We start from the raw sequence: 72,089 nt of genomic DNA, 5'->3' as shown, positions 1-72,089 counted from the left end.
CATGTGATACTAACTCTGAAAGATATCCATATCCATAATACATATCCAATGAATACTGTATGCACAGTAGCAAAAATACAGATTGTAATGCAGTAGAGCAGCATAGATAAAATACATCTGAAAATTTTTCCTGGATATTGGTTTCCACACCGTAAATCTCACATCTTTCCTTGTTCTACACCCAGAAATCCTCCTAGCAACAGTAAATGTAATCCGTTTTATTAGATTGCTATGAAATCTCTTGCTATGTGTCAGAATCCCTGATAATCCTCACTGATGTAACAAGTCCATGGATGCAAAATAGACGGGAAATAACACTGATATCCTTTCCTTTGTATTGACTCGGTAAGAACTTGGTTATTTGTTCTTACCTTAGCATCTGGACGGGATGACTTTGGTAGCACCGTCATTGCTGTAGGGCAGCAACGCACCCGCACCTTCATTGTTCCTGTGCTTTACATCTTTGTACCGGCACAGGTGAGGGGCGGGAGTCTGGACTGGGATGTGGGAGGCCTGGTGTCCGCTCCTGGCTCTCCCAGTGGTCACTGGGGCAATCTTAGGTATCTCACCCCCTCCTCCGTACTTTGGTTTTCCTCTCTGTAAAACAAGAATCACAATACTGACCTCCTCTGCGGTTTGTGTTGAAATTCATTGATGCAGCTACTGCTACTCTCAGAACCTCTTTAAAGCTGAAACTATTTCCTAATTTAGTTCATATTTAAATTTTTTTTTTTAAATAAGAGAATTTAAAAAAAAAAAAAAATAGCCCATTTAAATTCATATTTTATGAGTTCCTGTAGCTTAAATTGTCAGAGATATTGCCTCTCTTTCTTAGCAATTATTGAAGTGGAAAAAGATATTGGTTAAGTATTACAAAGTAACTAATTAGGCCTTCAATTACCATTAAAATTGTTTTTTAAACAGCTATCTACTGAAATGAGAACCTTTTGATCCTATAGTAGGGCATGAAGTATCTCACTGTTCAAAATACAAGATCAGGTTACTCTTACATTAAATAGCTTTATTTATATATAAACTATTTCTAACTAAACATTACAAAGGAGTTTGTATTATCACAAGCAATTATTTAAGAAATAATCAAAAGACTTTTTCCTTTCAAAATGAAATTTGAGCCTAGCTAGAATCAAAACACTTCCCAACTTTGTTTTTGTTACATTAGTAAAGACTTGTTAAGAAGTCACCTTCAATAAGAATATCTGTAAATACCTTGTATATATTTAAAAGGAACATTATTTTCATGAGGAAAAAAAGCTCCATGCTTATCTTTTGTTAGCTTAAGGCACCAACTAGAACATATTACTTCTCTGGGAGATGTCCTAATGAAAAATATCCTCTCGAAACAACTTAACAAGGAGGAGGTCTCCTGTTCTTTAATAAGACACTGCTGTTGGTTGATTGCTTCTTTTTTTTTTTTTTTTTTTTTTAATAAAAAAAGGCTGCCTTAATTACAGTCTGCAGTAGCTTCTCCCCAAATTAAAGGTTATTGTCAAACACTCTCTGCAAGACAATGCTAAAGCAAACTGAAAGATATAAAAATACATCCCACAGTTTATGCAGTTGAGACCTGGAGGCAACAGGCCTCGTTTTATGGTGAAGAAAAAAAGCATCATTCTCATTAACAATCATTGCGTCTGCCACTTCCTGAATGGAGCCAGTAATTGCCCAGGAGTCTATAAAATTAGCTTAAACATTTTCTTTAATAAAACAAGGAATCAGAAGCAGAAGGATGCGAACTATCATCTTCTGTAGGTCTTAGGCACGCAGCGAGCCTCTAAATACCTTACACTAGAAAGAAGGACACATTTGTTGTTAATTAAAATGACTGTATTAAAGAATAATAATGTCATTAGCAACTAGGTTTGCATTGGTAGTGAAATCTGCGTCTCTCTCTGTCAAAAAGCTGGTGGTGAGCCACGCAGGAACACCAGCAGGGAGGAAGATGGGTGCCTCATCATCTCTGGGAAGGCAGCAGAGCAAATCCTGGCCCCACAGCTGGGGTTGCGGAGCGCTGCCGGCAGGTTTTCATTCACGGGGCACGGGGAGGACGGAAGGACAACCTCCCCTGCCAGAGAGAGAATGTGGAGCTGCTGCTTCCCTTGGTGTTGCTGTGCTGACGGGTGCCAGCTGCAGTCGTGCTGCTCCCTCTGTTTTCAGCCTGTTCCTCTGGTTGTTTTTTTATTTTTGGCCGTAAGTCTGAAGAGATTCAAACCACCAGCTCCTGTCTATGAGGAAGAGGGCCCCGGCTACAAAGGTAAAAGGGAATGAAAAAGAGAGAAAAGAGAGGATGCATTCCCTGTACCCTTCTTATTGCAACTGTGCTGTGTGCAGGAGAGAATTTTTCACCCATCCAGAGACCCCCAAAAAGAAGCATAACCGTCTATCTGAGACTCAGATGCCTTTGCCTGCAGCACCAGATGTGTTTTTAAGGACTCCATCCACACACAGATCTGGTGCGACTCTGTTGAACTTACGAAATCTGGTAACAGCATAAGGTGATATGACTTATGGCAGAGTCGTGGCTCTAAGAGAGAAGGATGATTGTAGTGCAGTAAATAACAGCACTAGAAGCTCTGTACAACATAATTTTCAGTCAGATTAAAGCTACCTTAGATTCCAAATTTGTATTATCTTCTACCAATTATGTTAACTGTTTGGAAGCTGGTACTGATGGACAAAAGAATGTAACTCCTGCATGCATACCGAGATCGTACACCAATTACTTGATCTCCTTCTGCATTTAGCTCCAAACAGGTTACTCTGATTATAAGAATGAATAATTATATTTATTTTAGAGGAACAAAGACATTATTTTCCATTATTATAAATCCAGTCAGCAGAGTTCACCGTAACATTTTCCTAGAAATAGAGATTACCTTTCTTTTCCTCACCACTGATTTTAAACGGTCGTTCTAATCATGCATCAATCTAAAGTTAACTTCAACGACCCTAGTCTAGACATACAGTAGTGTAAAGGATATTTGCTTATACTTGAGGATTGTAACACTGATGAGTTTTCTTGGCAATCTATCTGAGATGATCTCCCCGCGTGCATTTGTCCCCGGACAAGGCACCAGCCATTATACTCTCTGCCTGTTGGACATGCCAGGTTCCAGGCTTACATATTTTTATGGCCATGAATCTGACTCCCCTCAGTTTGAGCAAGGAGGGCAGAAAATGCTCAAGAAAATACGAACTAATGTATTCTGGGAAAGTACATATGCTTCAGTTTGTTTATGCTGAGCAGAAGCTCTGAAACTTTATACATGAGCAGATAAGATGCCCGTGCTCAGATTTTATATCTATAGGGTCCTTGGAATGATTAAATCAAGAGAAAAATATGCAAGAGGAGGAAATGAGTTTCCTCCCCCACGCTCTTTGGTCCTGTCTCACTTGCTTCTGAAACCTCACCTCCGCTTCCCGTAAAGCCAAATCGTATGTATGCCTCCTTACTTCTCTGTAATGGACACCAGCCAGAGGAAAGTCAGAGAGCAACAAGAGACTGGAATATGCTTGTTCATACTTCAAATGTCCAAATACTGAACAATTTGGACAAAAAACGAGCTAAAAGGAGGCAAAAACCTATGCTGTGGAAAACCTGGCACACTGTGGGTTTAGGAAGTCCATATGGCGAAGAGACATGAAAATTAAAGTTGGGTGCAGATTAAACTTTTGGTCTTTGAAGTCTTTGGGATCAACATCTGAAAGCTACCCTGACCCAGAAATCTAAAGAGGAGGAAACTGCATCAGATCAGCTAAAAAATTCTGACTGCTCATCTTAAGCTCTAGATTTTTATGCCTGTCTTTTACTTCTGTTTTTAGTGTAAGTTTTACTTTAAAAAATTGAAGTAACAAAATTACAAAAGAAAATGCTTTGATGATTTCAAACTTTGCAGAAAATTAAAATAGGACATCTATCTGAATCTGTGCTTTCCGCTGAGAAGTTTCAATTTAAATCATAGAATCATAGAATCATTAAGGTTGGAAAAGACCTCTAAGATCATCGTGTCCAACCGTCAACCCAACACCACCATGCCCACTAAACCATGTCCCTAAGCACCTCATCTACACGTCTTTTAAATACTTCCAGGGACGGTGACTCAATCGCTTCCCTGGGCAGCCTGTTCCAAGGCCTGACCACTCTTTCAGTAAAGAAATTTCTCCTAATGTCCAATCTAAACCTCCCTTGGCGCAACTTGAGGCCATTTCCTCTCGTCCTATCGCCAGTTACTTGGGAGAAGAGACCAACCCCCACCTCACTACAACCTCCTTTCAGGTAGTTGTAGAGCGCGATGAGGTCTCTCCTCAGCCTCCTCTTCTCCAGACTAAACAACCCCAGTTCCCTCAGCTGCTCCTCATAAGATTTGTTCTCCAGACCCTTCACCAGCTTCGTTGCCCTTCTCTGGAACGCTCCAGCACCTCAATGTCCTTCTTGTAGTGAGGGGCCCAAAACTGAACACAGTATTCGAGGTGCGGCCTCACCAGTGCCCAGTACAGGGGCACGATCACCTCCCTACTTCTGCTGGCCACACTATTTCTGGTACAGGCCAGGATGCCGTTGGCCTTCTTGGCTACCTGGGCACACTGCCGGCTCACGTTCAGCTGGCTGTCAACCAGCACCCCCAGGTCCTTTTCCTCTGGGCAGCTTTCCAGCCACTCTTCCCCAAGCCTGTAGCGTTGCATGGGGTTGTTGTGGGCGAAGTGCAGGACCCGGCACTTGGCCTTGTTGAACCTCATACAGTTGGCGTCAGCCCATCGATCCAGCCTGTCCAGGTCCCTCTGCAGAGCCTTCCTACCCTCGAGCAGATCAACACTCCCGCCCAGCTTGGTGTCGTCTGCAAACTTACTGAGGGAGCACTCGATCCCCTCGTCCAGATCATTGATAAAGATATTGAACAGGACCGGCCCCAGTACTGAGCCCTGGGGAACACCGCTCGTGACCGGCCATCAGCTGGGTTTAACTCCATTCACCACAACCCTCTGGGCTCGGCCGTCCAGCCAGTTTTTTACCGAGTGAAGAGTGCACCTGTCTAGGCCGTGAGCCGCCAGCTTCTCTAAGAGAATGCTGTGGGAGACAGTGTCAAAGGCTTTACTGAAGCCCAGGTAGACCACATCCACAGCCTTTCCCTCATCCACGAGGCGGGTCACCTGGTCATAGAAGGAGATCAGGTTGGTCAAGCAGGACCTGCCTTCCATGAACCCGTGCTGGCTGGGCCTGATCCCCTGGTTGTCCTGCACACGCCTTGTGAGCGCCCTCAAGACAAACTGCTCCATAATCTTCCCCAGCACCGAGGTCAGGCTGACCGGCCTGTAGTTCCCCAGATCCTCCTTCCGGCCCTTCTTCTAGAGGGGCGTCACATTGGCGAGCCTCCAGTCATCCAGGACCTCCCCTGTTAACCAGGACTACTGGTAAATGATGGAGAGTGGCTTGGCAAGCTCCTCCACCGGATCCCGAGGGCCCATAGACTTGTGAGAGTCCAGGTGGCATAGCAGGTCGTTAACTGCTTCCTCTTGGATTATGGGGGGGTTTATCCTGCTCGCTGTCCCTGTCTTGCAGCTCAGGGGGCTGAATACCCTGAGGATAACTGCTCTTGTTAAGTACCTCAGCCTTATCCTTGTCCTCGGTGGCAATGTTCCCCCTCCCCGCATCCAATAAAGGGTGGAGATTCTCCTTGGCTCTCTTTTTGTCATTAATATATTTGTAAAAAACATTTTTTGTTGTCTCTTACAACAGCGGCCAGATTGTGTTCTAGCTGGGCTTTTGCCTTTCTAATTTTCTCTTTGCATGACCTAACGAGATCCCTGTAATCTTCTTGAGTTGCCTGCCCCTTCTTCCACAGGTGATAAGCTCTCCTTTTTTCCCTGAGTCCCAGCCAGAGCTCCCTGTTCAGCCAGGCCGGTCGTCTTCCCCGCCCGTTCTTCTTAGGGCACATGGGGACAGTGTGCTCCTGCGCCTTTAGGACTTCCCTCCTGAAGAACATCCAGCCTTACTGGACCCCTTTGCCCTTCAGGACTGTCTCCCAAGGGACTCTCTCAACCAGTGTCCTCAGCAGGTCAAAGTCCACCCTCTGGAAGTCCATGGTAGCGGTTTTGCTGGCCCCCCTCCTTACTTCACCAAGCCCTCAAGTTCCAGGGCCCCATATCTGTTGTGTAAGGGCAACTGGGAAGGTCGAGGTGAGGGAGGCCGGGCGGGGATTCGCCTTGCGCCCCGAGCAGGGACCTGTGTCCATTCCCCCCCATCTCTTAGGTCCCCTCCTTCTGCCTGGTGGCAAGAGGACAGGGGATCCTCTGCTTCTTGTGGAGCCTCCGTGTGCTGCCCTTGCCTCAGGGACGGTAGGGTGCGGCTCCACCAATCTCTCTCCCTCTCACACGCCCTGATACTCCTTAACCTCTCCACCTCCTCTTTCAGCTCTGCCACCAGGCTGAGCAGATCGTCCGCCTGGTCGCAGCGCGCACAGGCGTTGTCTCTGCTCCCTCCGGCACAATGACAGGCTCGGGCACTCCCTGCAGCCGGAGGGGATTGTGCGGGGGCTGTGGGATTGTGTGGGGGCTCTGTCTCGGTCGCCACATTCCTTCTGGCGTGGCTTTCGGCCGAGTGGAAACCACGGCCAGGTCCCCTTCTGTGAGGGCGATGGGCACGAGCTGAGCGAGCCTCGAGAGCCAGGCGCGCGCTGCGCCCCGCCCGCTCGCCCTCCCCACACGAACTGCCGCGCACGCGCTTCTGTTTTCCCGCCCTGGTCGCCGCGCTCCCGCGGGGCCGCTCGCGCTCCCGGGGGGCCGCTCGCGCTCCCTGGGGCCGCTCGCGTATCTGAGCGGGTTTGGCCGCCGTCCCGCCTGCCCCCGCCCCCGCCGAGTCAGAGCCGCCGCTCGTCAGGAGCTCGCCGCCCCGGCTCGGGGGCGGGGGGCCGGGGCACCCTCTCTCTCCCCGCGCTTTTGCCTTCGCGGGTTTTGCCGTGGTTTTTAGGAAGGGACCCCCGGCGCGATCCTCCGCTGCGGAGCCCTTTGCCTCGGTGGCGAATTGCCACTTCCAAGGGAATCATGCAAACAAACGTGATCTTCCCTGGGTTTTCCAGGAACCCCGGTGTTTTCAGCAACAAAACCTGTCCGAGATAGGCAGCTTTCCAAGACTTTCTGACTGTACTTGAATCAAGATAGTTTTATCCAGAGGCATCTTTTTAATTGTCAGCTAACGCTGTTATCTTAACATAGTCTGTTGCTAGTCATATTACTATAAAATAGAGCAGGAGGACAAATGACACTCATCTTTGCTGGTCCCAGATGCCTCCTCAGAGCAGTTAAAAAAAGAAGTGTTTTCTAGTTTGGAGGTAAAGATAGAGTGAAGAAAGCTTTGCAGTGAGATCGGTACTGCGTTTTGCAGTCAGCGCTGCAGAAGCGAGGACGGATTCGTGCTGCAGAAGTGAGGATGGATTCGTACTGCAGAGCGTGCCAGTGGCTGCACTGGATGCTCACAGAGCTAATGGGGAACATGTTCAGAAATGAGCTTGCACCACAACAAAGAAATGAATCAGTTTGTTGGCATGAGTCTGAAAACAATTTCTCTGGGTCTGTATTGACTGCAGTTATATTTGGCTTTGAGTCTCATCAGCATTTGTGGTTCTCAAAATATATACACATTATGTAATATAAACATTATTTCATTGGGCCAAACTTCCATTAGATTTAAGGTCCACGAAAAGAGACCCTATTTATCTTTGAAAAAGAATCTAGATTAAAGCGGTAGCAATTTGCCAGAGCAGTCTCCGATGCCATGTGGTTAAGAAAGCCTGCAAAGCCAGTGGAGCAAAACCAGCGTAAAAATGGGATGGAGCGAAGACTCTGGGGTTCGCTCTGTAATCATGTTTTGGGATTGGGATACACCGCAAATCTAGCAGAGCGCCACGGCCGGGACTAACTAATGATTACAGTCTGAACATACTTAATCTCTTAGACACAAGCATCTTTTCTTCTCCTTAAACCCAGCTTGAGTACAGGATGGGCCAAAGAGCATGAAAGGATAGCAGTGAGAGAGCCTGCAATCAGTTTTTCATCTGTCCCTTAGGATGAAAGAGGAATATGTGAGTCATTTTCTTGTACAATGGAGAAGCCTGAATCCCACTGCATCTGGTTAATACCAAGGACTGTCCAAACAGTATTCCATTGTAATTTGTCACAGACTAAAATGCAATCGTTAAGTGTTTCTCGGAGTATTTTTTCATGGGTTTTGAATTCAGCAATAAAATACTGTTCTTTCAGTGGAATTTCAGTTACAGAACCCCTGTACTAATGCCCAGTGAGAAAGCCATTTCATCAATAAATGATAAATGATTGCCATTATTTCTGCATCTATACATTGAACAACAGAATACTGAAGCACAGCAACAGAGCCATTCAAGTGGGCTCCAGTTTATTGTTTTTTGTGTCTTTTCAGACTCATGTTTTGAGTCTTTTCACACTAATGTTTCAAAAGCTGCAATAAAAACAAAGCTAGGGAAAACATTCAGGAGTTCCGCCTGCGTTTTTACAAATGATATTGCATTGTTCTTTCTGATACGCATGCAGTCTGGTGGGAGGAAAAGGGCTTGGGGTTTGCTTCTTTTCTTTTCTTTTTTTTTTTTTGGTTTTTTTAAACCAATACGAAGATTCTTGCTGTATGAAATAGCTTTCCTTTTTAGTCAGCCTGTTCCGTGTTCATAAAGATCCTTCACCCCCTGCCAGCCGATGACCAGTTGATGTAGTAACAGTTAGCTAAGCGGTATTCAACCACGCGCCGTTCGGATTGCTTTAAAGTAAACTGATTCTCACTTTACAGTAAACTTGAGTCTGAACAGATATTTGGGGATTAAAGTGGTGTGTAAAATGAGCAGATAGGTTGTTCTGGTTTCTCCTAAACAACCTAATGATAGAGGGGAAGTTCTGCCAAGAAGCTGGTAACTACCTACCTCGAAAAGAAAGCGGAGATGGCACCATGCTAATCCTAGGACACGCCTCCTGCTGGAAACTAATTTTACTTGTGAATCACAAAAACGGGGGGGAAACTGAGACAGAAAGACCCGGTGCAAAGCCTACGTGAGATGGAGGCAGCGGGTCTTCACTCTACATCAGGCCACCAGGGTCTGCAAGGGGCTCACCAGTGACGGGGCCACTGCGGGCCCCCCGTCCTGCTCCGCCACCCAAGATCAATGCTGCCAGGTTACGCTGCTTCAACTTGGTCACATAAACCGGGCTGGCAGGCACGGAGCTGGTGCAGATGTGACCAGGCGTGTTGCCCCAGGCAAGGAGCCACACCAACAGGTCTTCACCGCTTCAAAGGCCAGCTTGGGAGCACGCCCGGCGCATCCAACTCCTCCGTTTTCAGGAGAGGGAGCGCAAGGCAGTAGCATATCGAGAAACACCTGAGGTCCCATAGGCCCGCTAGCCCTGGCCCGGAGCTGGCACCATGCTGCTGCCTCCATACCTGCCCCACAGCTCTTGTGGGAGCTTCTTGGCTCTGGCGCAGGGACCCACAAAAGCCGTCCAGGCAAGGCAGCACAAAGGCACCCAAACGCCTTTGCACGGCAGCGATGCTGAGCCGCAGCAGAGAGGCCCTGGGGACCGGCTGAGACACGTGGGGTCTCTCCGCTTGGTCCTCTCTCTGAGGATGTTGTGTGAGTTCAGGAGCAGCCCTGGCCTCAGCTGCCTCCTCTGCCTGCTCGGTGCCTGCATTAATTCGCCCCGTAGGAGCCAGCACAGGCCAGGAAAAGCCAGTGTTGCCTCGGGGCTGATAAACTTGCTGGCCTATATGTGGATGTTTGCACTCTGCATTCCCATGCACATCCCACAGCACTAATGCTCGAGGGAGAGTACCTGGAGAGTCCCAGTCTTTTATTAAACTCAACTAACAGTGAATGAACTGTGTCATAAGCTGGCTGCATTTCATATTGAGAAGGAGACTCAAGCTCTTTGAATAGCTCTGAACGACGGAGCTTATTCCCCGAGAGCCAGCCCTCCCTGCAGCCTGCAGCACGGCGGGTGGGTTGGGAGTTACTTGCGGACAGGCTGCCTATCTGGAAGGCTGCTTTGCTCCGGCGGCTGCTGGCGCTGGATGCAGCGACCACGCTGCAGTCCCAGCCGTGCTGCACACAACAAGCTATTGCTGGTCTTAATTGCACAATAGACTTAGGCAAACATCCCCAAAATAGAACAAACCCACTTAAACAGCCTTATGTAATTTCAGACTAATGAATGCATGGATTAAAGTCCACATCCTAAGGGAGCGGTCACAATGTGCTAGCCTACTTTCTACCTTAATGCTACGCCAGCGCTCTGAGATCCAAACAATGTCCTTAGACCAGCCGATCCCAAACAGGGGACAGCCCGGACCACATTAGTAGCAAGGTGTACACTCACCCTGTCACTAACTTGGTCTTCAACTCAGACCTTTCTTTTCAGGACCTCTTCTGTCAGTCTCAGCAATCTCTTGGATATAAGAATGCTTCTCTCTTCTTATGAGGTAAAGCTCCCACATCTCACATCTTGTGCTATATCCTTACTAAGGCAATGTTCAAGGACAATTTTTCTAGGATGGCTCTTGCTATGCCACCTTTCTCTGAATTGGCATTCCCTCCTCTGCCATATTAAAAATGAGCCACTTGTGTTTGGTTTTCAAGGCTTTGATTCCGACTCTCATCTCTCGTTTGTTATTAGAAGATCAGCTCTCACTCTGGCCAGCCTATGCTGCCCACTGCTGCTGCCCGCCATGGAGCTGGATGTTCAAACAAGGGATTCTGCACTCCCTCCTGGACTACCCGGGACAGTAATAAACATCCACGTAAGACCAAGCCTCTCTCTTCCACATCCATTCTTAAAAATCTTTTGTACCTTGAAGCATTCAAAATTCAATAAAACTTCAGCTGTTCAGAAAAAAAAATTAAATACCGTTATCAATTCTGCGCCTCCTTGTCTAGGAGCTGCCTACGTGTTGCCCGAGGTTGGCTCGTACCACTGCGGCGAGACACAGCGTGTTGTTCCGTTTGTCCAGCTCCACGCTCAGCAGCACTTCACCCCCTAACTAGGATACCTAAGTGAAGAACGCAGCAGGTTTAATTGAGACCGTGGTTTTGCCACGTGAGGAACAGTGCCCGCAACCTAGCGGTCCTGCTGGAGCGGGAAAGCTGGAGGAGCCAAGGAATACTTTGACCATGGTGTTATCTAAGTTGTGGAAACTTGTTTTATTTCTAAAGGAGTAGATTAGGAGTGTGGGGAACATCAAGTCTAAACCAGCTTGACACTACTTGGCAACTTCTAGTCATTGCCCACGTGATCTATGAAAATCATAAGAGTAAAATGAAAACAGATTGAAAAGACAGTCAGTCATTATTTCTGCAGGGTAAGAGCTTGATCCTGGGAATACAGCTTGGCAAACTGGGAGTTTAGGAAATGCAGGAAGGAGTAAATCTGCTAGATTAATTTTCCTTTTCACCCAGTTACTATCGTGCTGCACGGCGGCACTGACGAGAAGTGTGAGGGTAATACTGTCTTGCACCTGTGTTCCCCTTTGTGCACACTTAATTTTGAAAACACTCATTTTTGAGAGTATGCATTCCTTATGACTGACATCTGATGGCTTTGACTAATAGTTGAAGAGACGGGAATCAATATTCAAGTTTAATCATGTTGTTAACTGGTAATAAGGAAACAATAACTTTGATGTTTTCGCTCTTGGGATTGTCTTGTCTCTATGCAAAAAGACCTATTAGCTTCCCAAAAAGGATGTGGGATAGTGCAATGTTTTTTCTTGCTTGTTGCAAAACAGGTTTTTAGCAGATGTGAGGAAGTTCTTTTGTCTCAAGTAATATCTTTACTTTCTGCATCGTATAATGTTAATACCAAGTGCTCCACATTTATTCCATACCAAACAAGATTTTTTTGACATATAGAGGTCCAGTATAAATCTACTTAGGGATTAAAAGTTGTGTTCAGCAGCTAATTGCTCAGTGGTCTTACCCTTAAAGAACAAATATTAAATACTTTTTAAAAATTACAATGTGCTTTTTCCATCTCAGCCACTTATTCCTGGCCGATTTGGTTAATATTGACCAACATATAAAATATTAAAGACAAAGATACTGTCTCTGGGTTTGGAAATCCTTGAACCACAAACTGCTGGAGAGCATTCAGAGGAAAAATCATTAAAAGTTTACCCTATTCTTATACTCTTCACATCTGATATTGGTCATTGCTAATGACAGATTGCTGGGCAGCATGAATTTCTGATGTATCCTGAAATGGCTGTTCTTAAATTCATCATCCCATCTTGGCAAAAGGGAAAGGCTTACCCTTTATAAAAGTAGGCTTCATGTAAATGAGCCAGCACTGTGAGCCAAAAAGCACTGTAATATCAATTTACACGCAGATTCTGCTGCCTTTCCTTCAAGTGAAGGGAACCGCACTCTTGAAGCACTGCTATGGAAATCGGTGTAACTGCTCAAGGAGGGAGTCTCTACCCCATGTAAATAAGAATGTCCCTAAATAATTGTGTTCATTTATTTCACACGTTAAAAAAGTAATTAGCAAAATCATTTCAAAACCAACTTCACCCAGTCCTCTTGTGGGAAATCTCAGCAGAAGACAAATAGACTGAATTAACCTCGGCGTTACCAGGGCGAACATTGCAACAGAGCCAGAGCAAAGGCACTTCTGCCTTGTCCTGGGTCTGCAACGAACATCTCCTGCGGACAAATGAGGACTCTTGCTCTTAATTATGCACCCACTAATAATCTGAAGTAATAAAGTTTTTTAGATGTGGCAATGAGTGAATTGTGTTTTGAAAACTTCTGAGATGACAGGAACCTGTCCCCCCCACCATGTTTTCTCTCACGCAACCAAATCTTGTACGTCAATGGTTCTGGTGCTTTTTGCTTCTGCCTTTCAGAAAAGTGTAACTGGAAAGATACGTAGACAGCTTGGTCCTATCCAGCTTCTGAAAAGTTTCTATGCTTTGAACATTGTGCCTGTAGAAGACCTTCTCTCCCAATACCATGAATACCACGAAATGACAGCCTTCAGAAACAGACAGCCCCATTAATTTGTCAAAAGACTGACAGCTCACCAAGGCACAAGGGAGACATTAAATGTTACCAGAGATAGAAACATTCACATTGCTTTATCTTCCATTCAGTTCAGAGTATTACATTAGGAGAAAACTGGCACCAGAACACGAAGGCTGGTATGCATCCTCAATATTCCTTCTCACAAAGTTTGAAAAACTCTGGGGTCTCTCCATATCTGTTAATCAGGTTCCTGGATAAGCCTCATTTTTTTTTCCAAGATCTTTTGAAAGATCTGATTGCCGTCGCAAAAATGAGCCCGACTACACACAGAGCTTAGCGAGCTCTCCCACGTGCCACGCTACTCAAGCAGGCGGCAGCTGCGGCGAGGTGGTCCTCTGCCCAACCCGATACAAATTGCTAGCCAAGAGGCCTCCGAGTCGCAGCCGACTCATCTCCGACGCAGCTCCAACGGCTGGCCAAAGAGCCGGAGCTGGCAGCCCCCAGCTGCATGGCTAGCCTCCAGCCAGTTATTCTGCAAATGCAGAAAAAGCAACTAAAAAAAGCAGGAGATGAGTTAATGCCAGACAACAGGTTATTCAAAGCGGCAGAATTGCCTAGTGCTGGAAGAGACCCAGGGGCTTTTCCTGACTTTGTTTTTGGCCTGTTAAGTGACTGACAGGGCAAACATTTCTTTATCTCAATATTCCTCTTGTCTTTCCTATAAAGTGTTTTGGGATTTGCTGGTAAAAAGTAACACCTTCTAGAAGAGCGATATGGAAAAACAGCAATGTAGTTATTACATTATTACTATTAAAGCAATCTCGAGCACTGTAGCATTGCATTTTGTCCAAATACACTGCTGAGTAAGGCTGGATCGTTTTGTACTTGGGGAAAATACAATGGTAAACTGAATAGCCAGTATAATGGAAGAAGACAGAATAAATCGTAATAAAGGTCCATTCTGACTTTGTCATCTGTGAAGAAAGCTTTGAATTTTAAAGAGCCTCCCTATGAGGTTGTTTAATGTTCGCCAAGACATAGCAAGTACACAACAGCTGTGCTCACAGCCTTAACTCATTACGGAAAGAATTTTATCACTTACCTGAACTTTAAAAAAAAAAAAAAAAAAAAAAAAAAAAAATCTGTTTCCTCTAGGAGATGCAGACCAAAACCAAGTTACAGCAAAGAAGTTAAAGGGGAAAAAAAAACCCAAAAGCCCAACAGCTTATTCTATTTTGTTCCCCAAATCTCCTCTCTGGAACCTTGGTATTTTCAGAGTATCAACTTCACCAAGAAATCTGTAATGTCATCGGGAACCAGGAGGTTCCTTTGCTGGCAAGCTCCTTTAATAAGACACCAAGCATCTTGCAAAGGATTCTTTAAAAACTTGGTGCTGTCTCCAGCAGTTCTAATTGACATAGACTGCCTTTCTCAATACAGATCTGGCAATGGACGTTATCATCACTGTTCTAGCAGTAAAAAAAAAAAGGAAAGTCCTTAACATGGTCAAATGAAATATTATGTGTACCCACTTTAACTTACCCTGGTTTGGCCTTTCCATTACACCCCTGGCCTGCTAATTTGACCAACACTTTTCTGTATACTTTCTTCTCTTTTGGGAATACTAGTTTTGCATGCAGAAAAAAAATAATGTATCAGCCTATGTACAGGAAGCATTTATGATTTGTCCTAGTTCTGTAATGAACAAAACTTAATTAGAAATACAACCATATCTTTAAATCAAATCATAATCCAACTGCCAGGCTTTGACTGGAGAAACTGCAATAGGTGCCTGGGACAGCTTTCAAACTTTTTGAGTTTTTATTTGCTCCCAAACCAACTTGTGAATCAAAAATTTCCAGCCTTAAACCCACTGACTTATTTAGCTGAAACCTGTGTTGTGGTTTTCAGGCTTTTTGATTTGCAAATGCCTAAGGCCCCCCTATGAATTCAAGTCATCTGATAATAGGTTTGCCTTTTTTTTTCTTGTTACCTTTTTATGAGGTAAAATTCATAAATTTTACCCTTAAAATTCATTCTTGAATCATGAGGGTTTTGCAGACCACAGTTGGAAAACCACTGTTTAAGGGGCTGCAGCTTGCCCACGTTACGCGAGTCAGACTTCCCAGCTGAAACTCTCCGACCTATCAGCATTTAAAAATAAAATAACAACAAAATTTAGGAACAGTAAGGAGACTGGGATGAGGGTTTCTGGAACCTGGCCTATTTAACACAGGCCAACAGCAAGGAAAACAGAAGAACCTCTTTAGCAGACTAACATGCAATAAGAACAATTCTGAACACAGTTACAGGCTTGGAAACTAAAGATTTTAGTCCACCCAAAAGCAGCATACTGCTTCTTTGTAAAACCATTTTCTTCAAAAAGTTTCTCACGAGGAATTATTCCCCCCCTCCCCCCCCCGAAACAGCAGATTGTGTTCTGAATAAATACAGTCCATCAGCCAAGATCGACTCTTACTTGAAATGCACATTGACCCGATACACCCAGTGGCACCGGGTCGCCTGCCCTCCGGCTAGAGACCCAGCGCCCTTCTGCCGGTGGCTGTTAGTGATCCAGACATACGGCCTGAATTAGTGCTTCAACTGAAAGAAACCGCTAACCCAGAGATAGCTGCTTTAAACCTTCCAGATTTGAAGAAGTGGCAATTATTTTTCTGATTAGCTCTATCTGGCATAGCTGTTCCCTGCATCATCCTGCCCATCTCCTGGTTTTTTGAGGATACACAAGAGAAATGGCTGAAAACTACTGTTGCTCTGGCAGTCCCCTACGCAAACGCTGGAACAAGCCCCAAAAGGCAACGACAGAACAGACTGGGGAGTCCAAGATGAACTAATGAGGCACAGAGATGAAAAAAAGGTCCCAAACCAAACCACAAAATACTTTACTGTGTTCTTAATCCGTCAGAAACAGTTACAGGACGCAAACTAAATTCCCAAAGACACAAGATTTTATCCCATTAGAAGTTATTTTTCTCTAGCTTAAAATCTACCTGTAATTGTAGTTCTGTGACTTGGCTGGTCTAATACAAACTTACAAGAATAAAAGTGAGAACAGTAGGTCTTTCTGGGACACCAGCAAATTAGATTTTCATTCTAAAGGTCAATATGTTTATATTACCTACATATAAATTTGGAGACTTCTTTAATAAAATGATTTGCCAAGTAGATTTCTCAGTCCCATACCCTATTTCTGTGACTCTTTGTAGCATAAAATGATTAGGATTTAGATCAATGCCAAATTCTCATTGCTGTCTCTCAAAGGGCCTTCAACGGAAAAGCTTTAGTTCACTGTGCCAACTAGTTCCAGCTTTCTTTTGGAAAATACGTGTAATACACATGCCAAATTGTTGTAAAGATCTCACAGAAGATGTGAAGCATTATTCAACGTGATTGTTTATATTCCATAGAATAAGAGATTAAAAACAGCTGTTGAATAATTTTATTTAAATATTATTACAGTGATTATCTGAAGAAAATGTGTGTCTCTGAGACATAATATAACTTACTCAAAGATTAATTCAGTGAAAATGATTCTTTGCCTCAATGAAAAATAGCCACTGAACTAATGCATGCCATACTTTGTTATTTCAGACATAAAGAACTTAACAAAAGAGGGTCAATAATTATTGTGAGAAACCACAGAAATATACAGAAAACAAGTCAACAGTTACCAAAAATTTTGTTTGTCATTCCCCTAATCTTAGAAATACAGTCGACCCATAAGCACCAACAGCTGGAAGCAGTGTGAACCAGAATACATGGAGGTAAACCTGAACCATCATTTGCAGAAGGCACAGCCAAACTCTTCCTTCACTCAACAACTCTCTGCGAAGAAATCACGATGGGTATATCATCTAAAGCAGAAGCGAGACAAGATCACAGGGGCAAATGGGGTTATTGCAATAACTGGAAAACTTCTCTCCTACTTTTGTTTAATAACAAGTTCAAGAAAAAATGAGTAGCCACCATCAGTAAGCGAGCTTTTGCTTTAACTGAACATACTACAGAGAAACACTGATCAAAGAGATAATTAACAAATACCATTTGAAGTGGTAAAGAACTTACAGCAACTGAAATACTGAATTTATTGGCCCTCCTGGTATATACAGTATATAATCGTTTTAAACAAAAGAACATGCAGCGAATTTTCTCCTGCAGATGCTCAGGGTTGACTCAGATTAATGTGAAAAAGGTCAGCTGAGTGATAAGCAAGGTCATAGGAATTAACGTCGGGGTCTGAGTTTTGCTAGCCCAGACTGCCTATTGGACACGTACATCGTGTTTCATTAAGTACTACACAAATGTTAATCAAGTTTAATAACCTTCTCCTGAGATGTCCCAGGAAACGAGGTAGTAAAATTAAAACAGTTAGATGTCTGCTGAAAAGCAAATATATTTATTATGCACTTTCATATACACAGGGATTTTCGCTTAATATAATACAAGGAATAAAATAAAAATTTTACAATGTGAAATTCATTCAATGTACATTAAAGGCTATTTACAACCCACTCCAGGAAAAACAGTCTATCTGCAAACCAAGTTAACTGAGGAGTTCAGATGGGGAATATTAAGCATAACAGACATTTGCATAGCAGAGTAACTGATGAGGGAAAATACCTTTTTATTTTTAAATAAATGGTAATGTTTTCAATACTGATCACAGAGAAGACAAAAATGCATCAATTGTGCCTCTTTATCTCTTAATGCATTTCTCTTTTGGAGATTTTTTCCACATGCATACAGTATTGATATCTATGTCCACAAAACAGTCTTTTCCCTAGCGCTCCCACCAAGAATTTTAGACGTCTTGTGGAGATGACCCTGGAAGAACCAGTGAAATGGGATGAAGAGAAACAGGATTCATATTTTATTCAGGTTTTTAGTTGTGAGAACTGTTACATCGCCAGAAGAAACCGTGCTGAGTCACAGCTATGCAACTCCATTCACCTCCACCTGATTGTACAGATGTGAAAGAGCAGAGCAGAACAGAGCAAACAACAGGGGGAACAGCAACGTTTCTTTGTACGCAAAACCCTCACAAATGATGATATTAAAAGTCACACGCAACAGCAATGTGGAATTACGCAGACCTTCGGAGAAAGTAGATGTTTTAAAGCAATTCATGCTCTGTTCCAAAGCGATATTCAAAACCTGTAAGCATTGCCATTCTGAAAACATTTTCAACAGGTCTACTTTCTGCTGATTTGGATATGAGGTTTCCCCACCAACTGTTTCAAATGTAAATATTATTCAGACAAAAACCATCAGGCTATCTATAAGTTGTGGCCCCTTGTGAAACTGGCCATATTTTTACGTCCTCTGTCCACAAGGTGCAATTAATAACAACACAATAAAATTAAATAAATATAATCCCAATGACAGTCAAGGTCAGTAGAAAAATGTCGGCATTCAGGGATCCCTTTCTACAGAACAAAACATACATCTAATAACTAAGAAAAGTTGTATTCTTGCACAGTATTGCAAGTGTACTGTACTTGAGGTTCGGAACAAGTTTGCTGAGAACATTTTGGTACTCTCTCTTTACTGAGCCACTAACCCTCTTAAGGCCATTCTGCCAGACTCCTGTTATGTTATTTTATAATTGTCCCACGGGGACAAGAAATTCAATACATGAAACATTCAGAATAATCAATATTGCCGCGTGTCAACTTTTAACATCTAATTTTACTATATGCTGAATGCCTGACTATAAAAGATTCTTTTTACATTTAGTAACAAGCAAATAAAAATGGAGGTGCAAGATATTAAAAAAAATGTTCTGATGATTGTTAATCATAATAACAAGTCATGGAGCCCTTTAGTGCCTCAGAATATGCACTACATGTACATCCAGGGGCCATTTATCAAAGTTTAAGGATAGCCATACATCTAATTAATCCTCTATGAAAAATAACCTCAGCTTTCTATTATCTTAGTTGTGGAATGATCAGAATTAGAGTATGAAAAAGATGAATCCCAAGCCTTTAGAAGAAATACTCACGTACAAAAATAGGCTTATTTTCTAAAGAGCAAGGCTGTGTAATGGTGAATAGTAGAATATAGCTTGCATTTTTAGGAGAAAATAACCCACTTGTTTCATTTTATCACTCACAGAGCTGGGCAAGTAAGATGTGCACAGTCAAAGGAAAAATTCATACTGTTCACTTTCACAACAATGGCCTTGATTTTGCTCTCTCTCAAATTCTTCTGCTACTAAGAGTGGGGAACCAGCTTTCCATTATCCGTAGATGGACTATGCAGGCTGCCGATTAACCATGCTCCAGGTACAGAAATACTCGAGCTGGCTCTATCTAATCCATCTGAAGCAGTAACCACATTCATACAAGTTTGTGCTTTAAAGAGTTATTGTCTCAGGACAGGGCTAACTCAGTAATCTCTGTACTCCCCAGACAACGGTATTACTAACCGTTTGCTTTTCCATTGTACGCTCACTGTACATTCTCTCAGCCTCATTAACAAAGCGTCTGTATTTTCCATGGTTTGTTTTACTGACATTCTCAATACAGTCCTTTACCTTGGAAAAAAAAAAAAAGAGCTGTTTCTACCGTATAAAGATATACATGAAAGCAGGATCAGACCTTTTACTTTAGCACCTAAAACATACCGATATTCAGTTACCTCATTACCGTAACAATAACGGAGGCTATTTAAGATCAAGTGTCCAAGACCAAATTTGCCGATTGCTTTCAGTGGTCAGTCTGCCGTCCAGATTTGGTGCTGTAGTACCAGATAGTGGATTTTGTCTCTTAAAAATCCCAAAGACACTGCAGATGGTTACAGTCCAACTCCTTTGCTACCACTGAACAGCTATTACACAGACAGAACACACAAGGCAGTATTTATAAAATACTGTTACAAGATTTGTATTTCTGGAGAGAACTTTCTGAAGTACACAGGGAACTGACCATACATTACAACAATGCAAATGTGACAAAGTGTTTGCTTATTTTCTTTAGCCACAGGAAAATAAATACAAAAAGCACTGCCTTTCCATACACAGTTCACTGTGGCACATGCACCTCTACCAAGCATTCTGGAATAGGAAATCAGAATTCCTTGTTCTTACCATTTTCAGCTGTTGTCAGGGAAATACAGCATATATCTTTCTGCAATTTAAAAAAAGTGCTCATTCTGTGTATTAAATACAAAGTACACAAAATAAATTTTTGAAGCACAGAGGGTTATACTGAGAAGGCAGCCTGAAAATGTAGGCACGTTACAGTAATTAAGGTAACCGTACTGTAGTAATCACATTCTTGAATTTCTAGGTGGACTAAACAAGCATTGTATGCTTTCATCCCAGCCAGCTGATAAATCATTCAGAGCAGAAGCGCTTCTGTTCATAGCATCATGGAATTGGCCTAAAAGTACAAAATAGAAACATTAAGTTTTGAAATACTCCGTAATACGAACAGTGTTGTCAGAGAGAGAGCTGTATCATTTCTAATTAAAGTTAAAAGCACGCAACACATACCAACGATGGAAAGTATTTCCTGCCTAACTCAAATCCCATGATCGATTCCCTGTGCTCTCTACCATCCAAAGCAGCTACAAGGTCCCCACAGCAGGAGAGCTTCCCGAATAGAGCTCGGAAGCGGCAGCCAGGGAAGGAAAGCCATTCCTCAGGTGCTCCGGTAGAGTATTTCTGATGTGATTCTCCACAGGTGACTAATTTATTCACTGGTCAGGGAAATTACTGTTTTTGTGCTCGAGACTTGGCAAAAGAGGAGGTAAATTATAGCCTGCGCCCAGCAATTCATAATCCCCACAAAATTATTTTAAACTTCCATATTTAAAACGAAGCTATGAAAAATCGTTAGAGAAAAAGCAAAAGGAACCATTTAGTTATCTATCACCTCATATGCTTAGCTACTTGTACTAACAGAGTAGTAACTAAACAAGTAGTACTAAACAAGTACTTCACAGAGAAAACCCCTGAATTTTCAGTAAAGCACTATTTGTTCCAGATAAAGCAAAGCCTAATTCGAGTTTCAAAACTATATGTGGAGTGTTCCAATTATTTTTTTTTTTTAAAAACACGCTTTGTTTGTATTTTAAAATCAACGAAGACAGAAAATTCATCAAAACTAGCCTTTTGATGACAGGTCAGGTCAAATCAATACATCCTACGTCAGAACCATACAATTTATTTACAATAAAGTGTAACATGAAAGCAAGCACTGAACAACAGGCAGAAGAGTTGGGAAATACAATTCTTAATTATACATTTTAATATGTTTTATGGAGGCAGGAAAAAAAACTACAAACGAATTTAAATCCTGTTTGGACATGATGTAGAACTGTGGGAATCTAAAGTCCTTTTGACTTTTAGGAAGATTTAGGGCCCATTCTCTCTCATCTGCTTATTCCTCTCTATGCCTGCCCCTGTTAGCCTGCCTCTTCACTTCTGCCTGACCCTTTGCTAATATTTGGATTTTACAAATGTGCAGGCTTCTAGCATATAGCTTTTTGAATCACTGTATTGTTTCAAATATTTTAATTTAACCAAAATGCCAACCCCAAGGAAACATCTTGGAGTCCTGCACAATATTCTAATGCCCTGCAATTCACAAGAGTCCTCAGCTACATCTAGAGATGCATTCCATTAAAATGAAATCCATTCCCAGGACATTTTGGGAAAAAACCCTGTCTATGTGTTTTTGACAGCTGAAAACCTCGCATTTGTGTATTCTGCACCACCTGCAATTGTCCTAGAAACCTGCAGTCTTTGATGACTTGCAGCAAAACTGAGTCAGCTAGCAAGAACATTCTTGTTCTAGGGAGCAGCAGTCTGATCTCTCAAAAATGCAGCATTTACACAAACAAAAAACATGTTTTCGAAAATAAGCAAATAAGCAGTGAGAGATGTGCATACATTTTGTAAAGATGCTGCTTCTCTGAAATTCAAGTAGGAAATGTATTAATTATTAAGACATTCCCAATAGCCTAAAAAAGATAAACCTCATCCGGAAGAGGGAGAAAAATAGTTCTATTTTAGCTGACTCACTGATAATTCAGGTCTGAAAAAGCGACATAAAATTCCTTTTTCAGCTTAAAATTCAGTATGGGAGAGAAAGTGAGAAATCTAAATGAACGCCACTGATTAAGAACTACAGAATGGTCAAAAAATTGATAACATAGATTCTAATCTTGCTCTCAGGAATGCCATCTCTTTTATAGGAGGGTTACCTTCACAGTAACAGAAATACAAAATCAAAGCTTTAGTGTCCTATTTTAACTTTTTCATTTGTAGATAATTATGCTCCTGAGATTTCACATTTAAAATCCAAATTCACAAAAGTGGTTGCCTGTAACTTACAAGAATCTTCAGAAGCTTCCTGAAAAGCATTTTTGTAAATAATGAGATAATTACTGTATCTGAAAATATCGCATGTTAAAATTCCCAGCTGTCCTTATGTTAAAAGAAAATTCCAAATCAATGCTACATGAAACCTGCTGTTTTATTCAGTCACATATCAAAGACAATGGGGTACTTTTTTTTTGAGCAATCAGCATTCAATAGCAAATATGACGGTGATCCAATTCCTCTACGGTTGATGCTTTTAAACGACAGCAAAACAAATACTTGCCAGGTTAAGATTTTAACGTTTATGGTTTTCATTAAGAAAGCAATTATGATGATAAACAACAATGAAACCTAGTTTTAGTGTATTTAAAATGCCTATGATGAAATACGCGCATTTGCTTCCGTTGTGACCGGATAGGTTACCTTTTATAATGGTGTTTCCTTCTTGTAGTTGAAACTTGGGTCGCTACCTTCAATCTGAAGTTTTAAGGCTTGCTTAAGGCTGAGTTCGGTCTCTGCGGGAGGATAGCCTTCCAGTACTTCCTGATGCCCTCTATCCTGCACTGTTCGTGGGACAGAAACCCTACCGAGAAAAACCTGATTGCTCTGAAGATGGTAATTTGGATTCGTCATAATTCCATTTCTCTTCTTCTGTTCTCCACTCTGTTGGTGAATTAGGAACTGTTGCTGAGATCGCCCAACTTCTTGCTGAGCCGGAGGGACCAAAATTTTGCACTGTGGCTCTGCCAGCATTGATTTAAGTGGCACACTTGTCCCGGATTTGGCAATAGGTACTCGTTTATCAAACTGAGTCATTTCATACTCTAACACTTTTGGTTGGGAGGAACTACTTTGTTTTATTTTTTTTCCAGCCGACCCAGATTTGCTGGAGTTGTCCGTTTTCCCCCCTTTGTTAGCTTTAGTTGATTTCAAACTAGGTTTTACTTGGCTCCATTCAAATTCACTACTTGGTGAATTGTGATTTTGACTTAGGGAATGAGTTGTGGAAGAAGGAGAAACAATAGACTGCCTACTTCTGCTGCGTGGGAGGGAATGCTGCTGTATTTGCTCTGTGAATGACAGGCTGTGGAAACTATCAATGGGCACTGTCTGAGCAGTCGCAGTCGATGACGTGGTGCGGAGAGAGGAATTTTTGGAACTTTTCAGGGAATTATTTGATAAAGATGACTTCTGACGGTCAACCGTAGAATCCGGCGACTCTGAAGGAGAACTGAAGGCATGAGCAGGCCCATTAGATAAGCCACGCATACTGGGCTGCATATCTCCACCAGTACTCCCTGAACTATTTGACTTCATTGTTAATGACTGCATTTTAGAGGAGACTGACTGTAAGGGTTTTTGCTCCATTGTGTGGACTGGAGATGGAGTGCAACCATTCAGAGTAGATGCACCATATTTTTCCAGTAATTTAATAATCTGAGAGTGTCCATTTTTAGCTGCAACACGCATAGCAGTGCGCCCAAACTGGTCGGCATGATTTGGATCAGCACCATGCTCCAGTAATATTTGGACAACGTCAATGTGCCCTTCTTGGGCTGCAATGCAGAGTCCAGTAGCACCTTGGTTACATGTGTGGTCAACCAGAGCTCCATGCTCAATGAGAAGCTGCACTACCTTCACATGACCTTGCCATGCAGCAGACTGCAAAGCAGATCTCTTCTCGTTATCTGCAGCATTCACATCAGCATGGTATGTTATCAGCACCTGTACCATCTCCAAATGGCCCTGCCAGCAGGAAACATGGAGTGCTGTTCTTCCTTCAGCATCACTTGCTTCTACGTTTGCACCGTTTTCTAAAAAATACTCAGCCATCGTAAGCTGGTTTTCTAATGCTAAGATATAAAGCGTTGGCCGGCCATCAGCATCTTTGTAGTTAACATCTGCTCCATGGCTGAGCAGTAGTTCAACTATATCTCTGTGACCTTCTAAAGCAGCAACCCGGAGAGCATTTCTCCCATCATAGCCTCTCTGATCAATGTTGGATTTATTTTCCAGTAATATCTGCACACAATCATAGTGACCTTCTTGTGCAGCTAGTATGAAAGGTATACGTCCATCATTATCAATTTCATTTGTTCTAGCACCTTGTTCTATAAGAGCTTCACATATCAACCTGTGACCTTCAAAAGCTGCCATGTGCAAAGGTGTCCAGCCCGCATCATCTCTGTGATTTTCATCTAGCCCCCTGTCCAGCAGAGTCCGTACTACTTCAACATTGCCTTGTGCAGAGGCTATGCTCAGAACTGTTCTCCCTTCACTATCAATGCTATCAACAGCTGCACCCCAAAATAAGAGAGTATTTACAACTGAAGCGTGGCCCATGGAGGCTGCTGCCAGAAGCGGTGTACGACCATTGTTGTCTGTGTGATCAACATCAGCTCCTCCTTCTAGAAGTAGATCAACAACGTCTACATGTCCTTCATAAGCAGCTACCAGCAGTGGAGTCATGCCGTCTTTATCGCAATGGTCAACTTCAGCACCACGGTCGATTAGAAGACTAACCACTGAGGCATGTCCCTTACTAGCTGGTACACAAAGCGCAGCGACAGACAGCGCAGTCCTTCCATCCACGTCCTCATGGTTTACCTCTGCACCATGGTCCAGCAGGTGCTCCACGATCTCTTTATGCCCCATGTATGCTGCTGCAATCAAAGCTGTTCTGCCCTCGTTATCAGCTTTATTAACTTCAGCACCATGTTGGAGCAGATTCAGCACAATATCTTCATGTCCTCCCCAAGCTGCTGCTCTCAGCGCCGTTCGACTATCAGCATCTGCACAGTCCACTTTGACTCCAGCATAAAGGAGCGCAGAAACCACCTCTGTGTGCCCACCCCACGCTGCAGATCGCAATGCCGTCCAGCCATCATGATCAGTGTGATTAACGTTAGCCCCACATCCGATCAAGCAGTTGACAACCTTGGTATGTCCCTGCCGAGCAGCTAAGGTAAGTGCTGTTTGCCCGTGAGTATCTTCTATCTCTAAATCTGCTCCCCTCGAAACCAGTAAGTTAACGACATCGAGATTGCCGCTGTACGCTGCATTGGCCAAGAGCGTTCTCCCATTGGAATCGCACTGGTTTACTGATGCTCCGTTGTCTAACAAGGTGCGAATGGAATCTTCTCTCTCCAGAGCCTGCCGAACGATGCAAGACGTGCGGTCATCTTCACTGTTGACGTGAGCACCAGCTTTTACCAGTAGCTGTAATACTTCTTGTTCTTTAGGAATTAAGGTTGACAGGGAGTCTTTGACAGGCGTGCCATTCCATATCATCCATAAAGCCAGCTCTGAAGTCTCTAACTGTAGATTTGAATTAATTAGATGCAATGCAAACTCTTGAGCTTCTAATGGTGTTAAATCCTTTGCTCGGCAAGTGTAACTCATTGCCAGCATTCTGTGTCCCTCTGCTGCATTACACAAGTATTTCTGCGTACAGTGCTTTACATCTAGCAACCATTCTGCAAAACTGTAATGGAACAAGATTTTTGTATTTCCAAGTCCATCAATAAGGACTTTTGACAGGACATCCAATTTGCGTTGAAAGTCTTCCATCGTCAACGTCATATTTTTGGTCCACACTGCATGATACAATTCCGTTGTGGTTAATGGCCTGCAGGCTGCAAGAATTACATTAAGAATAGGCTGGACCTTTGCAAATTGTTTTCTCACAAAAAGTCTCTGACAGAGCCAAAGGTATAGGCCATTTAATGTTCCCGGAATATCACGGATCTCTCGTAACATAATAAAATTCTCCACAACTCCATCTAGGACACGCTCCAGATACAAAAAGCAACCGCTGCTTTTGATGTGAAGCTGATTCAGCATTTCTGCAGTTTCTTTTGTGAGATGTTGTCTCAGTGCTTCTTCCTGATCTAAACGATGCAGAATATATTGTTGCACATCTTTCACAATATAAGCCTTCCGTAGATCATCCAGACTTATTTTTCGAAAACCTATTAAAAGAGAAGAAAGTTATTATTATTTCTGATCTAGTTTCGCTTAACTCAATGTTAGGAACAAAAAAAAGAGAGACATTTCTGAGTAGGGAACACCCACAATAATATATTTTATGTGTACAGATAGTGAATCTAAATTAATAATAATAGCAGAGAACTTTGATAATAGACACATTTTTATCATCATCTACTATAAGAAGAAATACATGCTACTAACAAAGAAACTTTTCAAAATCACTTTGAATGAGGCATTGTGTGTCTACCTTGGACAATACTAAACACCTAAACAAAACCACCAGACTGCAACCAAAATAAGATTATTAAATATTATTATATTATTACAGGAATAAACCCTTCTCCAATGTGGCTGACAATGGAATTCCAAATAATTTTCAGCTATTTAGATTAAGACAACTGTTATATTAATATAATTATAGAAGAGATGCACCTGGTGCGTATGCATGATGAAATGTACATAAATCACTTCAACTTGATCACCTTAGTTTCTTTTAAAAGCTTTTATAATATAGGAGAGAGAGACACTCAAAAATAGTTTTAAATATCTTTACAGCTCTGTGCACTGAAAATTACCTACTTTTTTCAAGTAAGGACTGACTTTTAGATAAACACCCCAGTTCTTTGGTAGGTGACTCATTGTATAAGGAAACAGGTTTTCTCACAGTCATATGATCTCATTGTTTTTCCAACCTGTTTACTCTTTAGAGGAAAAAGGGAAATTATTTCATACATGCGTACTGTGTACATCTCCTTCCCCCCCCCCGCCCAAAGCAAAGAACGCTGTTCTTATCAGCACTTGCGAAGAAGTCCCTAGGGCAACCTCAGTGACCGTAAGGCTCTCAAGAATGAGGCGGAATGAAGACCTAGTTGTATGGACTACACGGCTATCTCTGTCATTTAAACCATTTGCTTTGGTAGTGCCAAGTTAAGCATTCGATGAAGACCAACCCTCTTTGATTAATGACACATTACATTGTTTGAACACTACTTTTCCGGAAGCTATGGGAGAACCACAGAGGTCACAGACACAGCAGCTTAAAGTACTGTGTTCCAGGCCAGAACTGTACCTCACTTCTCCAGGGACAGGCTGTCATCTCTTCCTCCAGTGTAGCAGATTGCACGCATTTCCTTACAGTCAGCTCAGCTAGTCATAAAAAAAACCCAACTTTGCTTTTCAAACCAAAGCAGTTACAAACCTCCAAATTATATTGAAGGAAAAGCAACCGTAGAGCAACGCGTTCAATGCCATTTTGGCCCCATCTCCATGGAGCAAATAATTTTAAGTGAGACTCTGAAGAATGTTCTTTTCAGATCTATGTTTTTATTGTATTTAAACATTCTGTGGATCAAACTGCTTAGTCTGTGAGCTTGTTCTGACTGAGAATTCAGCCTGATAACAGAGCTGTGTTTTTTGTTCCCGAGTGTCTTCAGCAGAGGTTCTGAATGTCACATTAAGCTCACTCTGTTAATTGTTTACTCTACATGAGCATTGTACAAACACAGCAGATTAGAACTGAGAGGCAAACTATGGTGGTGTTACTAAGATATTTCTGCTTCCCTTATTAATTATGGTAGCATCACAAATCTAACAGGACTAAATCAATAGAACACCTAAAACAAAATCATGCTTCTCCCCAAAATAAAATCACTGGATAGGACACTTTTGCACAGTCACTTCTCAGGCTAAGACTACACTAATAAGATTGTCTACTTGAAGATTTTTGAAGGAGAAGGCCAGGAGGCAAAAACAATTATTTTCAGAGGGATCTTTCTCCATTCCACAGAGGCTTTTTTTTTTTTCTCTCAAAAGAAACACAGAATGATCTTGATCCACCATAATTTGTCACAACTTCAAGTAATGTCCTAATCTGACCTGCAGAATGGCATAATTCAGTGATTTACTATGTATTTGATTAAAATATTCTGTATGTAACTTCGTAAAGCCCATAATTCATGCACATAAGCCAAATAAACTTCACCAAGTAAGGACAGCCAGTGCTCTGTGATTCTGCAGATCCCAAGCTTTCACTTCAACTGAAAGGCTGTTTCTAGGTTATGATCCTTCAGAAGATAGAGAAGTGAAAACAAATGCATTAAAAACAGGGCATTGCTTGGTGCAGGCATTCACAGTCATATGCACACAGAGAGCTGTAATCAGACACAAGTGTCCCTTTGGTTGTCTCGTGTGCAGGGAATAGCTCTGTTCTGCTCAATTCGGAGCAAATGCAACCACTGCATTCACTCACCTTTCAGTTCTTTGCACCTCTCTGCTTCTCCTAGTCAGATTTGTACCTGTCACTTGGCTGACTGAGAGTAGGTACAGAGCTCTGCAAACTCCTCCTCGATGTGTTTACTCATCAGTGACTCTGTTCACAACATCCCCCATCTCTGACATTAATCCCATGCCCACATCCTTCCTTTCCAATATGTATCTGCATGTGTAAGTTATTTTAAAATTACCCAAGTGTTTTTTCAGTTTTTACAGTAGTTGATTTCATTTCCCCCCAACAAGAAAACCCGATTGACTCACAGGACAGGAATCCTGAGATGTCAGCTCCTGGCCAGTGTTGACTGACTGATGACTACACTTCACCTCCCTTGACTGCCAGCCTTCACATGAAAACTTGCAGAGTGGTAACTGCTTAAGCGCCTCAGTCCCCGTACGTCTGCTTCAAAAGCAAAAGACTCTTGCTTATCTTGCAGTGTTCTTCGAATACCAATTTTCATTTTGCTTCCCAAAATGGGTGGGAAAGTGAACAAAACCATTTTGGATGTGATAAAAATACCCCAAGCCCTCCAAAAAAAGTAAAAAAGGAAGGGTTTGTGGTGTTGGGTTTTTTTCCCCTTAAGTAAGGCTGTATCATTACTTTGTTCCATATTCGTGTTAAAAATATTGCCCTACTCTGTACTTACCTGAGACATACCAAATGTCTAAGCACTTCAGCCAAGCAAATAAATTTCAGAAGACTTCAGAGCAGTGAATATTCTAGAAGGCAGTAATTTAAACAATGTGATTGCTCTATGTTCACGGAAGCTAAAAATTGTTCCTTTTCTTTTGCAGTATTTTCAAACATTCCTTGTTAATGAGATCCTATATATTGTACCAGAAGACAAGTTTGTAGAGCAAGAAGCGCACTACCCTCATACAGATTTTCACACATCCCAGAGATGATACGCTCTTTAAGGGCTGGGATTACAAACTGCCATTGTAACAGACTTGTGAACAGAAATAGGTTGCTAATTTTAACCACTGCACCATGCCATACTATACTAAGCAAATAATTCAAAAAAGACCTTATAGATAGAATTTTTTTTTTTTTTAAATTCTTGTTGCTGGCTTGAAGGAGGAAGACAAAGCCATGCTTTTTCGCCCAAACATCTATCTAAATGAGGTCATTTTACATTTCCAAACAAAGATCCTGCAAACTTGCTTTTCAACCCTACCAAATACAATAAGTCACTTTCATGGACAAGAAGCCCCAAAACATTAAGAGAAAGCTCATTTTGTTTCAGATGCATTCCCATGAACTACTTAAGCTCGGCAAAACAGGAGTGCAGTAGACAGAACTTACAGTCCCACGACCCTGCTTTTTGCATTGTTAAAATTTTTCTTACAACACATCATTTTCAACCCAATGGGAGCTCCAATATGGATTTTCCTGATTTATTAAATTCCTGGCAGTTCTGTAAACAAATCAGTTCCAAATGTATTTCTTGGCAAGATCTAGGGTCATTCAAAGGAGAAAAAAAAAAAGTATCTTGGCTATATAAATACTTTTACACTATGTTAACCTTTTCAAACTTTCATAATAAAAAATAAGCTATTAACTAGCAGGTTCCAGTAAATACTTAAAAATATCCTTCTACTTTCGCATCTTTAAATACATTTACATAAGTAAATTACAAAAGTTTTAAATACATTTTAATATATTTAATTTAACTGAATTGTTAATTTTAAAGTAATGGCAAAACGTGGCAATGTTGGCATTAATAATTTACACTGCTGATCTAAGCATATATTGAATTAGGTATTTCTATGGCCATTTACGCACACCTGCTCAAAAAGAATAATGTATCCAGCAGAGTAAAATGCACCTGAAAACTCAAGCAGCACACCTAGCTTTTAGTGCATTTGCAGTATACCATGCATGACAAATTTCACTGCATCTACTCCAGATGCTAAGAGACACTGAGGCTGAAATCTGCGGCTCTCACTGGTCCATGTCATTGCACAGAAGTTTATTTAGATTTACAGGTAATCGTCCATTTAAAACAATTTAGTCTTCCCTCTTTAATTGCAAAGCAAATAAGTTCAAAATTCACACACAACTTTTTACTAAGAAATATGAAATTCCCTAGTATCATGTTTTCAAAGTGGTAATCAGAAGAAAATGGTAATGAGAAGAAAGGAAATAGTAATTAAAAGCTTCCAGTTTATTTCCCAAGCCTTCTAAATATTTTTTTTTCCCAAAACCCAAACCAAACCAACAAATAAACTTTTCCAAAGCTTTAATATTATAGAAGTAAATTTTACTACTATAAATATATAAAAATTATCTTTTGTAGTATAAATCCAACCCCCATAAAGACTTTAATGTAACATGAAACCATCCAAGTAGATTCCAACCTACAATGAAAAATTAGAGGACAACTGAGATTTTCTTTTTTGAAGCAATCTCTCCTGAAGTGGTCTCACGCCATTTATATTCTGGAATGGCAGCTAATGAGAAAAGGTTCAGTTTCAAACCAGGCAACTGATCTGATTTGAGGATTCAGCAATATGACTACCTGAGTAGCTTCAATTACCAAACAGTGTGAGTTTGCTGGGGGCAGAGAAGCTGGACTGTGATTTTTACAGTATTTCTCTAAAGTTTTCACATTTCTGCTTATTTTTTAATTTTAGGAAAGGCTATAAGAAAAACAACCCTCCACATCTATTCAGACCAGAACCAGCAAAGAGCAGAAATGTGAGAAAGAGTCATGCACCCAAGGTTTCTAATCCAGAATAAGTTTGGATAAATATCAGCTCCTAATAGTATCTGGCTGTCTGGAACTGAATGATACATAAAAGAAGAGTGAAAAATGAATGACAGATTGCCTGCTTTTGCCTATGGATAAGTGGGTGAATGGAGCTTAAGCTGCCTCTGAGGCTAAACTGAACCCTTTCAACCCACTTTTGATTCTTTTTATTGTAGTTTCCAGTATCTTTCCAGTATCTAACTTTATGGAAACTACAGCTCCCTGAGATGTGACATCTGCATGGGTTGTACCACACTGGTGCACTCATGCTTCACGCGTGAGAAGGAATTCTTTGGATGAAGAATGTCCGTGTTTAATTGAAGGGTATAATCAAGCCAGATGCCACAGGTATTTGATTTATGTGTGTAGCAAAAAAGAAGAAATTAAGTAAATGCCTATTAAAAAGCCTTCTTAAACCAATAATTAGAGCATTTGTTCATATGCACTTTTGTCTATTTACCTTTATGCTGTTAATGAGAAAGTATCTGCTTTTCACTCAAACTTATCTAAATAAAATTGCCTGATTTTAAAAAGCCTAGAGTTTTTAAAAGAATATGCTGGATCTTTAAAACAGGAATCTAGTTTTGTAAGAACAACTGCTATGCTTTCAAGATTTAGCCTCATTTTAGAAGCAGCATTTTTATTAGCTAATTAGCTGAAGCATAAAAAAAACCCTGTATGTTCTGTGCCACTTTCAGGTTAGAGGGCTTTTTCATTATTTTAGAAATACAAGGAAACTTTTTCTAACATTAGAATAGAAAGATTGGAAAGACTGTGTTTAATGTAGCCGCTTGACTGTCCGTACTTGTAGTCAAATGACAGCAAACGATGACGTGAGAGATAACCTGGATAATTATGGGCACAAGACAGAGAATAGTTAAACTTAGGGAAAAAGTCCGTAAGAAAAACGAACAGGCATTGTGTGGCAGTTGGTGACAGTGCACATGCAAGAGAAGGCAGGAGGACACGCATTATCTGTTCCCTCCTTTTTTACTCAACTAGCTGGCTTTTGCTCACTGTGGAGGGTGACCGCAGACTCATGCAGGCATCGTTTTACATTTGGTTCATATTTTTGAGGTTGTCTCTGCAGCCACAAGAGGCAAAACCGTTTGGTGTTTTTTTTTTTTTTTTTTTTAATTAATGAAAGCTGAGAATCTGAGTAAAGGGAAAAATCTGTAGCACATTGTGCTACTACAGAATTTGGGAATACAGAAGGCCCCAGAACACAAGCTGCAGCAGATGAGGCACAACTATTCAACTGTCATAAGTAAGTCACCAACAAAAGTGAAGGAACAAAGAGGACCAGAATAAACACCCCTCCTCCTTTTCTCATTCTTAGAGTGGCAGGGATGACGTATTCACCACTGCCAGCGGCAAGATGACAGTGGATGAGAAAGACTGGACTCCTTCCACGTCATCACTATTTTCGGCTAGGGAGATGCTTGCAGAACTCTCATCTGTACTGGACACCCAAAAAAGAGCATTGTCAGGACCGGGCCACTGCAGCAATCCTGATCCCAGTCATTGATAACACTTTCTGACAAATAGGTTTCATTTCATTCATGACAATAGCTCTCATTTCAGCAGATTTCTGGAGGAAGCTTTCACTGCATGAAAATTTTAAGTGAAAACTGATATAAACTGATTGTAAACAAATTGATATTGGTTAGTATATATTTCATATCGTACTCTAAATTTTTTAGTAGAAAAAACTACAGATGGGACACATTTTCCTAAAATAATCATAAAAGGATTCCAGTCTTGCTAAGTTATAGTGAAACTGATCTTTTTTGGTTCCAAATTAAAAAACACATTTGAAGAAAATGTACAGTAATTATGTTGTCATTATGGTTGCAAACATTTATTTGCTGCGAAATTGGAAGTATTAGAAATTCAGTACAATAGTGTCCCAGAGTGCAGCGCATTATACACCAGGTATTTCTTCAGTCATGAGTGCAAAAAATACTCATCCTTGATCTTGAATTCTGCCTGCCCACCAATTAAATAGCTTCATAACTTGGCTCAGCTAAAAGTAAACTTTCAAATACCACAAAGGAGGAGGAGAGTTTGCCCCAGTAGAAGTATTAATGACAGTCTATCCTTTTCAGGCTAGAGCCAGAAAAGAAATTACCATTATCTCAACACAAAGTTGCAATATATCTGAAGTTAACAGAAGCTTCAGCCATGCTCCTCACATCCTCACTACACCTTTCATAAACTTGAATATTGGCTGTAAAAAGGAAAATCATCCAACAGCGTATTAAGCACGCAACTGTCACATTGGCTGTAATGTCACAGTTTTCTTTCACAGTGGAAAAAACCACCGCTTCCTTCAAAGAGACCCTAAACTTTCTTCTCAATTCGTGTCCAATTATTTTGGGATTCATTCTTTCTTTGCTGTACCTTTTCCACAGTGAAGATGGGATTATAATATCACAAGCCAACTTCCTTTATGCTATTCATCAAGTCATTCTCTGTGGAAATGAGAAATTAACTCATTTAAATTAAATCTATTTTAAAGGCATATCCATTAGTTCTGCTGATTTTTCCTGTCAGGAATTCCATCTGGAAACATACTTAGAAGACAACAGCAATTTTTTAGGACTAGTCTGAAACGTTATATGATTCAATGGAAAGGAAATAAAAGTGCTCTGAAGAAAGTTTTGTCTGGTTTTTTGGCAATGACAATGTCTCTAATCAGCCAAGCTTTGACAAAACTATTCCCATATGAACATCCAAAGGAGCCCTGTGAAGCTACCCCGAAGTTTCCTTTAGTTCTCACATACTCCCAAATACCAATCCTTCATGTCTGCCACTGATTAATACAGTACTTCGTTCCAAAACGCAATTATCCCATTGACCTTTTGCCACTGTGGAAACGAGCAAGCCTATGGGTCTATGTTCTATAATCACATTTTTGTCCTAATTGTTGCCTTAATACACACAGGCTTTATACATAGGCCTGGAATCCAGTCTAGATATTGCCCTTTATTAAATTTCAGAGAATTTCCAGTAACAATGTCATTAGTGAAGAAATGTTCTCATGACGCAGTAAAGCCTGGATGAAGAAGCTGTAAAGATTTTTTTTAGTGTGCAACCTTTGCCAAAAGTATACTCCAAGAATCCACATCTACATTGTTCCCCTCTCAAATTCCACCTTCAAAGGTTATTCCCCGCTTTCTGAAAATAAGGGGAGAGATTTTAATGGGAGATGAAAAAAAAAAAAAGTCTTCCGAGGTTGTAAGGAATGGGTGTATGCAGCCGACATACTTATGTACTTACGCATCACCTACACCGTTTCAAAGCTTTTTAAAACTAGCAACGAAAGATGAAAACTCAAAGCAGCCATATTCTTTCCAGATGTATTGCAAAGACATAATCTACCTCTAAAATACTTGGCTGACTTAAGCTTTCTGTAGTCCTCAGTAAACTAGAATGTGTGTTTTTTAGAACTACCATTTTTGTGATTGTCATATTTTAGAACTAAGCACGCACCAGTGCTTTCAACCATCACCGAGGGTCTGGTAAATACTACCTCCTGGTTACAGGCGCAGGCAACAAGCACTTCCTATGCTCTGCACTCACCTGTAAACATTTTTGTAACAGCTTTACTTTGCTTGCGGGCAGAACACAGGAGGAGCAGCCAGGGAGGGAAGAACTCAAAGTGGCCAGCTAAAAGCTCCGCTATTGTTCCAGATAAACTTGTAGAAGTCTGTTCGCCCTCGGAAACGTTACAGCCCTCGTCAACCGAATCTACGAGCAGGAAGAGGCTTTGCTGAGGGGGCTTCATTCCCAAGAGAGGGAGCAGAATGCACCTGTAAGGAACATGAAACAAGATCAGTACTTTAAATACATTTAACAATACAATGACTATCATATAGTCATTCAAGTTGAAGCTATGATCACCTTAAAATGCAAAGTTATTTTTTAAACAGAATTTTTTTAAATAGTTACCACAGAAAATACTGAGGTGGACTGAACTAACAGAAATAGAGACAGTTTGAACAGTGAGTGATGTAATTCTTGCTTAGGTAATATTACTTTTTAAAGAACTTATAATTTATAACAATACTTTAAAACCATGTAATGTTGTTCAGGCTCCATTAGAAGACTTGGAAAAACGCTGCTTCACTAAAGAAGTTACTTGGCCTAAAGGTTAAGAACTTCATTACTGTTGTCTATGCCAAAGTTGTTATTACTGCTTATCAGAAACTAATAGCGAACAAGAATTGGTCGTGAAACAAAACTCTATAAATAAAAGACACATGAAATATCATAATTCAAAGAGTTCAAGTCTGAATGAGTAACAGTTTTACAAAGAACCATACCTTCACAAATGAAATGTAAATTAACTTAGTAGCAGACTGAGGCATTTGGTAGTGACTTTGATGTATTGGTTTTTATTTATATTGAAGTTGCCAAGTTCCTATTGCTGGAAAAGGATTAGCTGCATCCTCAGGATGCTAGCATCTATACCAACGCATCTGATCGCGCAGCTAAAAACCTCAAATGTGCATGTATTGTTGCCACCCTTAACAGTACTCCACTCTACACTTACGTGTATCTTTACATAGCTACTACATAACTGTCATGCGTCTATCCAGTATTTCCACGCTCTGCTACTATTTTTTGGGAAACTTCATAATGATTTAGGCCCGTAAGTTTCACTGACTGAATTATCTTTAAATACATTTGGCAAGTAAACTTTGACTTTACAGTAAAAAGATGAAATGAGGTGAGAACAACATGTATCTAACAGTTTACTCTCTTTTGTAGATTTGTTATTTGCACCTGTCCAGAAGACTTGTACATCATAAATATTTTTTGTTTTCCTCAAGACCATAATAATCTTTTTTCATTTGTTTTACTGAACAAATCTATCTTCAGAAGACTTTGGTCAACACATTATTACCTGCCAAGCATTTAAATTGGAGTATAGGCAAATCTTGCCTGTTAATGGAAGAACACAATCCACTTTAGAAATGACTCATAAGCACTGTTAGTGGAATGTTTGTTATTTTCTGGTTTTCTGACTGAGAAAAATGCAAAATGGAAACAGAGTGGTGCACCTTTGACATCCAACAATAACAGTAGAATCCAGCGGAGCAGACTAGGTGATCACACTTGGAGAAATTTCCCCAAAGGTATAAAAAGGAAGCACAAAATACTTGTGTTCTGAAAGTATTCTGTATTAAATGGATTTTAAATCCCTAACACGGCTCCCCCCCTTTTTTATTTCAGATGCACAAGACTACTGAGAATTCTTCGGTACTTCCACAGCCAGTTACTCTTTCGGAAGATGCCTGAAGAACAACTAAAATCACTGTTCACTAAGCTGGGAAGTTAAGCAGCTACCAATTTACAGAACAGGAAATTAAAGTAGCCATAAGGTTAAAATTACTTTCCTAAGTGATGCCAATCCCACAATGAAAGGAGGCAGTTGGAAATGACCACATTTTCCACCCCTTCCCCCACCAGAATGCTGCCTTGCCCCCTCAGCTATTTATGTCAAGGCATTTTCCCTGCGACATTTCTTTTTCTATCAAAACCAATTTTCCTTTCACATAGTTCTCTGTATGAAGTTACTTTCCGAGTATGAATGTTACTACGAGATATGAAGAAATGGTAATGGTATCTTAAATTAAAATCTCACTTAAAATCTGTGTGACCCTAACAAAATGCCTACAAAATATCTCAGGAGCATCCGACAACGTTCTTGGGTCAGTATTTACCTGTCGGGAATACCACCAAGAAAAGCTAACCGTCACGTCCGGGGAAGAGTCCCAAATCGTTCTGTTTAATTCCCGCAGTACGTAGCAGTTGGCTGTAATAGATCAAATCAAAAGGTTCACCCTGCCTCCAAACAGGCTTGAAAGCAGATGTCTAAGGAATAATGTAAGCACCGGGCAAGCACTAAACCACATTTTCCCAGAACTCTCAGGGACCGCAGCAAACAGTGCTTCCAGGCACTTTCTGAAGCAGAGATTCAGTCCTTGCACTTAACATCCCTTAACTGACCATGCTTTTACAGGTTTGTCCAAGTCTTCTATGAACCGATTTAAGCCTCCGGCATCCACGACATCCCGCGGCAAGGCCTTCTGCAGCTTAGTTACACACTGCGTGAAAAAAGTCACTTCCTTTTGTAGTTTTAAATCCAAACCATCCTTGTTTCATCTGATAACCCTTTTGCTTCTGTGCTGGAATGGGCAGTGAGCAATTATGCCTTATTCACCTTCTCCATGGCATTTGTAATCTTCTGACTTTATCACAGCCTCCCCGAGCCATTTCTTTCCAGGCAGAAGAGACCGAGCATATTGATGGTGCTTCATAAGCAGCTATTCCACAGACCCTTCTCTCCCTGTGCTCTGCTTTTTTCCACTTCACAATATTTGTATTTCTGAATCTTAACGTAACTTAAATTCCACCAGGAAAAATATACACACATACATATATAGACATGCATATAAGAAATGAGGCACACTGACTTCTCCCAGCTTACGGCAATATTATTAGAAATGTGGCATTGACAAGACATTGATAAGGCTTTCTCTTAAAGCGCCCTTAGAAACCGTTTGATAAACTTCTGTTCTTCCTAGACATTTTATCTCTCTTGAGTTCAGAGTAGACACCAAGTAACATAATAGTGAAACTTTTCAGAGCCGGTAAGTGCTGTGCTAATTTGCCAGAAGTCACGTCATGTTTACCTCTGTAATGTGACTTAGTAATTCCACTCCGCTACAATTTCTTGCTTGTATAGGAAAATTAGATAAATCAACACGGAATTAACAATATCTTAAAGTACTTCCACAAATGGTGATTCATCTACAGATTGTTGTAACAGATTGCTTCATTCACAGAGTGCCTCTCAAAAGATTAGAAGTTGGTTTTCTTTACCCTCTGAAAGGATAACAGCTTTATCTTTATAACTTTTATATTCTATACAGATATAAAAGTGGTTATCCATTACAGAAAATTTCTGAAATAGAAATCGTGATTTAAAACAACAAAATTAATTAGTCAGTAAAAATACAAAATCTCTAGAGAAAACAGCATAATTAGGTATTTTAAATGATGGAATTCATTTTAATGGCAATGTAATGTAATGACTTATTTATGCAGAGCAAAGATGTTTTACATGCTCTCTAGCAAATAAGGAGTCCTCAGAACAATGAACCATCCCACAGAATTCTTCAGCATTGCTACTGAGTTGACTGAACCCACGCAAATATAATTTTCCACATATGGAAGGAATATATACAGACTATGCTGTTCTGCTTATGATTATCCTTGAGATTTTTAGATTGGATCCACAAAAATACCAAGACACAACAGAACAAAGTTGAAAGATAGCGGCGTTGTCCACAAAGGCTGAAAAGAGAGTCACAGTGGAATGCACATAGCTGCTGAAAAAAAAAAAGAAAAAGGCAAACACACACATGCCAAATAACAATTAATGAGTAGTTCTAGGAGTAAAAAAAGTTATAAATCCTAGTGTCTTACGAATGTGTTCCTCATATTTGATTGTCTCTGCTGTATAGGAAATTCGGTTATGTCCTCACTTAAATTGTTTGATGCCTGTTACAGTGTGAACGTAGCTTATCCCTAGAAGGGCTCCCTTTTCTCTATCCAGCTGCTAGCATTCACTACTGACAAACATGCAGAACAAGTGTATAAAACTCATCTCCTAAGCAAGCCAGAAGAAGCAAGGAAAAAAAAAAAAGAAAGAAAAACAAGGCTCTCCCCCCACTTTGTCAGACTCCAAGTGCTGCTACTTTTAGCAAGACATGAAATACTTCAAATTTCATGACAGAAATGACTGATTTGGAAATCTGCTTAACTACTACTACAGCTCTTACATTTATTTTTCTACATCAGTATGACAGTTCTTTTGAGTCACCTTCTCGCCAATAGGTTATAGTTTAGCACTTGTATTTCAGTTACAGCCGCTGATGCCAGGAAGAACGCGGGAATTTACAAACCCTGCTCTTTTCAAAGAAAGTTTGTAAAAAAGCAGACAATATCATTATCCCACAGATAGCTGCCTTTGCTTTCTCCTGCTTTTTTGCAAATGCTTCTACACCAGATTCCTTGAACACATTCACCAGCTATGTCATATTCCTAATCCCTACACATTAAATTAGCCTCTTCCCTCCCCTCGCCCCTCCTCCCTTAATTCTTGAGGGGTTACCTTTTCCTCCTCATCTTAAACTATTAGATGCCTCCAAACATTTTTATTCATTCATTTTATTAAGCTACAGCTAGGGAGCCAGCTTCAGGATTAATTCTGAAAGCGGGCACGCACCCTGCACTCATGCAAAGGTGGAATGCCAAACTGATTTTGCATCCGCAGACCAAAACCATAACATTTTCACCAGTGTTATGGAGCGAAGCCTACCGTCCTCTTCCAAGCTTCGCTGCTACCTTTGCCAAGCCTGCGGTGAGCCTCCGAAACACTGCAAACGCAATCCGAACACGGCGCTCCAAACAGCCCAGGGGAGCAGGTCCCCACCGCAGCCCGGCACACCCCCAGCGCAGGGAAGCAGGTCCCCAGCCCAGGGGAGCAGGTCCCCAGCGCAGCCCGGCAGCCCCCCAGCCCAGGGAAGCAGGTCCCCAGCCCAGGGAAGCAGGTCCCCACCGCAGCCTGGCAGACCCCCAGCCCAGGGAAGCAGGTCCCCAGCCCAGGGAAGCAGGTCCCCACCGCAGCCCGGCAGCCCCCCAGCCCAGGGGAGCACACTATCGAACGTGTCAGGGATACACTTCTGCCCCTGCACAAATTGCTGCAGACTGGCTAGCATAGAAAGGACCCGTATTACCCCCCAGCACGCAAGCAGCACGTTTCAACTGCAGCTAATTTATGCTCAGACTTTGCATATGTTGTCCTCTACTCCTGCTCTGCCTGCATAAGTTTTTCTCATGTACCAAGAGAGCGGCACTGTGCCATGTGCTTGTTCTGGTTTGGACCATGTGCAACGTTATCACTCTGAATGCGCCTGGATCCGCTCTTTGGGTCGTATTTTTTACCGTTGCATTTTGTCAGGTTGGAAAGAACAATTTCTCCTTGGCAGTGCTGCAAGTCAAAAAACACCACTACACGACACGAGCACAAGAAAAGCAAAACAAACACCCCACACAGATTTTTAAAAATGGTGCTAAATGCTCCGAGTGATGTTTATTGCTGTCAGGTAAGGTTGCCCTCATGCTCTACTTCAGCTTATCTGTCTCCCCCCACTCTGCTTTTGGGAGTTCTAAAACGTTAGGAAGTTGGCATTCTCCTGGTGGAGCTGATCAATTGATATCAGCAATCGAGGTTACATTGAGTTTTACCTAAATTTATTATTCTATTGCCAAAAATTTGCCAATAGACCCTCGTAAAACATTCACCTTACATGAGAGAGACAACGCAGGGCTGTCCTCTGTATGAGATCTGAATGCCTCGTAGAGTTTACAAGAAAATTGCTCATTTGCACATTTGATCTAAAGAATTGTTGAAGATTAAAGTAATGGAGGAATATGCCTATATATATTGGATGGATATATATCTTTTATATATCTATATTTATATATAAAGAGTTTAACAGTACTCTTTGGCCCAGGCCATTGCAAGATACCTAAGGGCACAAATCTATATACAATGGGGTTTTCACTACTTCTACTGCTTATGGAATAAACATAAAAGCTTTAAAATGTGTAAGTATAGAAAACAAAATGCAAAACTCCACATTTTTTTTTTTAAATCATCTATACTTAAAAAAATTCTCAGAAATGACAGCAAATATCCCACCTCACTCTCGACTGCCTCATGAGCTTACAGACACATGTTCATTTGTATATTATAATAATCCAGGGATTGGTTAGCAGAATATAATCCATTAAGGATGTCCCCCCACCCAGTTTCCAATATGCATTGAAAAGAATGAAGCCAGTGAAGATAAAGCTGCTCAAGACTGTTAGAAGCTTCAGGAAAGACAGACCTATGCCAGTAGCTGAATTTTTCTCTTTTATTTTCCAAACTCCATATGGGGCATAGGTCACAATAAAAGTAGAAAAGGTAAATTTCACTCGTAATAAAATTGACAATTCCTGCTGCTCAGTTAATGAAATATTACCCTCTTTCCGAGAAGACTTTCAGCAGCTGTATTCACACAGAAAGAAAAACCAGAGCATCTTTACAAATTACTTGCGGTACTGTTTGTAGATCAGTGAGTTTTACTTTGTCCTATGACAAGGCATTTACGTCTTATGGATGACTGACAGTAAACAGTTTATTTACCTGCCTTGTAATGCATTCTGGCTAATGATTAAAAGGGAAATTCTAATGGTCACGTCCAATAGCTGCTTTCTGTAAAATACACCCCAATTCTTGGCACTATATACATGCATAATACAGGCCTTTGCTTCTTACTAATTGCCCAGCTGCTCATACTGGTAATAACATCCTGAAAAACATACACACAGGCCCCTTAACAGTGGAAATATTCGAGAAATACAAGGGCTGTGAAGTACAGAACACTTCTACACTTGAAAAGTTGCAAAATAAAACATATGGCTAAGTATGGCGAAAATGAACTGACCCAGTTTGATGTCTGCACACCTGTGTACATACCGACGGGTTTGATCGGGTTATTGAGGTACCTGTTCTGTAATTTTTCAACACGATAAAGTGTACTGCAACTGATTATGACTTTCTGACAAAGTGCAATACTGGAATTATACACACTCATGGACTACAGTATAACATAGATTATTGTTTCTAGTAAATTATTTATTTACAGGCTGCACAGAAAGACAAACTGGCTCTAGCAGTTCTACCCAACTACAGTTAGTCTTATGAAGGAAGAGGCAGAAAAGAAAAAAAAAAAACCCAAGAATCACCTATTGGGAAAGCTGTAGGTACAGTACATGGATGTAAATCTAGGGTCTGGTCTTTTCAGAAGTGGTGAATTAGAAACAGCAGGCAAGTCTTGTGCAGTTCAGTACCTGATTTTGCAATGTCTTGTAGCAACCCGAGTTTTATCTGTAATTGTAAAGCAGACCCGCAATCCCCCAAGGAGAGCACAAAAGCTAGCTCCAGGGCATCAGGCCCGGCAACAGTAGAGTTTATCGTAGAACCAGCGCCATCAGTCACACATAAACAGAGCACGCTGGACCCCTGTGTATTGGTTAGAGACCTCACCTACAGATATATAGGTGATTTTTGTCTATAAAGCATTGCCAGTGGATCTACTGGTGGGTTTACTCGAAATCTCAGAAAATAGAAACCTTAAGAGCAAATATTTTGGTGTAATAGTTGGACTGCCTAGAACAGTTTGCAAACAACTCAGCAATTATAAAGGACAGACAACTGTAGCTGAAAACCATTCACACCTGCTACCACGAGCAGGTTGACTCTCCCTCTATATTTTTAAATGGAATATATTTGCCATATGTGCTAACATATACAATATGTTCTAAACTACTCAGAGTCTGACATACAAAAATCTGCGTCCCTATGAAAGGCAAAGAGGAGGAGAGTACAGAAAACAATGCAAACATTTTCCTGAACACATAATATAAAATAGTAATTTATTCTACACAAACTCTCCCAGTTGTTTTTTAGTGATGGAGAGGCCATCTAGTCCACTTCCCCGTCTACAGCCAGATCAGCTCTACATCTATCAGCCCTGAGAGATGCTAGTCTAGGCATTCCAAAAGACTTCCACTGATCAATACTCCGTCTCCCCCAGCAATTTATTCCAGCGCTTCAATATTCTTGTAATTGGGAAGTTTTCCCCTTCTCGCCGTGTCTAACCTTAACCTGTTTTCCTGCAATTTAAACCTTGTACTTCTTGCCCTATTACTTGTGTCCCATAGATAACACAAGGGTCATTACAAGGAAGCCAGTAGTATCCAAAACTTATAACCATTTCCCTCTACTCAGTCAGCCAGGCCATTAAGGAACACACTGAAGAGAGACAGACGCAGGACAGACCTCTGTGAAACCCAACATGATGTGCTGTATCAGTATGAAAATGAACTACTGATAATTAGTCTCCAAGTCCAGTTACTCAAGTCTTTTTGCATGTAGCCAAATATAGTTCTCCCTTGCACATAGCCTGTTTGCAGGTTCATGTAAGCACCAAAGCCTTCCTGGAGTCAAAATTGATGTTTACAGTTATCCCTCATCCACAAGTACTATTACTTTGTCCCTTACAAAAAGAAGTTAGATGAGATTTGTCAAAACCAAACCATGTCATACCACGTTAGCTGTTTTTTCAACTCTTTGCTATCTTCCAGCTGCTTGCAAATAGTTTGATTATTTATTCTGGCGTTTTTTATTTCAATCGACACATTTCTAATTCCCCAAAGCCTTTTTTTCCCTTTTTAAAGCAAGGCACTAAATATACATCTTTTTCTTTCAAGTCTGAATTTTCAGCCATCCTGATAAAGGTAACCTGTCCTTTGAAGATAATCAGTAACAGTTCATAGCTGAAGAGTTTGAAAACATCTCACTATTCTGTGTGGGTCTTTTTTTTTTTGTCGAGGTTATGTTTTTCTGTAATCTTACTTCTTTGTTACTAGTTTTAATTAGTTAGCTGACTGCAAAATGACTGCTTTTAAGAAAGGGCAATACAACAAGCATTGAACATTTTAGCTTTCCCAGTGCTATCAGTTTTTCCTCCCCAGTGAATAGCAGACCAACACTTGGTGGATATTGTCTTCCTTCCTGCTAACGTACGTATGGAATTATTTCTTATTTCCAAAGAAAATGCACCTTGCAGGAAACATGAACAACGCACCTTGAACTTTGTTTTGCCCTCATTTTCACATCACTCTTTTACTTTCATATTCAGTAGCTGATCTACTTTCTTTCTGCAGTCTTCCTTCTAATGTTTAACACATGAATGATGAGGAGCTCAGTTTCACTAAATTGGACATTTAATACACTGCTTTGAGACTTCAGTTTTCTTTCCAGCTAATTCCTTTCTTTCATTATACTTGTCTTCATGAGATCCTACCACAAATTATCTGAGGTCACAAATATCTCCAAGTCCACTGCTTTTAGTTTGTCCTTCTTTCTCCTCCTCTTCTAAACATCATGCATTTAACATCATTGCATAGCCACTATCTCCAAAAGTTGCCTTTCATTTTCTCAGCTAGTTCTTTCCAATCTGATTGAAGCAAAGTCATGTCTTCTCACTAGCTATTTTCTCCTCTTTGACTTTAGAAATACGGTCACTGACAGACTCCTGCTTCTATCACCCTCTCCTAGCTGATGTTAATCTCCTATTTGTTTCATTATTCAACTTTTTCAACTATATAGACATTATCATGCAAATTCTATGCCTTGGATAATTCCATTTGATATCTTAAAGAAGCTTAGCTTACTTGATCATGCTGGTTTGGTAGAGTAAAACATTTGTATTTTAGGAAAGACATGGTTTAGAGGTGTGGGAATCTCTCTTAGTTACTGTCAACTACTATACTTTGCCAAAGCAGGTAAACTGTTAGGTACACAAGATGGTCTAACAGGGTAGTTGGTAGCTAGTTTTATTTAAACACTTTTACCAACAAATCTTTAACTAGATATCACACATGTAAAACTGTCACCACGTGTAGTGTATATCTTTTATTCACAGATTTTTCAGTGGCTTTAACTTCTTCAGTTTATTCTAGAACTACAAGCAAGCATACGATATACAAAGCAACTCCTAAACAAGCTACTTTTTTTTTAAAACATACCAGTTATACAAGTTATCCTGACAGATCTTTTAGAGCATTTAAATCAACCTTGACTGTGTACTAATATTTCCAGTTCTGCTTGTTTATCCCATTCCTTCTTTCCATTAGTATAAAGACACCTAACCCATTTGATTAACTACCTCACTTATCTTCCTCTTTGTCCGTCCCATGACCCTACATGAATAACCCTATTTCCTCTCCTCCTCCACCCCCAGTTTTTGAGCCGTTGCCTAAGTTGCTGTTATTTATATTTACCCCTGGGATTTGTCATCCACCAGGTGTTGTTTAAAAGCTCTCTTTTATTAGGGTCAAAAATCACTGCTTTTCTTTGTATTAAGCATCAATTGAATTCTCATTGTTTGTTTCCACAATTCAATCTCTTTCTTAAAAAAAAAAAGGTAGGAGGTGTCAAAGAAAGTACACTTCACATCAAATGCATGAGATGAAAGCATCAAATCAGACTCACTGAAAACTATTACTAGTTGAAATGAGAGAATTACCTATACTGCACCTTATTTTCCATACCTGTAAAGTTAGGATAGTAACTTACTAGTAAATATTCAGAAGTCTGTGGTTGAAATGCAACGTGTAGGAGTGGGGTACCACAATAAGAAAACTAACAAGTTTATATATGCAACAGAATGTATTAAAACTACAAAGTTAGTTTAAAATCATTTATGAAACCAAAGGTACAGCGAAGTGAAATATATAGTCTTTTTGGCTTTCCTTATTAACTACCTGATTCCTTACCCATATAAAAATGAGTATTTATTTGCTAAACAAAAATACATCTTCCTCTCTGAGCAGTGTTATCTGAACATATTAGTATAAAACTGAATCGAAATTCTTGTAGTTTTACAGGCATTTGAAGTTGCTGGTATTATTCTATGTTTTGGAGATAGACAAAATCCATTTCTTCTGTCTCGATTTATGCAGAGCATAAGGAGATACAGATACTGCATTTCATATATACGATTGTATTTGTTGACATGAGAAAAATGCTAGCCACAAAAAAGAAACAAAAAACCCCCAGATGAGACAGGTAGAAAGCTGCACTGAATACATTCAATTGTGTGGCTTTTGTCAGGCTATATTCTAGTTTACTGTCCGGTCAGCCCTACGTTCTATTATTCCATGACAGTGTAACAAAAGACAGTAGCATAATGCACGTGATACAAAACCAGTCACCGTTATTACTGCAGTTCAGTCTGATAATCCCCAAATTAATTAGATTTTTCCCATGCATTTGATTAAAAAAAAAAAAACCAACCAAACAAAAAACAAACCACCCCCAAAAAAACTACATTACTGATTGATTGGGAAGCACAAAGAAGTAGTGCTGCAGTGGCTATTTCAGCAGTAAGCTGTTTCACCAGAACAGGGGGTTCTTGAATTGCCTACCTAGAGGAAGCAGGATAAAGAACAATATACATTTTGAAATCTCCATCATTCCCTAATCAAGTTGCTCTATACCTGCCTTTCTCGTTCTTGCACATCATCATAAAGCACCCCACACTTCAACTGTTGAACTGATTGTAGGATTATACTGTCCAACCTCATTTTCAGAAAATCCTCTGCATAAATACCAGATGAAAAGCTGTTAAGATTTTACCTTAATAGCCAAGCACTTAAGACAGCTTTCCTCCTACGTTTGCGTTACCACATATCTTTTTTCATCTTATTTTCTCAAGTAAAAGGGACTATCCTAACCTTTAATTGCACTTAGTTGAAGAGGCAACAGATGGAGCAGCTTTCATGCATCCCATTGAAGATTATTCTCCCGTACTCCCCAAAGTAGAATCCAAAGCCTATGTTCCTCGTGCATCACTCCAGGTCCATACTAGTTACCTTGTGGTTTATTTGTGGGTTGTTTTTTTTCTTCCTCCCCCAAGCCAATATAATTTCTCTTAATTTGACTGTAAATCTCCTATTGATCCTTTCTATATCTTCTCTGTAATTTACTTTAAAAAACATTGTTACGGTAGCACAATGTGAACCTGATTTTGTTAACCTACAGCAGTGATGCATTTAGCTTTGGAACTGATTCTATAGCTTTAGATTTAGAAAGATCTATTTTTAGCCTTAACTACAATAGAACAAGTGACAGAAACTACATTCTCTTCTTCCCCTGCCTCCCCAACAATTTGTACACAAAATGTTTACTGTGGATGGCAACTTTATCATAATTTAAAATAGAAGGCTCTATTACAGAAAAAAGTATACCTGAAATCATAAAAATCAAACTTAATGTGAATGTGCAGTACCTGCTACAAATCTTCTGGGGAAAGAAAATAATCTTTTTTCTTCATTTTTTAAGAGAAAGTAAGTGAAACGAAGCTGAAGCAAAGGAAGTGGCAACACTCTCCAATTCAAAATAAAGCAACGGAAACCAAACTGATGCATACAATTGTCAAAGGAATGCAGTAAGAGTTTGGAAAGTTTACCTACGTGTTTCTAGACTACTCAAACCTGATGTGTGTCACTACCACTGCCGTCACTTACACCAGCGCAACAGGGAGGCAACGTAACAGCAGAGTTCGTAACATTCTTCTTTCTTAAACGCTTTGTGTTGTTGACAACTTAAGTTTCCATCTGGCAAAGAAGGCAGACTTGATAGTCCTTTGCCAATTTACGATAATTTATAATCCTACAGGACACAATTTCTCTTGGCGCATATCAGGGGCACTTTACCTACGCATAGAACCTTTTCTCAGTGTCCTGTTGAACTCTACTTCATGAAAGCGTAGAAAAAGGACTGACAGCTTAGTGATTGTATCATGCTCCCATGACTGCAGGAGAGCTAATGTAGTTAAACCAAGACTTGTTAATTAACTGCTTTAAGATGGAAATCATGTTGTAATCCCATTCTTAAAGTTTTTCCTTATGAGGTTCATTCATATCTGCCCGTTACTGTCATCTCTATACTGCTGGTATTTTCCTTAACCAACCTAGAGCTCCTGAACAATTTTATGTTTCTTCTAGGACAACACCATGATACTTCAAATAACCTTAAATAAGATGTTGCCATGCCCCCTTCCTCTTAATCTCTTTCATCTACTAAGATACCGTGGATCTTTAGCACACAAGCTTGCATCTGTGCAGCCAGATGCTCATCTCCCCTTCTCTGCACACACACCAGTATTACCAACTCTTATTAGTACGTGACAAAAAAAAAACCACAAGGAAAAGACATCATTGATGGGCTGCGCTCCGGAAGTCCACTCACGTATGATTCTTTATTCCCATTCTTCCTCCCTCTCCCGTCAATTTAAACAGCAGCATCCAACACGGAGCCAAAGAGTTTGATCTCCTTCTATCAACAACAAAGACTTTTTGGTCCTTGCTTTGTGTGAAGGTATCTGCAAACATGCAACAGAGAGGACTTGTGATTGCAATTGTTTTGCCCCTTTCACTCCATCAGCTATGTAAATTTCCCCATTTACTTTCCCTTCTTGATCTCGTTTTCAGTTCTTCTTTCATGCTATCCCACCACATTTTGGTATCATCAAGTGCACCAGGAACCTACCCACCTACATTCTTTGCAGCACCTCCTCTGCGATACCTTTGAACACAGTTGTATATATACCCTTATACCCTTATAAGGGTATAAGTTGTATATACCCTTATTTCAATGTAATTATTTTCTTAATTTTTTTTTCATCACACTTGCCGTTTTTCCTAATTATTTCTTTTTGAGCAGTAATGCTTCAATTGTGAAGTGTTTCTGCACTAACTATGCAAAACATTCCAGCTCCTGGGCAAAGATAGAAGATTTCTCAGCATTCCCAGTGTATTGTACACATCACCAGGCAGAAGAAACTGAAACCTCTTCAATGTATTGCTTCACTAACACTTTCAGGAGGTAATATTTCAATACTATCTTTTCCCAGTATATTAGACACGCTAAGTCCTTTCTACTTCACAATCCGCCAAATCCTTTTCTTTTTTTCCATTAAAAAGGACAGAAAGAAAAGAAACTTAAACCCTTGCACAAGCTATGAACATGTGCATAGAAAACTGGAGGGAAGGGAAATAATTAACAAGTGAAAATTGCTATGAAGGTCCATCTAACTAAACAGCTTATAGGAAAACCTGTAAGGTTTAAGACTGAGCCACATAGATTAAAGGCAAAATGTTAATGCCTATAGAAGTAGAAGACAAAAAGGTCTATGTAACTTGTTATTATTAAAATGCCTTAGGGAAACTTTCTTATGGTAATTTAAACTGAAAAGGTTAAAACCTTAAATGGTATTATGTTCAGTCTGTATGCAGTGCTTCCATACAATGAAAGAAGAACATACAACTTGCTCTTGCAGAAACACTAACTGTTGCTATGTGACCCGTTAACTCCACAGATTTAAGGGAAAAGCCTAAAGAGAAACATGCCACAAAGTACTTAAGCTTCAGGCAATGCTCAACTTTCTAGTAGTCTAGAAAGCACCAGAACACAGCGTTTTCTATGAAACCTAGTGTCAGTTAAAAGTCTAAAGCATCAGTTACACGTTACATGTACATAACGAGGAATCAGAAGCTCCCATCAGAGTCAAGATGCTCTCACAAGAGTGAGTTTATGAAATACCAATTTACTCTCTGCAACTTCACTTTCACTGAGCTGGAAATACAAGCTGAGTTGGCAGATTCTTTTTAACCTCTTGTGCATGCTCTTACAAAAATAGTTTCTCGTCTCACCCATGAATTGGTATGATTTTCAGTCGGTGTCCTGCCTCTATCATTTTTGAGTATAAAACAAATCATGTTACTGAATAATTAAAATGTAGACATATTTTATATTTACTAGAAGTCTCTATAATATACATGACAAATATGTAAGTACTTATAAATTAACAGACTCATACCACACGAAAGTGAAAGTCAGCACAGAAACTGTATTCATAATTACTTGAACTGTTGTAACTAGTAAGCTACATTGAAGACAAGAAGCATTAATTCACTGTAGTTCACATCTTCACAGTACATCACCACACCGGAGACAGTATTAAGGTTCAGCACAATACATTTTTTTGTACTGTTCCTTACTTCTTTCATACAGACTGTCTTGTTCACCATTTTTCTTCATTAGATCTCAAAAGATCTTTTGATCTTGCAGATATCAGCTTACATGTAGCTGCTTCCTATAAAGAGTTGTAAAAGGCTTTGTGCTGTGAAGCCGGGCTGCTATTTTTAATATTTTAGGTCTCTCGCTACACTATCACCAAGTGTAAGCCTCCACAGTATGAAGATCAATCTACTAGTGAACTAAAGACTGTAAAACTGTCCAGTCTTTCTGATGAAATCCATAGGAGTAAACTTTTTTAAATTAAAAAGTACCTCAGCCACTTGATATTGAAGGTACATATTTTTGACACAAACTTTCTTCACCAGAAATGAGATACTAGAATCAAATTGTAATTATTCCATTATGACTGAGTACATAGTACTGTCAGTGATAAAAAGAGGCATGTGCTCCCTATGTTTTCGCATGACTGTGTTTGACAGTCTTAAGTTTTTCAAAAAGCAGAGACTTAAATCCTTTCGTGAATGTAGCCTTAAATCACACAGAATTGAGAGCTTGTCACTCCAACACCCAACTTCTGTGGAATCTCAACCTGACGCTAGAAACAGTCAGAAGACTACAGGGGAGAGACCAGCGAGAACCTCCCTTGCTAGAGCACTGCTTGCACTTCTCCTTTGGCATGCTGTAGGTGCTGAGATCTTGAACAACCCATCGGTGCACCGGGAAATCTCTACAAAAAGGTACCTAACAACTTGCTTTTAACTGAAATGAGCTTGCTTTTAACTGCAAATGGTTATGGCTCCTACTAAAAGCAGAACTCAATCTTGTACCAGATCAAGCTCCTCTGGGCTAGCATCCAACTAGCTTCAGGATTCTAGTCAAGCATAAGTGAAAGATGTAGGAATGGACAAAATTCCGGGGCGGCACAGAAGTAGAATGTTGCATATTTACACATCTAAAATGTTGCTACGAAAAATTCTCTTTAGATACAGAAAACTTTATTTAGCGAAGGGATTTTTTAATGTCACATTCTTAGGTGTGACCTCTGAGGAAAGACTAACAAGTTGGAATTATTTATTTTAAAGATGAGATGAAAGAGCATAAAGCAGTATTTGAATACGTAAAAGGCTGTCCCAAAAAGAGAGAATCTATTCTCCATGTCTCTGGAGAACACCATGAGTAGTAACAAGCTTAGATTATAGCAAGGAAAAAACCTCAGGTTAGACTATGGAAATTTTTTTCTGGTAAGAATTCTGAAGCGTAAGAACAGATGAAGCAAGCATCTCTCAGAAATGCTTGGTTTCTTCTGCCTGGGGAAGGCGATGGTGGACTTGATTTTCTGAGGTCCCTTCCAACCTTCTCTCTTGAGATCGAAATCAGTTACTTGCACATTTGAACTTTACATGTGGTAAATGAATAAACACACTGGAAGTTTAACAACTTTCTTCTTTAAAGGGTCTTGTAAATTAATTCATTATGCATTCGATCATTCTTCACATGAAACCAGATACAGTTAGTCCTTGGCTTTGTTTCTACCACTTACAGCTCTATGAAATTAGAGAGTCTGACAAGATCTACATTCACACCCTCCTTGTAACCATCGCAAAGCTACAGCTACCAAGATTGTACTGGAGCTGCAGAAGCAGAGGGAAAGGCTGTGTAGCAGCCCTTTCCAGAAGAAAGAGAAGATTAGAGAAAAAGATGTAGATCACTTCCAGTCTTTGAGACTTGGGTGGGAAAAGTCAAGGCATTTCTTGTCTATAAAAAGATTAATACTGAATTACTAATGTCTTGTAGAATAAATTGATAGAAAGCCCAGCAGCTTTCGAGTTTCCAGTAGCCCAAGCTCAGGCATCTGTAACTGTCTCCAATGTGCTGCCTCTCAGTGTATCTTTTATTTCAATCCCTCCTAAGCTCGTGGTAAAAACAGACTTTTACTAAATCCATTTCATTTAAAAAAAAAAAAAAAAAAGGAAGAGAAAAGTAGCCCGAATATCACATGCTACCACCCCACTCCCTCCAGAGCAAAATTAATACTGCTTATTTTCACAGGAGTCAGAGAACTTTGGGTGCTGCAAACAGCAGCAGAAGCGTGTACTGTGGTTAATTCACTAGCAAGGAAAACACAAAGTTTGTAGCGTAAAGTATCAAAGACTAACCTCATGAAAACCAGGATACTCCAATTAATCTGGCCTCTAATTAATCTCTGGCCTCAGCCATTAAAGTGGATTTAAAACTTTGTTAGCTAGAGACAATGCAAAAATAAACAGTTAAAAGACGGGGGGGGGGGGGGGGGGGGGGAGAAAGAAACGAAAAGAACTAAAGAGGAGCTGGCCTTCAACTTCACAGATTTACTCCAAAAACCACTTAAGTTTTTGCAATTAAGAACAAGCTACTCCAAAACAGTGAAGAGCTCACTAATTAATTGTTCAATAAAGCCTACACAATCCATGATAATTTTAATTATATTACTGGCTTCAAAGATCATACAAGGAGTTCTAAAAAGAACAGCTTCTTCACGCTTCATCTGTTATCACATACAACTCAATTTCTAAACCTGTTCCTTCACCTATGCTAAATAAATGGCACGAACAATGGCATTTCAGTACTGCAGATTTCAAGTCCCCGGACAACAGCCACACAACATTTGCTGAACAAACCTGTGTTTTTCTACATTGTCAGACAAACAATCTAGAACTTGAAATAAAACTTGTTTCCCCTTATCATTTAGATAAGGGTAAAAGCTCTCTCAATCACTTGCAATTTGCAACTCTGATGATAGACCACTCTTGAGGGAAACAGGTTAGGAAAAAAAAAAATATTAGTAGCATGGAAACCCAATATAGGTGAAGGAGCAGGGGGGGAATGCTTGTTAGCATTGGTTGACAATCCTAGGTTTTTTCCTCCAAATTCTGCTGTTTATGAGATTTCCATCATATTGCCAAACACGAAACACCAGAGGCTCGATCCTTTGGAGTTCTCCTCCAAACAGGTAAAAGTAACTTTACATAGATAACAGCTATTGGCACAAGATTTGTTGTACTTTAATGCTGTCCAAATGAATTACTCATACAAGAAGGCTTTCAATTTTAATCAACATAAACCCTTGCTTCAAACTTACAGTCAGCATAAAACCTTACATGACCTCTCACACTTTTTACAATCAAGTCTACAGATATTTGCATATTCTAGAGAACTACAAAACTGCTTTGCTTTTTGTATCACTTAACATTATTGGACATATTCATTACAGTGCAAATCTGTTGGGCACACAGACACATAGGAACTATACCACAGATACTTAGTACAGCTTCACAGACCACTAGGGTGTGGAGAAGCTGCAACATCCAACAATTCTTTATTGCCATTATTTTAAAATTTTGGTGTGGATGCCTCTTGTCACCTGTTCAGCTTAGTTAACTCTGGGGTTTCCCTTTTCAAATACGAATAGCAGAGATGAGGAGTTAGAAATAGAAGAAAAGCTGTGATTGTCTGGGAATCTGCAAAAGGAACCATGACACTGAATTAGCACCAGCGTGCATAGAAAAAGAAACAAATCTGGTGTCCTTTCTGGAAAAAGGATACTTAAGTTCTGGGGCATAGTCTCCACTATAGTCATTTTTGGTAAAGAAGATGTAACATCAGCTTGAGAAAACTTCTATGAAGTTCTTATACCAAATTTGTTCAGCAGCTTTTTTTGTTTGTTTGTTTTCTTTTAAATTGTTCTTTTCTTGGGTCCCTACTGATCAGGGACAGCTACTTGCATAGGAATGCAATTTCAGCAATGCAAATAAGTGGAAATCTGAATTCATAGCTTCATTTTTCCCCCAATAAAAATCTCTCTGATCAGACCATTTTACATTAAAGTAATTGTATTAGAAATACACAAGTAAAAAGCACTTGAACATCATTGACCCAAATTCAGTATGTGAGAAATAAGTATGTGAAAAGTCTCACAAGATTTGAAGTTTCTTGAAAAGACATGCAAAAGACAGCAAGAAACTTCATCTGCGAGTGATAGCAAAGCAGCTCCATCTGCACCAACCTGCTGGGAGATGTGAAAATCCACCATTTTTTTTTTATTATTAATTTCAGCAATTTATTACTTTCAGTAAATCACCCAAGCAAAACTCAAATTTTGCTTTAAGTTTGTACTAGACCAATGCACACTAAAGGTGAGCTTAGGGCAAGCTTGAAAACATGTTATTTAACAGACATGTTCTATCTCTAAATTCTCTGAAACTGACTCAGGAGCTCTGGTCACGGATGTCTTTCAAACTCAGAGCAATGGCTGCAAAAGAATTCAACTCTACAGGGTAAACCAGGTCTACACTTACAGTAACATCCACTTTCTGGGCTGTGAATTAACCAAGCTCTGCCTTCCACCACTAATCCTAACTGTAGCACAACACGTGGGAATTATGTGCCTTCCCCTACTGTCTGAAGGTGTTTGATGTCATCTCCTTTGTCTGAAAAACATAAACCAGGATCATAAGGGTAAATGTCTTTTTACAGCCTAGTTTGCACAAATTTTAGTATTAGCCATCGTTTATATCAGAGTTTCTCTATGTCCTCATGGCCTTGGATAACCAATAGCTGCCTCTATTCCTACCAATCGCTGGAAGTATAAACTTGATACAGCAAAACCAAAACCAACCTCCATTCACAACCCTAGACATACCATTGCAAAATTTGGGTTATTCTGATTTTGACTTTTCTATTTAAATAGGGAAGAAGAGCGTAATAGACCTTTTCAATTAAATTCTTTCAGTTTAACACATCATTTCCTCTTACTTTTGGAGTCTGTAACACCCTTTGCCATTTCTTTTATACTTTCTGCTTCACTTTCACCCAAAATTTGCATGTGAGGCTTCAGCATGCTCCCTTACATTTGAGACTGCTTTCTGCTCCAGTACTGCACGCATGAGCGGAAAAGTGCCTCAGAAGCGGTGCTGTAAGCAGCCGTCCTTTCTCTCAGCTGTCAGTGCAGCAACAAATGCTTGTTAAATACATTTGTATAGATCAGCCCTTCCAGCTCTTCAAATCTGCAAGATCTGCCCCTGAAAGAATTTTTAGGGCACATTAAGATTATAAATACATGAGAATTTTTAAGAGAAGACATTCAAATAGGAGGAGAAAAGTCTTAACTCTCCAGGTCATCACTTGCACATGTATCACTATGACCATTAGGGTTGCTGAAAACCTATTTTAAAAACATTCTTCAGAAGAAGATTCACTATTTTAACTAATGAACTTTGTATTGTTTATAAACTGGCACGTCACAAGGCATTAGAAAGTTTTTCTTTCTCACTATTTTTAGGACAATTAGCACAAAAATAGAATGGTGTAATCTTGTTTAGCACTTATGAAGAGAAGTCTTTCCATTTTAGGCCATGAATGCATAGCTGGGTCTGGAGCAGCCGTGCAAAGCAGAGCAAAAATTTGACAGTGTCTTTAAAGAAAGATCTTTCCTCTCTTCTACTGAAAAAAGAAAGTTAAAATAAGGTAAAAATCAATGGAGCATTGAGACGAGAGCTTTATGCTGTTTCAGTGCCTTTACACAATGAGAAAGGCAATCAGCTGACTGTTAAGTCTTCCTAGAACTCATTTCACATTACAACAACTCTCACTTAACAGAAAGCATATACAAACACACCAGACCAGAATACTGAAGTGCTCAGTGGTAAATCTTAGAAACCATGAAAAATACAAACTTATATTTTTGTTAAACATTTCTTGCATGCTTTATATATTATCAAAAGTTGAATTAACAAATGATCGAGGTATTTGATGGTGGGAAGGGGGCTGCCAAGTTCCTCTTGTTTGTGGACAGTGATTGTATCATACAGGCAGCAGAACAAGCTCGCGGTACTGCTGTCAACAGCCATCCCCTGGTCCCCTGCCACAGTGCTGAAAACTTATATTCCCAGTACAGCACCTTGTCTCTAACACCTCGTCTCCCTTAAATCTGAAATATGAGAATGAAGACTATCTACCACAGCTGCTTTTGAGAGCAGGAGATCAGGGTAAGTGGGCAGCAAGGGAATACATGAAGGGCCAAAAAAAAAAAATCATCTCCTTGACTGAAGCTGTTATACTACAACAGAAGTATTTTTAGCATAATAATAAGAGTTCACAATCACTGCTGCAAAATTTGAGAAGGGAAAGACTAGTACCAGATGTTGTGTCATATTTTATTTTTCCAGTACAAAACCAAGAACCCTGTATATTGACCTAAATACTCAAACAGCCCCATGTTCATAAAAAGCAGTCTTGCCTAAAAAGCCAAGTCTGACTCACAAGTATCTTTTCTATATTGCATTTTTGTCTAAAGACATTTACCTAACTCTTGTTCTTTGGAGTAAGGCGGTCATATTTAGAACAGAGGAAGGATTCCAGCTCTTGGGAGAGAACTTGCCTGTACTGAATTAGTAAGATTTCCTCGTAATAGACTTTTAAACATAAACGAGCTCTTACTCACCAGATTAATCCACTTCCATGATTTTAAAAGACTGCCTAACACTAGATGGCCAGTCTGCTATTCCATTTATAGACACTTAATTTCACTCAGTTTTCAGTCATTAGAAACTGAGAGGGCTTAATGCTTCCGAAATTAGGACCTAATAGCTGCTAGAATTTGCATCTTCACTTAGCAACAAACAAAAAAATCCAAAATTAGTCTTGGTTTAGTCTATTTGTTTTAAGACACTAACTGAAAACAATGTAGATATGCATCCTGTTTATTCAGTGGGCAAGGACGTAACAGCCATCAGAACTGGAAGGCTCTTTTACACCACCATGACAATATGAGCAAGCACTACAGTTCAACCTCAGTACTTGTTTACCCAGTCTTAGTAGCCAGGAAAAAAAAAAAAAAAAAAAGAAAAAAGAGACAGGAATTTTTTTTATACTGCAAACATCATCCAATAAACCCTTAAGTATCACAAAAAGTTACATCACTACACAATGCTACAGAACTTCAGTTTAACTAATATTCTAGGAAAGTTTTATACTGGCAATGCAATCAATTGAAGCTGTGTTGCTAGAGACAAGCCTTATCCCTTCTGAATTTTCCTTCATTGTGACCCAAAGGAATAAAGACCGATAGACACGTGCTCGTGAAGGCTGTGCTCAAGACAGCACATTGTTCTCAGTCATCTATGGATATACACTCTTACATACACATTAGTATCCTTACAGAAACAAAATTCTCAGTGACATACTGAAGAGACTTTGGTTTGTTAGTGAACACTAAGTAAAAAAATACATAAGTATTTTCATTCAGCTTAGATAGCTGACAAACCTTCTAAGGGGCAGGGTGAGCCTTCTTGATAAATTTCTGAACCACTCAACACTTCGGAGTACTTACAAAATAAGTAGCAATAAAGATTTGACATAATCTGTGCATATTGTGAGAAGTAACATAAGGAGTTAATTGACATTTTCCTACCACATATTTTTAGACAAACATAAAACCGATGTGCTGGATCAGACCCAGAGATCCATTAGTCCAGTTTCCTCTTAGACAGAGCACGCTATTGGAAGCTTTTGCGAGGGTTCTATAAGGTCTGTTTCAGGTCTATGAAGGACAACTGTCCTACCGTTATGGCACATGAAGGCCAATAACTAGGTATCTTCCAATCTGAAGTCAATTACAGTCTTTCCAAAACACCCGTTACAACTGAGGGTATTAATATACAAATGTAAATAAATTCACTATTAATAATAAATTTTGTTTAAAAAGTAAATATTTATTTATGTCAGCTATAAGGACAAACTGAGATTTTTCCATGGTAGGTCTGCAAGCTCTGACAGAGATAACAAGCCATGAAACAAACATGTTTTAAACCGTCTGCATCGTAGACTCTTTGGAAGGAAGACCTAAACAGAAGCCAGCATTTTTTTTTTTTTATTTGGGTTTTATTTTTGGTAGGGTTTTTTTTAATTTGTTTTTACCTTTTAAACGCTTCAGCAGGGTTCCTCTCACATTCCCCGGGTTGCAAGAGACTTTGAATAGCAGGATCTCTTAGTTTGTCCTCATATCCCTGGATCAGTCCACTGCGGCAGATTTGTGTAACTAAACCTCTAATAAACCCTCCAACACACAGCGTGTCAGAGTCTTGGGCCCTGCAGAAATGGAAGGCTAGAGCCTGACGATGTAAGCCTCTTTGTAGGTTTGCAGGTGAGCTTGGCCACAGTAACTCTGTACAGAGGGCCGTCTTCCCACTACCGGGCCCTCCTACCAACAATACACCCCAGGCAGCTCCTTTCCCAGAGACAACACCGGTATTATTCCCAGAATTCGCTACAAGAGATGGTTTGTTGGCAGCACTGCTGCTGCAGTTAGCTTTCTCCTGGAGGCAGTGCTGAAGCTTGTGGAAAACCCACTCCCTACAGTAAAAGTGCTTCCCCTGCAGCAAGCTGGTTTGAGCCATTTTATAAAGCTTCTTCTCTTGGATTTGTCATAAGCGGTAGTACACCTTCAACATCTCAGAGTAGGGAGATACGGATTCATCTTGCACAGAAAAATCTTCTGCACAGAACTTGACAGAGGTGATGGTAAGCAGTTAACCTTTCCCGTAAAACTTAACAGCCTCTTCTCAGGAAGGGTGTCACTCCATTTGTATGTTTTATTATGATTAGCTTAACACAATCACAGTTCAGCTGACATCATGAAGCGGTGTCTGATACCAACGCTCAACGATACTTCTCATATGGCTCAAAAGTTCATACAGCTCCATGGCTGCATCTGTAGTTTAGGCAGTTGTGTGTGTTCCCAGTATACAGGAGAGACAATACATCTGGAAAAACTGAGGGAAAGCCAACTTTTCAGTGTATACTAAATGCCTTTCAACTCTAGGCATTAATCTCTCTGGATATACATCCAGAAAAAGCTGTCCATAACAAAATGTTCCTTCTGGGAATTTTATAGAGAAAGTGATTTTTCGTCAGAGTACTATATACATACCACAAATGTGGATAAGTACCACTTGCTAAGAAATGATCAGTTTGGACAGCGAGCTTTGCAGACTTCATACATCTGGGCGAGTGTCTGAGAAGTGCTTCAGATTATGGTTTCTTATGCAATATAGACGACAGGAAAAAAAAAACACGTTCACAGCTTCTTATTTCAATACATTCGTGAGTATCTTCTTCAGGAACTTGGATTGTTACTGAACCTGTTCTCAGGTATCTTAATCGCAAGATGTCAGAAGAGACAACATCTTCCCCTACAGCTCTGAAATAAAGAAGACAGCACTTTTAACCCTACATGCAAGTCATAATTCAGTCAACTGCAAATGCAGACAACAAAGAGTAGAGTCCAGGGCTCTTATTCTGTATTTTTGCTTGTACTATTAAATCTAATTAATCTAAAAAGCTGTTTTAAAGAAATTTGTTGTTACAAGGTATGATTAGCCACGTTAAAAAAAAAAGTGATAAAAACCAATAAACAGATATGACAGTGGCCTCAAAACCACAGGAGCAGCAAGTCTCGCATTTTCTCCTGAAGAAAACTGAATATACCCTTTCATCTTAGAAACATTCTTCCTAACAAGGCTTCATCACCGAATTCTCTCTTCACCCGGTTTTTCTACTGCCGGCTACGGGTTTTTTTTGAAGTTTATTTTACACGGGAGAGCTGCCGGCGGCTCTTCGCACACTTCTTTGTTCACCACTCGCCGGCAGCAGGGCGCCCGGCAGGCTCCAGGGTCACGGTTTAACACCCCCACCGCCGACACCCCACGCCGCCTCGCTGCCCTTGTCACCGCTCCATTCCCCCCGGCCGAGCTCCGTCCCCACCGTGACACCCCCCGCACCGAAACGAAACCCCTTTATCCCGGGCTGGGCTTTAACCCCACGCTCCGCTTTCTTCCAGCCCGGGCACAGACACACACACACGGCTCGAAAGTCACTTCGGCAGCGCCCTGGCAGCCCTCGGAAAAACCCCCACGCCAAGCGAGCAGCTGGGAAGCTGCCCCCCCCTCCGCCCGCCCTTCATCTGCTTCTCATACCCCCGGCGCGGAGCACACACGCCCTGTCCCCCGCCCCCCTCCCCCAGCGCACACACACCCGGCTCCTCACAAAGATCCCGGGCTCCGCACCCCCACCCCGCCGAGGCGGCCGGCCCCCGCCGCGGCACCCCGCTGCCAGCCCGGCGGCGGACAACACCCTCCCCACCCCGCCGAACCGCAAGCCCGCGCACCGGTGTCAGTCCCCTGCCCACCTCAGGCGGCAGGTACAGCCCGCCCCGCCCGCCGCGCAACGGCCGCCCCGCCGCCAACCGCCCCAACCGCCGCCCCGTCAGAGACGACCCGCCGCCGCCGCCGCCGCCTCCCCCCCCGCGGCCGGGCGAGGGGCCTCCCCACCGCTGCTCGCTCACCTCCGCCGTCGCCTCAGCGGCGGCGGCTGCTGCTCCTCCAGACTCTCCCCGCGGCGGCGCGCCCCTCCTCTTCCTCCCGGCCCCTGGGCTCCCGCCCCCGGCCACCGCCGTGCCCGGGCCGCGGCCACCCCGGTCCGCGGCTGCCTCAGCCCGTTTGGTACTCTCCTCCGCGCCTCCTTGACCCTCCTCCGCCCGGCCCCGCCCCACCGGCGGAGGCCCCGCCCCAGCCCGCCCTCTCCGGCGCCGGCCCCGCCCCCTTCCTCTCCAGCGCGTGCGGCGGCGGGGGCGGGGGCAGATGCCGCCCAACATCTGGGGCGAAGTAGTCCTAGGCGGAGGGAGACGGGCGGCGCTCCCCGCCACCGCGCGCCGGCCGCTTCACCGCCCCTCCCGCCGCCCCGGGCTTTGTCCCGGCCGCCGCGGGCCGCCCGCCTCTCCTCCGCGCCCGCGGCGGCGGGGCCCTCCCGGCGCGGCCCTGCAGGGGGCGGCAGCGCGGCTTCCTCCGCCGGGGGCCGCGGGCACGGCCGCAGCGACCGCCCCGGGGGGCGGCGGGTGCCGTGCCGCGGGAAGCCGGCGGGGCGGGCGGGGGCGGCCGAGCGCGGTGCCTGCGGCCCGGCCCCAGCCCCGGCCCGGCGTTACCCGCCGGCCCGGCGCCGCTCGGGAGCAGCAAAACTTGAAAAAATAAAGGTTCTGGTTGGAGAAAAACCAGCCGTTAAATGAGCCCCGGGACGCCTCACTTCTGGTCTCAACTCCGGTGTTGCCCGCTAACGCAAGACCTTATTTCCTTCTTTTTTAACCCAGCGCAGGCCTGATAGCTTGTTTTCCCTCATGCCTTTTCTCATTTTGCCCTGAACTGGCCCATTTCAGAGCGAATTTCGTTATACCGAGGGAGGAAGCGCAGCCTCGCGAAATACGTGCAGCAATTTTGAACCTTCCCCCCCCCCCCCCGCCTTGCTTCTGGTGCTGCACACGAGCGAAAATCATTTTTCCAAGGCTGCGGAGAGCACCGGGGCTTGGCCACAGCCAGAAGGACATGGAGCAGCCTGCACCCTTGTCTTACACCACGTTAATACAGTGCTTTACAACTTGCGGATCCCTATAAACCATTGGAAACGGAAGAAAATAGGGTAGAACTTGCTCCTGGACACCTTTAGGAGGGCCCTGTGAAGCCCCCTCCACCCAGGACAAGAAAGGGAGAGCTCTGCTTTATTTTGGCTGCGTGATAACAAGCAAGGGAAGGATTTTCATTAAAATTTCCTCCCTTTGGAGCTGACTGCATTATTTATGATAAAGCACTTTTCCATTAACTGTTGGATCAAGGTCTTTATGATTACTAAATAGTGCCCTCGTTTTAGCACAGCTCTCTATGGTTTCATATACCAGGTAATTAAAGTATTGTGGAGTACACACTGAATATATCCATATGATACAACAGAGTGATTTAGGGCCCTTCAAGGAGCGTCCCGAGATTCTTTGTAGGAGCAAAATGAAAAATTAAATAAATTCAGTTGGTATACCGAAGAGCTTAGAAAAACAAGTCTGCCTGCTTCTGAAAACCAGTAGAACAAGTTTGAAGAACCTTTGGAAGCAGTGAAACAAATCTGCAAAGCAATTGGGAGTGGGGGAGAAACAGAAATAAGATTAGTAGTAAGAAAAAGTTGTGTGGTGGTTTTGTTTTGGGTTTTTTTTTAAGCTGGCTTACTTGGTTGGGGTTTTTTAACCATGCACTTTAGGCAAACAGTCTTCTCTAGGCTTTTTTTTTCCCCCAAGCTGCACCACCCTTCCATTTTGAAATGTTGTGGAAACTCAAGACTTCCAAAACTGATGCTAATAGAAGTTCCAAGAGACTTTTAACTGTGAAATCTTTTCTTTTTTCTTCTTTTTTTTTCTTCTCACAGTAAAGGAATAAAGATAGATAATGTTTGGAGTGATGGAATTGCAGGTCTGGTTGGCTGAGTTAGCTAGAGAAAAAACAGAGGTTGACAGAGGGAAAGAAATTGTAAAAAAAACACGATAAATAATTGCAGATTCAACACCTTAAGAGATAGATGTCAGGCACAAACATTAGACTGGTAGATGATCCAGGGGAAAAAAAAAAAGGATGAAATTGGACAATGGTGAGACCCAGGGGAAATGCAGCTTCTGTTTTTCTGACGACCAAGACACAAATGAAAACCCAATTTACATGAAAAGGTGCTGTCAGATTTCGCAACACCTGAGATGAATATACCGCAGCAGGAGGAATAATAGCATGGTTTGCTGAAATCAGAGATATTTAAATGTAATGACGATGGAGTTCTAGATAATAATTGTAAAAATACTAACCTTTCCATGCTAATACGTAACTCCTACAAGCCAAACAGATGACAATAATTTGATTTTAGCATGGGACAGAGGACACAAAATAACTACCCCCACAAAACTAACTTGCGGGTACTGCATCTGAGCAAAGCTTCCCTGCAGGATATCGCTTCTACGGCTAACGTCAATATTAAGTACTTGTCAGAATGACAAGGGGAAGGAGGAGAGGGGAAGGGAGCGGGGAATAGAAGTAGGGGAAAAAAGCGGCAGGCCTACAATATAATGATACCCTTATCACTGGTAGGATTTTTAGTCTTTCGTTCAAAAGAAGGCAAAATATTGCAAGATCCGAAGTATGACCTGCACACTTCTTTCCAAAAAGATGTATGTACGACCTAAAGGTTAAGGTTGGTAGTGGCCTTGCATTGACCCCCCTGAATTACTATTAAGAAGCAAAAGCATATAGACACTTTCGATGCTAAATCCTTTTTTTTTTTTTTAATCCTAAAAAAAGTTCAAAGGGTTAAAAAAAAAAAAAAAGAGATTGTCATGAAGCAAGAGGCAGAGCCGCTTAGGCTGGGATCTTTCATCTGTACACAGAAAACTAAGACCCTGAAGTCAACCTTCAAAAGCGAGGAAGGCATTTTGTTATCAGGTATATTTGCATAGTACCTCCTATATATAACGTGACAGCTTAGATGACATCATCCTAGTGAATTATTATAGCTAAGGGTCAGATATTACTGATACAATTGTGCAATGTTGTAGTTAATGAGACAGTATCAGGATAAGAACCAAACATTATTTTGTGGTTTTGTATAACTTAGTTTGACATAGATAGCAAACCAACCATGATGTAATTGGATGCAACCTTGCAGGCTACAAGACTGACAGATAAGACCTAAAAGAGACACAAAGAAGATAAAACGGATCAAAATTTCCTATCTGAAAAAAAACCTCTCTCTTCTTTTAGCTTCAGCGATCTGAAGCTGTCGTAACCTTCCTGCTTAACCCGAGCCACGTTGCAGCACCTGGTTTTAAAATATGATGGGAGGTTTGTGTCATGCATGGTTTTAGGTACAGTTTTATACTTACTTAAATGCTAGTTAAGGCTAGGAAAATGAGAAGAAACTTTTTGTAAAAAGATTGCACAAAAAGTTGTAATATTATGAAGTCTGTGCTGACACTGAAAAACCTGAGGGTGTGGGTTAAACAAAAATCTGTTACGCTTTCTAAATGATTTGCCGCATCTTTTTTAGAATATTAGAAAAGACTATTACGTTTTTCAATTATTTTAACGGTTTCAATATGATATTATTTGGATATGAAAGTAGTCAATCCTGATGGGCAAGAGGACGTAATTGATTACAATGAGAAAGGCAGCATGAGGCTGATACTTAAAGTGATCAAAATCTGAGCCATCATACGCATATACAAACTTTTGTTTGCTTTGTGTGTCGTTTGGAGTGCTATTACCAGTTCGTCTCTTTTCTCTTTCGTGCATGACTCAGACCCGCTGCGGGTCCCGCAGTCTGGGCGCACGCACGTTCCAGCCAGTTCGGAGCCGGTCCTGCACGCGAAGGGAGCAGAGCTGCAAATCCTTGCAAGCTTTTAATGTCTTTGGTAAAGCTTTTGGTAGGCAGTGATTGACATCCAAAAATAAATGTTTTGCAAGGGTGGGCCTGAGGCGCGATTATCTACTTAAACGTAGTAGTCATTTTAACTACTTTTCTAACTTTAAGTTACTGGTTTTCATGCATAATTATTTATTAATGCAGATACTTTCATTCGCTGACAGGTAAAATTAGTGAAGTTGATGGTAAATAAAGATAGTGTAGACTTAGTATAACATAAGAACATTAACATAAAAATTTTATAATTTCCCAAGCAAATAGTGGAAGTCTTATCACATGAAATATTTAGGCAAAGGCATTTCTCTGATACTGATGTTTCAGGTCTCAGTCCCAAAATCTGTCTAGGGTGAGATGCACTTTCATCTCAGGTCTCGGTATCATCTAAGATGCCTCCACAAAATCATCTGGAAGTCCTGTACATGGGCGGCCTGGCATCCAGTGCCATTTTTGTGGGTCCCTTTGGGCAGGGCTGCCGCTCCACTGGTTGCTTCTCAGCCTGGGGAGATGCCTGGGGTTGCTCTGTCCCACGCACAGAGCTCTGCGTCTCTCCTTATTGAACTTCACAGGGTTGCTGCCGGTCCGGTTTTGAAATTCAACAAGCTCCCTCTGGACTGAAGCTTGCTGTTTGCCGTGCCAGCGACTTCTCCCGTGTAGCGCAATGCCCTCCACAAGTTGCGCTCTGTGTCATCATCCAGGCTAGCAATGAATATGCTGGAAAACATCAGCCCCCGGTATTGATCTTGGAGCCCCCCACTAGTCACCGGCTGCCACGTGGATGTTGCGCCACGAGTTGCTGTTCTCTGAACCAAGCCGTGCAGCCAGTTTCCAACCCACCTGATCACCCATTCCTCCAGGCCATAATTCCTCAGCTCCTACATGAGAACGCTACAGGGGATGTCAAAAGCCTCGCTAGGGTCTGGTTAGATCACATTCACCGTTTGCTGATCATCCGCAGAGTCAGTCACAGTCAGTTCTGCTGGCAAAGCACAGTTTGCCCGACGGCTTTGTCACAGGCTTGGGAATGGACTCTAAGAGGATGTGCTTCATGAGCTCCTCAGAGACTGAGGTGAGGCTGACCATGGAAGTTCTCTGCATCCTCCTTGCCGTTTTTAAAGAAGCACATAATACTGGGTTTGTGTTTTTTTTTTTTTCCTAGTTATCAAGGACTTCCCCTCATCTTTGTGATTTTCAATAGATGAAGGCAATAGTGTTCTTTTACATAAGAATATAGCTGGGAAGTATAATAGTTCCTTTCAGCTCCTTCCTCAAGCCTTCCTCATTACCCAGTAATTTGGGTAGGAGTACTATCTATCCCATCTATTGAAACTGGATCTCTGTGAACAAAGGATGCAAGAATGATTGAGCTGAAGCAAAATTAAACAAAAGATCCTGGATAGGATAATGTGGTGGCTGGAACACTTGGCCAGGAGAGGAGGGAGCTGTATTCTCATTCCCCCTGAAAAGGAAATTGTTCCCATTTCCAGGCTGACAGCATTAATTTCTAGGTCATTACAGAACTGCCACCACAACATATTCTAGTTGTAGTTTGGTAAAAATGGCTACTGTGCTTCGGGTTAGAAAATGCAGTTATCTGCTCCTTGATAAAAAAGGGCCAGGATCTGTGCCCTCTTTCAAATGACAGCATCTCTCCTGTAGCCACAGAAAAGGGAAGGGAGGAGGTTTGCGTCCATGTATCCTCATCCTTTGTGCAAATACATATGTGCATTGAATACCCCAGCAATGGTGGATGGTCATTTTGTAGCTTAAAACCAGAATCGAGACAAACTCAAAAGACCTGCTGCCCATGCCTGGAAAAGATCGTGGGTGGGAAGAGAAGGCAGGTGGGGAGAGGCACCCATACTGCCTGGCTTAAGGCACTTACCAGCTGGCAGCTCACCCTCCTCCACAGCACAGGAGCAAAGAGGCAGGGCAGGTAGACCTACCCGAGCTGGAGTATCAGCAAGTAGTAATACATCAACGTACAGCCAAGCTGAGCTGCCAAAACCAGAGCAAAACGCAGTATTGCAGGTACCACAATTACATGAATGCCTGATAGCTTGGGTATCTTTTGTATCACGTGTAGTTATAACTGTGATTGTATCTACTACTATGTGATACTATCATCCTAGTAGTACAACTGCTCATCACCGCTATGCTGTCAAGAAAAACGCTTCTCCAGATGGCTATTCAAAATAGGAGCCGGGTTTAAATGCTCTGAATTGCTTCTGGAGTAGCCTTTTTCTTCCTCTCTCGACAGGAGAGCACCATCCTCCCAACGTAGGCACCGGGATTGCACACTAAATTTAGCCTCCTATGCTAGGAGACACTTTTATGCCTCTTGGGCAAAACCCCAGGCGTTGGCTTTCAAGATTTGCTGCAGCATTTTTTTTAATATATATACACAAATATGCATCTGCACAGAACTAGGAAGAGATGAATCTTCTGTTTAATAATTGATATTCAACCTCTGATACTTATTGGACTGGGTGTCTGGAAAATGCATTGCAATTTTTAGGCAGCTAAACAAAAGAAATCCAAAATGACTGCTTTTAGCATCTAAGAAGTGCTCTGGAGTGCTATAGTCTGTCCAGCCTGTATTGTTCTAACCTTGAATATTATACAGAATATAATATATATTTTATATATATATCCTGTGTATACAGGAACATGAATATACTTCAGCTTCCTCCTACTTTGAAGTAACGTTACCCAGTATTTGTGCAATATGAATTACGGTGTAACATTACCATTCCATTTAATAACAGCTGACAATGCACAAGGCCAGTCAAAATTAATAATAAAGTATAATATTATGGAAAACAGGTGCTGCGGTTGATAACTAGTTCTGTTGGATAAAAATGCATGAGGAACTGGGAAGAATTTAAATGTCATTAAATGATGGCATGAAAATGTCTGTGGAGTGGAAAGAAAAAAATCCGCAGCAGTAAGCCATAAGAGAAAACTAAATCAAGAAAGTGACTTTTAATGTGAGTTGGACCAGAAATATATTCAGTATCATTCTCAGACCAGACATGAAAAAGATAATCAGTTGCCTGAGAATATAATACTTTTATGAATACTCAGAATTACTACAATAACAGAAGACTTTATGCTGGTGCAACATTTTGTATAAACTTAGTGAAATCTAACAAAATATTTTATTTATGTGAGAAATGAATAAGCTCTAAACTTTGGGAAATCTTGTGTACAAATAGCTGAAGCACATACTATATATTCCTCATGTAATCTCACTGTTTTCATCAGTTTGTGTTACAAGCAGTGTCTGAATGCTTGCCCTGACCTGCTCTGTGATCTTGAGCAACTCGTGTCACCTTACCTCCTTCTATTTCCCCATCAGTACAATAAAAATAGTAAATCTTTCCTATCTCTTTTCTTACGCCTCATCAAATGGCAAGCTAAAGCAAGATTTGCCAAAATACTTTGTATCACTTCAGTAACACAAGGTAGCCGTAAACTTGCTCTAACTGGCTCAGTTTGATGTGTCATTGAGTCAGTGTGAACTATCCAGGCTAAACCATAAGTAATAAATAACCAAAATACTTTTTGCTGTATATGTTCTTACAGATTTCTGCCCTAAGCCTACAGTAGCGCATAAGCTTTTATGCGAGAAGTCATGCTGATATACTATAAAGAGTCAATTTAACTAATTTTCTCTACATGTAGTTTACCTTGTCTCAGGACAATTTCTTGTTATTTGTGAATTCATGCATTTTAAACACTCCACTGCAATCCTTATGCAGGCAGGCTGCCCATTTGACAGAATCCCCCAGGTCAGTAAGCACTTGCTGTTGCACTTCTGCTGTTCTTCTGAATTTGTGGGTGCTCCGTAAGTCAATATTTTAGAAGTGAGAAAATGGCAGGATTTAATTTTGCCTGTCCTTTTAAACAAACTTCACCCGAACAGGGAGCAGCCTGCTCCATCTGAAGCTGGGTAGGCATTCTACCATTCATTGCATTAGCTGCAAGACTACTACATCTATCAAATGCAAATTTGGTTTTATCTATAAGTTAAGCTTCAGAGCTATCAGCATTTTGGAAAATAATATGGAATGCAATCGTGCCCATCTTTATTCCTTAACATAAGACATGCTTAAAATAGCAAATACGGATCCTCCTTTCTTACGAGGAGACTCAAGTAGCACCAAGCACGTCCAACAGCTCAGCGAGAGCACTGGAGGAGCCAGGAGCAGAGGAGAGCAAGCTCAGAGCTGTCTTGGTGGCCCTTGCTGGCAACGTTGCTCATAGGGTCACAGGGCAGCTCTGGCCTTTGCCCTGCCCAGGCTATGGCGGGGAAGAAGAGGGTAAAACACTGCTTCAGCATCTTCCACCGCTGCATTGAGGTCTATTTGAAAAGTCATACCCATTGCTTGTAGAATTATTTTTATGCTTCCAAAGTTAAATATGAATAATCAACATAATCCTAACAAAAAAATGTAATAAACTGTATTTTTTTTTTATAGGCTGAGGCCCCTAAAGTATTATAGACACTCACAAAATGAAATTATTCATCACAAATTGTAATCAACAGGGATAAAGATACAAGAGATATTTTTTTAATCTGTTTCGCTGCATCTATGAAATCACTTGATTAGTCCTTTTCTAACACATTTCTAAACACAGAGAAAATATAGTGAGATGATGAATTTTTAGAGTGTATTTTGGATAAGTTTGCTAGATTAATTGCAAATCTTCTGGATCGAGAAGAGGAAGCTAAAATATATTCCTAGGAATATCCTATTAGACTTTGAAAATAAAATGAGAAAGACAAATTAATGTTGATTGAAAAACAGCATTTGCATTTTGTGTGGAAGTGAATTTAATTTGATCATTAATGTCCCTTGATAAGCAGAATTTCATTCACTTCCCCTAAATAAGAAACTCGCTCTATTTTCCGTCATCCAGACTATTCTAATGGACTTCAAAAATCCAAAATAATTCCTTTTACAAAGGGAATAAAAAGGAAAGAATCATAATCCTCATGCAACACTGTAAAATAACTCAAAACTTTAGACGCATACTGGAAGAGAAGACTCATATCAAAGCAATTAACTTTTCCACTTGCTATTTTCCAACATGACAAACATGACAAAATTGGTGGTTTATGGGCTAAAATTTAGTTTGGCCAGTCATAATAGTAAAATTAGATTTTTCTGCACCTACCAAACACAGAAATCACATGCTTTACTTATACAAGCTGAAGGTCACTCAGGAGAGATTCAGAAAGTACATAAAGTTGATTCAGGGCAGATACTAACTTTGGATATTAAATGGTATTTGTAGAAATTCACAAACCCCACTGTTCTCCGAAGGGCAATGCCTGCAGATATGTAGATAGCATCGGTGAAGATGCATATAGAGCTGCATTAAACACTGCTGTATGAAATAGAAAATGCGGGTAGCTTTCCTCCACAGAAGCAGCAGCCGGAGCAGGAGAATATTCTTTTCTGTGCCTGTGAAGTGTGCAGTAAGCCACCGCAACCTCAAGAGTAGTAGCAATACCGATAACAGCCACAGCTTCCGCAAATACCCTCTTTTACAGTAATGGCAAAAAGTTCTCCTAAATTGACAGACACAGACTTTTCCAAAGGAGTTTGGATTTCAGTGGCATTTGTTTTGGACCAGTCATGTACTGGGAATCTGGAAAACAAACGTGACGATGGCTTTGAAACAGCTCTCTAGCAGCATTGAGCGTGATCATAGATTCCCGAATATCTTACTGCTCGCTATTAACTATCTCCTACTGTTCAGCTTGCATTACCAAACACCCTGCCTTTTCTGCATTGCATTAGCACGCTGTGGAAATCCAAACTGAAGTAAAAATCCAGGCCATATCTTTAAAGCTTAAAAGGTTTGGGTACAGGTTGTTTCCATGAGTGCCTCATCTTCATAAAACCCTGTTAACGCTCTTACGGAGCAGACAGTGAAATTGAAACCTCTGAGAAGAGATGAAGATCTGGCCTATGCAGCAGATGGTTTATGACAATGGTTTATGGCTATGGAATACACTGCCCAAAAGGATTAAAGGATATTTAGATGTAGAGCAAGACTCGTCTTATTTTTTAGCTTTCTCTTGAAAGCAAGTCTCAAAAAAAGTCTAAAAAAAAACCCAATGGAGTTGAGGTTAAAAGAGAAAAAAGCATTAATTTGATGATACAGTTCCTCTGAAAAAATTAATACTAGTCTGTGTTAAAAATGGCATATTAAACAAAACAGATTACCAGTCTCCTTCTAGGTGAATTCCTGTGATCCTGAACCTGCAGGAAGACTGGAAAAAAACACAAAGTCCATTTTGTTACATAGGCATAAGCAGCAGAAAAAGGGCAAAAGATAAATTGTCTTTGCTGGCTCTACTGAGTCTTAGCAAGAACACTCCGGTACCTTAGTGCTGGATATACTTAGAAACATTAAGAGGTGGCACATAGGACCTTGAAGCTGAGGATTTAGCAGAAGAAAAAAATAATAGAAGGATTTAAATGGATTAAGTGGGTGATGGGACTCGCGCAGAAGGAGGCAGAGATAACTTTAGCTCTGTAGTAAATGAGAAGAGGGAGAGATGATAAATGGAGTCCTGAAGCCTCCACAGATTAAATGATCTGGGTGGGAGGCAGGTGTGAATTACTGGGGAAGTGGAGGGACTAAAGGGATTTTTGTATTTGCTGGTGTAAGATAAGTTCCCCTTCATGTGACACAGTCGGGGTGGTTGGTGGAAATGCTTGGAGCTGTGTCTACCCATGTACGTATTATCTAAGGGCTGGGGAATAATTCTCAGCGTGAGAAGAGAAGGAACCTTTAGTGTTTCACTAGAGACTCAACAAAGTGAAACAGAAGGGCAGCAGAAAGATCAGCCTTGACATACATAGGAAAAAGTCCTTAGTCACCATGGCAAAGAAAATCTTGCTATAACGGAGAGGATTGAGAGCAGTCTGAAGACGACGGAGGAAGCAGCCTCTACAGCAGATAGGCATGCTGCAAATGTTGCTAGAAATCAATTACATATTCATGACATCAACAGGTTTTGAATCTCATTGCCAAGAGGCTCGTTTTAAAATACTTCTGCAACTATTTTCAGATCAATCCGTATTTTTCAAGTGGTAAGAATCTGTTTGGTGGCTGTGACTCGTTATCATATCTGCCATGTTTTGCTACAGTTTTTAGCATCTGTTTATTTTTTTCCCTTTTGACCACTAATCAAGAGGGTCATCACTATTACCCTTAGAGTAAATTAAAATGAACATATTAAAGCCAGGTTTATCAGAAGTTCTGTCAGGTTTTGTCAGAAAAATAGAAAATAAATTCAATGACTTTCTAGTTAAGAATGATAAATTATGTCCCTATATTAAGCCACTATATTAACTCCCCATGTTAAGACACTAGTGTTACGGCCATAATAGAAAAAAAAAATTGTTTCCCTCCTTTGACAAGTGTTCCAGAAGTCACTGAAAGTCAAGTAGACACTTTCTACTTTGCAACAGCTTTTAGGGAAAGTGAATAGTTAAGTGGCAGTTTTCAAGGGGTTTTAGACTCATCCGTGTTTTCTCTTGCGCTATATTCACAGCATTAAATTCAGTGGAAGAAGATTAAGTGTTTTACTACTAATTCAGAGTCTTATTACT

General features: G+C 40.9%; 1 protein-coding gene across 1 annotated transcript; it reads right to left on the bottom strand.

The window, feature by feature from the left end:
• Positions 1-22,824: 22,824 nt before the first annotated feature.
• Positions 22,825-59,714, bottom strand: ANKRD50 (ankyrin repeat domain containing 50). Its single transcript, XM_075150630.1, has 3 exons — positions 58,099-59,714; positions 34,995-35,224; positions 22,825-26,369 (listed from the first exon to the last, which is right to left on the bottom strand). The coding sequence occupies exons 1-3, from the start codon at positions 58,575-58,577 to the stop codon at positions 22,825-22,827; spliced, it is 4,254 nt and encodes a 1,417-aa protein (XP_075006731.1). The 5' UTR covers positions 58,578-59,714.
• Between the last annotated feature and the right edge of the window lie 12,375 nt (positions 59,715-72,089).

Source organism: Calonectris borealis, chromosome 4, assembly GCF_964195595.1.
Source record: "Calonectris borealis chromosome 4, bCalBor7.hap1.2, whole genome shotgun sequence".
Classification (NCBI taxonomy): domain Eukaryota; kingdom Metazoa; phylum Chordata; class Aves; order Procellariiformes; family Procellariidae; genus Calonectris; species Calonectris borealis.
Note: the sequence above shows the minus strand (reverse complement) of the source record. Positions and strands in the feature narration are given on the sequence as shown.

What these genes read in the sequence shown, in the direction of transcription:
- ANKRD50 (XM_075150630.1), bottom strand. Translation starts at nt 58,577, where the DNA reads ATGGCTCAAACCAGCTTGCTGCAGGGGAAGCACTTTTACTGTAGGGAG. An exon ending in CCTGCTGAAGCGTTTAAAAG is followed by an intron (nt 35,225 to 58,098) that starts GTAAAAACAAAT and finishes TGTTCCTTACAG; the next exon opens with GTGCATTCTGCTCCCTCTCT. An exon ending in TGTTACAAAAATGTTTACAG is followed by an intron (nt 26,370 to 34,994) that starts GTGAGTGCAGAG and finishes CTCTTTTAATAG; the next exon opens with GTTTTCGAAAAATAAGTCTG.